This window comes from Dipodomys merriami, unplaced genomic scaffold, assembly GCF_024711535.1.
Source record: "Dipodomys merriami isolate MVZ:Mamm:240054 unplaced genomic scaffold, mDipMer1.0.p SCAF_337, whole genome shotgun sequence".
NCBI classification, from domain to species: Eukaryota; Metazoa; Chordata; class Mammalia; order Rodentia; family Heteromyidae; genus Dipodomys; species Dipodomys merriami.
In genome coordinates, this window is record NW_027204904.1 from 216,213 (window position 1) to 288,301 (window position 72,089).

The window sequence follows — 72,089 nt, forward strand, 5'->3', positions numbered from 1 at the left end:
AATTAATAAAATTGACAGACCCTTAGCAAATGTTATCAAAAAAGAAGAGAACAAACCCAAATAAATAAACGCAGAGATAAGAATGGAAACATCACCACAGAAACAACCAAGATACAGAACATTATAAGGGAATACTTCTAAAAATTTTATGCTAATAAGTTTAAAAACTTGGCAGAAATGGAACTTTTCCTAGCAAATACTGACATGCCAAAAAAAAATGAGTTAAAGCATTTTAACAGGCCCATATCAAGGATTGACATAGAAACAACAATAAGAGACTTCCCATCTAAGAAAAGCCCAGGACCAGATGGTTTTACAGTGGAATTCTACAAGGCCTTCAAAACAGAGCCCACACCAATACTTCCCCAACTCTTAAATAAAATTGAAAGAGAAAGTTCACTACTGAACTCATTCTATGAAGCTATGATAACCCTCATCCCAAAACCAGGCAAGGACTCATTAAAGAAAGAGGACTATAGACCCATTACTTTGATGAACATTGATGCAAAACTTCTCAACAAAATTTTGGCCAATCGTCTTAAACAACGCATCCAGAAAATCATACACCACGATCAAACAGGATTCCTTTCAGGGATACAAAGCTGGGTCAATATTCGCAAATCAATTAATATAATTTATCACATAAGCAGGAGCAAGGATAAGAACCACATGGTTATCTCAATATATGCAAAAAAAAAAAAAGCATTTGACAAGATCCAACACCCCTTTCTGATGAAGGTTCTGGAAAAATTTGGAATCCATGGAACATTCCTCAATACAATAAAGGCTGTATATGGCAAAAGTACAGACAGCATTATACTTAATGGTGAAAAACTAAAGTCATTTCCTCTTAACTCAGGAACAAGACAAGGATGTCCACTATCACCACTTCTCTTCAATCTAGTATTAGAATTCTTATCTACAGCAATAAGACAAGATGAAAACATAAAGGTGATCCAAATAGGGAGAAAAGAAATAAAATTCTCCCTCTTTGCAGATGACATGATCTTGTATTTAAACAATCCCATAGACTCCACTCCCAAATTACTCAAGTTGATTAAAAACTTTGGCAAAGTAGCAGGGTATAAAATTAACCTCCAAAAATCAATGGTTTTTCTGTATGGCAACAATGAGTAAAGTGTTGATGAAATTAGGAAAGCGACTCCATTTGTAATAGCACAACAAAAAATAAAATACCTAGGAATTAACTTAACCAAAGAAGTGAAGGACCTCAATGATGAAAACTTTAAAAACTTGAAAAAGGAAATCAAAACAGAATTTAGAAGTGGCAAAAGCTCCCATGCTCCTGGATTGGAAAGATCAACATGGTGAAAATGGCAATACTTGCCAAGGCTATCTACAAATTCAATGCGACACCTATAAAAGTTTCCACCACATTCTTCAAAGAAATAGAAGAGGCAATCCAAAAAGTCATATTGAACAATAAAAGAACCCGAATAACTAAAACTATCCTCAACAGAAAGAATTGTGCTGGAGGAATATCAACACCAAATTTCAAACTCGACTATAAAGCCATAGTAATCAAAGCCATAGTAATCAAAACAGCTTGCTACTGGCACAATTACCGACCTTATAAGCAATGAAATAGAATTGAAAACCCAGAAATGAACCTACAGACCTATAGCCATCTAATCTTCAATAAAGGAGATAAAAAATAGAATGGAAGAAAGACAGCCTCTTCAGTAAATGGTGCTGGCTTGGTTAATTACTTGTAGAAAGCTAAACTAGATGCTTATATATCATCCTGCATGAGAATCAAGTCCAAATGGATCAAAGACATCAGAGTCAAAGCAGACACTCTGAAAACATTACAGGATGGAATAGGAGAAACCATTTGTCTCCTTGGCACAGGCTGAAATTTTCTTAATAGAGACTCAGAAACATAACAAATTAAAGAAAAGTTGGACAAATTGCATGAAATTGTAGAGCTTCTGCATGGCAAAGGACATAGCTTGCAAGATCAATAGACAGCCCACGGATTGGGGGAAGATCTTCACTAGCCATACAACGCACAAGGGTCTCATATTTAAAATAGACCTGGAACTCAAAAAATTAAATCCCCCAACAACAAATCTTCAAAGAAACAACTGCCCAATAAGTAAGTGGGCTAAATACTTAAAGAGAAACTTCTCTGAAGAGGAATGAAAGAGGGCCAATACATACTTTAAGAAATGCTCAACCTCCCTAGCCATAAAAGAAATGCAAATCAAAACAACATTGAGATACCACGTCGTCCCAGGTATAATGGCTATAATCAAGAACTCTAATAACAACAGATGCTGGAGGAGATGTGGACAGAAGGTAACCCTACTGCATTGTTGCTGGGAGTGTAAAGTTGTTCAACCTCTTTGCAAAGGAGTATGGAAGTTCCTCAAAAGACTCCACATAGAGCTCATCTATGACCCAGCAATTCAACTTTTGGGCATTTACACAAATGCTTACAAACAAGACCACACTAAAGGTACCAGCACGATATGTTTATTGCAGCATTATTTACCATAGCTAAGATATGGAACCAACCATGATGACCCTCAGTAGATGAATGGATCAAGAAAATGTGATATATCTATATCTATATCTATATCTATATCTATCTATCTATCTATCTATCTATCTATCTATCTACACACACACGCACACACACACACACACACACACACACACACACTCACACACACAATGGAATTGTATGCATCCATCATAAAGAATGACATTGCCCCATTTGTTAGGAAATGGAAAGACTTGGAAAAAATTATATTCAGTGAAGTAAGCCAGGCCCAAAGAAATATAGGTCCCATGGTTTTCCTTATTTCCAGTAAATAGTATATGTCTGAATCAAGCAGAAAACCTCAGATAAATTTATGTTAGGGAAATGAACCCTAAATATGTACTCAAATGCTGTTTTCTTTCATGCGATTGTTTCTAACACATTTATAATATGATATATTTGTTGCTTTGTATGTCCCTCCCCCATTGTATAACCCCTGGTTTCACTGTATTTGATTTTAGTATAATTTGTGGAGGGTAAGGGAAAAAACGAATCGTTTATATAGGGATACAGGTGGAAATATTGCAACAATGAGATGTACAAGTCGTTATGTCCAAAATGAACTTTAAAACTTTGGTGGGCGGTGATTGGAGGCTTGGATGGGGGGATAGGGGAAGGATGGGATGGGAAGCGGAAACAAAGGAGGAGGCTACAATGCTTGATAAGACATGTACTCATTATCTTGCCATGTAATTGTAACCCCTTTCTACAGTATTTTCACAATAAAAACAAATAATAATCTAGAAAAAAAAGAATTACAATCACCATTACTATGCCAAGAAGATTGGCTTAACACTTTTATAACTTTTAAAAACATCCTAATTGTAGAACATCATTGAAAGCAAGTTACATTATACAAATAAACTTTTTAACCCTCTTTTGAAGGTCTTTTTAATTTTAATTTTAACACATACAAAGGGAAGTTTTAGCAATACTAATCAGATCATCACATCACTCATTTTAACCATGATGTTTTCAGGGTCTATCTGCAGGGAAAAGGGACAGAACAAAGATAGGCAACTCAGCCCCTCCTATGGAATGGGCACGCACCCAATCTGACTCTTTAAGGTTAGATGAACTGCGTTTGTGCTAGCTTGCCCTCTTTTACCATGTGTGGACTCTTCCCAGGGCCAGTCCCACCATCTATGAAGCCCCCACCAGGGCCGGTTCCACCACACATGACCAGCTTAACTACATTTCCGCCTGTTCAGCCTCACCCCTAAATATAGATCTTAGGTAGTCTTCTAAATTTTCCCTTTTTTGGGGGAGGGAGGTTTGAATAAAATACAGTTTTAGACAGACAGAATAGCTCATGTTTTGTAACAGTGCTAAATTGACCTTTACATTTAAATTTTTAATATTTATCTTGAAATTTTAGCCAAGGGAACTAAATCCCAAACTGCCAAAGCATTTTAAAATATTAAAATTTAAAATAACAGATTTTATAATTTTTACGTTAAGGAATCCTTAAAAAGCCATTTAAAAAAATGTGAAAAATTTTTTAAATTTTTAGTAATGTCTAAACCTCTTAACCTTTTACATTTTAAACTTAAACTCACCCAATTTTTACAGCATGTTGACAATTTTTATTTTGAACATGTTTACAAACACATAGAAAACACACAGATCTTAAATCATGCAAAAATCAAAATCAGTTTTACATAGATTTTTTAAAAGTTTTTTAACAAAAATTTAAGACAGTATTTTTTTAAACTAAGTACCTTTGTTAAGCTTCATTTTCCCAGGGCTTGCTTGTTTAGCAAGGCAATTCATCAACGGATCTTTTGAATCCACCTGTTGGAGAAGGGCTGGTTCAAGGGGTCACCTGAAACTAAACTGGCCTGAATTTTATCCAATTTTAGACAAGAGCACTTTACAAATTGTTACATTGTCAGGACTTGCTGAAAAATCCAAACCAGGTGCATAGCCTTCCACACCCTCCGCTCAGGCAGCCTCCACAAGGAGAAAAAGCAGCCCAAGGCCTGAAAGGAACCAGACTAGTCCAGCAACTTTTCACTCCTCACAGTGAGGCAAGCATAGCAGGTCTGTGGCTGAGCCCAGCCAGAGGCTGGAACTTTTATTTCCCCAGAGATGTTCAAATAAATAACAAAAATATAAATAAACACAAAAACCAAGAATCCACACTTAAAACAGGTACCAATTCTAAAACAGAACTAGACAACAGCCAAATGCTGAGTTGGGGACTAATGGGCCCTCAGTTCATTCCTACCAGAACTGCACCATTCTCACTCAGCAAGCTGAATTCAGAATCTGCTGAGTGAGCTGGCCACCCTCACCTAGAATTTCTGCACCTCAAAAATAGAACAGAAACGACACAAAGTAAACAAGACAGACAAGTGGCCACAAAGACAAAATCAGATCTCCGTGAATTGGGCAACATCTCACCATCAGACGATTTCTTTTTTTTTTTTAGATTCCTGCAAATGTTGACCCAGGGGCCTTCCAAGGTCATCTTGGGGCAAGGGAAAAAAGACCCTGGAAGCCATCCCCTCTGACTGTCTCCCCCCCCCCATACTTAGACCCTCTGGGCCAAGGCCCGAGGCTAAGATCTTGCTGGTGGCACTTGGTGGTCAGTGGCAGATTCATCTGGCTGCGAGTTTTCCCTGCAGGCCCCTTTCAAAGTTATTGCTAGATCCTGCAGGTTCTCCCTTTCCCCACTGCCTCCTCTTCTAGAGAATAAGTCAACCTTTGATGTCATCCTAAAATTCCAAAAGTATTAAAATGGGAGAGCGGCTGAGGTGAAAGGAGCCTCTGGCCACCCCATTCGGGAGGCTCCAGGATGCCCGCTGATCCGAAAATGAAAGTAAAATGAACAAGGAAAGGAAAGAAAGAGAGGCGCTGAATTAAAATGGCAACTACAAATGAGACAAAGAGAGCATGCGTGTTGATCTCAAGCTCCAATCCACCCCTAAGCCACGGTGGTGGAGGCCAGACGAGTTCCTGTCCCAAAGGATGGCGGAGGCCGGTAAGTCCCTACCCGGGAGGTGGATAATCTCCCTTCACCCAGAGTGGCAGAGGCCGGACAAGTCATGGTCCAAAAGACGACAGAGTCAAGCAAGACCCCACTGGGGAGGGCTTCCCCAAGGGCCCAGGGAATGTCTTCAACTTGCCTGCTGGCTACCTTGTAGCACGTCCACCAACGTTTCTTGCCAGCTCCAAAACCCTACTTGCAAATCAAACACAAAACACTCAATATAAAGCAGCTGCACCCCCTCTTATCGGCTAGCTGGACGACTCGCTGATCAAGTATCTGTGTGGCTTATGGGGGGGTCTATCCCGGACAAGCTCCCACATAAAGTGCCCAGTTTTCGGATGCCCCCTCTCAGACCACCAGAAACCATGAGTCGTTTATTGCAAGCTGGAGCTTGGTCCTCTGTGCACTTGGTAACTGGTGATGCTAAGAGGCCCCAAGCATAAAATTGACACAGCTTTTATAGTATCAAACAAACAAGTTTAGGGGGTTTCCACACAAGCAAGTTCACAAGTTCAGGGGGTTTATTTCCACCTTGATCACACTTCCCTTTTTCAGCTGGAACACCTGGGCAACTGTTCTGTTCTTTAAGGGTGGGCAGGGTTGGTGGCAACCTGCGGTTTTTCTGAGAACTATTTTTCTCTTTGGCAGCACAGCTCTCTTTGGGGGTTACTTTGAGGGCAGCAGAGCTCAGGGGGCTTGATCTTAAAACGGAATTACTTTAGCTCTTCAGTTAGGTCCTGAGTTCAAACACCAGGAATGGTGTATGCACACACACACACACAGACACACACACACCACATGGAGGCACCTTTGCCAATAATATATCATTCCATTATGTTCAGCTCCCTAATTGTCTGCCAGAAGGACACTTGAATTAATTGTAGCAGTTTGTTTCAACACTGAAACATAGTCTTACAAAGACAGGATGAGTGCAGGGAACTTGGCCTGCCACAGAAGGTGGCACAAATGAAGGTTTCCTATCAAAAAAGACCACTGGGGAGAGAGATAGCTTGGGGGTACAAACAGGCCTTTTTCTCCTGACCATCAGAACCTGTGCACATTCATCCTCATTAATTGGCCCGGATGAATTGTTTGTTATGCAGCTTTACAGGAGTGAAGCTTTTTGTCCGCCTGTTCCAACAATGAAGCCAACTTCCTCTGGTAGCCTGGGGTATGGAGACCCCTCAGGCTACACTGGGAACACCGTGGGAGCCCCGAAACATGGATTGTCTTGAAAGCACTCTCTGTGCTATGAAATCATTCTATTCAAAGCAAATTTCCTAGCTGGGTGCCTTTCTTCATGGCAACTCTGGATCTTCACTGATACAAATACATGCATACATACACAGACACATGGAGTTACAGGCTCTTTTTTTGTGGCAGGTCCTGGGCTTGAACTGTGAGCCTAGTCATTTTCCCTGAGCTCCTTTTGCTCAAGGAAACATGTTATTGTGTCTTAAATCATGATTACCCTAGGCTGGGGTGCAGCTTTTTCACCTACAGATGATCCAGGGATCCTAGGATCAGAGTTCAACTCCCAGCACTGGCAAAAATACATTAAACCTACAAAAAATGGAGGAGGAAAAACCAGAAAATGTTACACAACAGTTTTTACTTTTGTTTCCTTAGCACTGTGACCCTCCTGAGTCTCAATGACTTGGCTTGAAAATTGTATGTGACCTTGCATGGATGACAGCTGGGGGGCTGTCAGTGAAGCCTGAGCCAAACCCAGACACCTAGGCACTGAGATCGATCCTAGGACTGCCTCCTACACACAGCTGAAGATCCTAGGAAACTCGTTCCTATCTATAGGAACATTAATAGAATATTTGACATGTATTAATTGAATTACTAACTAGCTAGTCATTCCAGTATAAGATTGTATGCAATAAATATATGTCATTGATTAATTAATACTTTGTTAATTCTTCTACCATGATAATTGGAAGCATAATTTTATACCAAATAATTGGTAGTAATAGAATATATAAAAATAAGGTACAGACAACACTCTTTATATTGGGTTATACACTAGATTCTACATAAATGCCTGTCTCTCTCTGTATATATTTATAGATGCATACACATATGTAAATGCACACACACATGCACACACACACACACACACACACACACACACACACACACACACACACACACACACAAACACTGCAATCTAAACATCTACCTGTTTATATATTGGCCATTCCTAGGGCTTGATCTCAGGTCCTCAAATTGCCCGGCCAACTTCACTTGCATCAGACTGGTGTGCTAACATTTAACCATTCATGAAGTGGGCCTGCTAGGCCCTGAGTTCAAGTCAGAGAATTGCCAGAAACTTAATCCTGTTCGAAAAGCCAATTGTTCCACTTGTTTTCTGTATCAGTGAAAGTCCTGGGTCTCAGGAATGATGTAGAATACATAGGCAAAGCTATGTCTTATGTAATAGGATGCAAAATGTTATATGTGTAATCATGCTCACTCTCAAATACATAAGAAATAAAACACAAAATAAAATGAATACACTAACTACAATATGCAATAAGCATGTGTATGTAAATATGAATCATGTATTTCAAATATATACGAATATTATTTTTTCAAGTGCTAGGATTTGAATTCAGGCCCTGGAAACAGGCCTGGCTTTCTTGTCTTCCAGCCCGGTGATCTTCCCATCCCCCACAGTGCTAGAGATTTACCCACATCCTGAGTTCAAATCCCAGGCCTGGCAAAAACAATGGCCTGAATTCCAAGCCAAGGAGCCTCACAATATTTTAAATATTTTAATGTATATATGTATGTATTTTTATTTTGTCAAGCACAGGGCTTGATCTCAGGTAGTGGCAATTCTGCCTCAGCATTGATCACTCTAGGCTGGGGTGCAACCACTGGACTCAGCCAAACCTGGGTTCCTGGGCCTCAAATGCTGACAGGAAAACAATAATAAATAATGCGACACAGAAAAATAAAAACTGGCAACTTACCAGTTTTACATTTGTTTTCTTTGCAAAGTGATCATCCTGGGTCTGAATGACACGGCTGCAAAATGTTGATAACCTGGCATTGCTGAAGGCTGGTGGGCCACCAGGGAAGCCTTAGGCCAACACGGCAAAATAGACCATGTGTTTGAAGCACAGTCCTGACCCCTACCAATGAAGGGAGAACCTAAGAATCTCGTTCCTATTCATAGGATTACCGATGGAAGATTATGAATGGCAAAGTTGAATTAGTTGTTTCTGAATACTACTATACAATTAGATGGAGTGATTTTAGGAGACCAATGGATTTTAATGAATATTTTTGACACATTCAAAGAATAGTATTAATTACATGGATGCAATAGTTTTGGGACACTGGTTGCTTTATTAATAATTCATTAAGGATGAAAACAAGAATACTAATTACATGGAGGCATAATAAATACCCAAGAATTGGCAGAAATGCAGTCTATATACATAAATAATGTATAGACATCACTGGCACTCTATAAAGATCTATATTTATTTGTGTATTACCATCTGCATGTCAATCTGTTCTTATCTTGTCAGCCCCTGGGGCTCAATCTCAGGTGCTAGAAATGCTTGTTAGCTCAATATGCCCCAGGCTAGCGTCCTGACACTCACCCATTCATGAATTGGGACTTACAGGCTGTGAGTTCTAATGCCAGCACTCACAAAAATTGAATCATGGAGTAAGAATCCCATGGTGACATATGTTTTCCAATTCTTTGAAAGTCCTGGGTGTAAGGTATGAAGTTTCATACATAGGCAAATCTATATCTTATGTAATATATGGAGTAAATATTTCATGTGTAATAAAAATCAATAAAATAAATAGTAAATAAATTAATAAAACAAAAAATAAAATGAATAACTACACTAAGTGCAATATGTGGTCAACATATGGGGCTCGATCTCAGGGCCTGGGAACTGCCTGGCAGATGAATTGGCTAGAGGCTTCTGTGCTGACAGTCACCCATTCATGAATTGAGCCTTCTAGGCCCTGAATTTAGATCCCAGTAATGCCAAAAATGTAATCGAGGAGGAAGAAGCCGAGCGTGACACATATTTTCTTTTTCTTTGAAAAGTGCTCAGTGACAGGATGTATAATTCAGATGCAAATATATATGCTATGTAATAGGATGTCATAAATGTAAAAAATGTCATTGGTGGAAGAATTGTCACTACAATAAATGAAAAACAGATTGAATTAGTAGTGAATCATTCTAGGATAAAATTAGACACACTAATTATAGGATATGGATTAAGTTTAATATTTTATTAAGCATTAATAGAATGAAAATTGCATGGAAACATAAATACCTAATAATTGGTAGTAACACATGATGCATAATTTAATTATATAGACATCTGTCACATTCTATAAAATATGTAATTTATGTACAGATGTATGTACTTATAATTTTAATTAATGCTTTATTAATTGTTAACTGAGACACATGATTAAATGGAGACATAATTTAATACCTAAAAATTGGTAGTAATATTATCTATAAATTAATAATGTACAGACATCTTTTGTGTATATAAAATTATATACAGCAACCTCTATCTATTTTAACTCTTTCACTCCTGTGGCTCGTTGGTTGAGTGCTTGACTAGTAAGCACGAATCCCTGGGTTCGAGCCCTCAGTGCCACATAAAAAGAAAACCTAGAAGTTCTGCTGTCTTTCAATCAACTGAGTGCTAGCCTTGAACACAAACGCTTAGGGACAGTGTCAATGCCCTTACTCAAGTCCCAGGACTGCCAAAAAATTTTTTAAAAAAGGTAGAATATACTCACTGCAACTATAGAAGGACAGGACATCAAATACCTCATCACAGAGAAAGCTAGGAGTCTGGTGCTGACAGCTGTCACCTAACCTGACTTAGCCAGATGTAAACTGCTGTAACCCAGCTCCATGGGTTACCCCCATCATCCTGGATTACTCTGCCTTACCCGCGACATCTTGGCTGCTTGGGGGCTTTAAATCCTGGCAGGAAGTCTGCTAGAATCTTTGAAATATGGCTTGAAATGGTAGAACACTAGCCTTGAAAAAATGTTATTAGAACCGTATCCCCATGTTTTGAACTCAAGCACCATAACTTACCTCCCCCAAAATAAAAACACCCCACTAAACTATTAGATATGAAATGTTCCTTGAAGAATGTGAAACCACCTTAATTCTAATTATAGCTTGTGGAACAGAGCTTTGTGCTGAGTCCTTCATCGAGTGATCTGTGCTGAGTCCTGCACGTGCAATGGTGCTATGTGCTGAGTCCTTCACAAGGTGGAGTGTGCTGAGTCCTTCATTGGGTGCTGGGTGCTGAGACTTTCACAAGATGCTGTGTGCTGAGTCATGCAAAGAATGCCATGTGCTGTGTCTTTCACAGGGTGCATTCTTTCAACTTGTCCTTGTAAGAGCTCCACAACTGAGATGATTATGCAGACAAGAATATTGAGGCTCAGATAGGTCCCCATGGCAGGGACCTATTACTGAAGACTAGTGAGTTGTCTCCTGCGGAAAATTGTTTTGTTTTGTATTTTCTCAGTCATGAACCTTGAACTAGGGGCCTAGGCACTGACCCTTACCTCTTGGGCTCATGGCTAGCACTCCACCATGTGGAGCCAAGGAGCCCCTTGCACCAGAAGCCATGGCCTAGGGGTCTATAGCGGTCTGTCATCCTGCCTTCTCAGGATGCTGAGATCTGGGGATCTGGGTTCCAAACTATCCCAGGCAAAAAGGTCCCATGAGACTATCTCCAATTCACCACTAAGAAAACTGAAGTAGAAGCTGACTGATTGACGCTCATGTTTGTCATCCTAGCTACTCAGGAGGATGAGATCTGAGGTTCATGGTTCAAAGCTAGCCTGGGCAGGAAAGTCCTGGAGACACTTTGCTCCAATGGACCACCAGAAAAGCTGAAATGGCGCTTTGGCTCAAGTAGTAGAGCACAAGACATGAGCTGAATAGCTCAAGGACAGCACCCATGCCTAGACATCAACTACTACAACAATAAAAAACGACAGAAAGAAAATAACAAACCTGAAATAGAGGGCTGGGAATGTGCCTTAGGAGTAGAGTGCTTTGTATATATGAAACCCTGGGTTTGATTTCTCAGGACCACATCAATAAAAAAAATCCTGAAGTGGTTCTGTGGCTCAAGTAAGAGAGGACTATCCTTGTACAAGAAAATCTAGGTACAGTGCTCAGGTCCTGAGTTCAACTTCCAAGAATGGTGAATGGGCCCACACGCATGCCCGCACACGTACACACACACACACACACACACACACACACACACACACACACACACACACACACACACACACACACACACACACACACACACACAGATTATGAGTGATGCTGTTACACAAAATGGTAAGGTACCAGGCTTCTTCACTGAGATCATGGTCAACACCTTAGCCCCGTGTCCCCAAAAGCTAGCCACCCAGGGCCAAACTAGGAGAGGTCAAAAGTTTCAAAACCTGATGTGATTCACCAGCCCTAGAAGACAGGAAGCTTTTTGATATCAGATATGTGCTTGGATTTCCCAAGCTTGCAAAAACCTAGGAGAAGCATCATAGGCCCAACATCGCCCTCAATGAAACATTTCATGAGCTTCAGTGCCCTAGTTGTCTGCCAGAAGGACTTTTGAATTATATTGAGAACTGTATCTGAACACTGGTATATAGTCTCACAAAGGCAAGATAAGTGCACAGGATTTGGCCTGCCATGGGTGGTGGCACAAATGAAAGCTTCCTGTCAAAACAGAGCACTGGGGAGAGAGATAGTTGCGAGTACACAGTGACCTTTCTCTCCTGACCTTCAGAGCCCGCCTGCACTCCTTCTCACTATCTGACCTGGATGCAGTTGTTTATTACACAGCAGTACAGGAATGAGGCCTTTTTTCTGCCTGTCCAGGAAATAAGAGATATTTCGTCCACAAGGCCTGGGATGCAGAGAAACCCACAGGTTATAATGGGACCAGAGAAGGGAGCCCTGGAACATGCAGTGTCATGAAAGCAATCTCTGTTATGAAATAATTTTAATGAATACAAATTGGTGCCGTTCATCATAGCTACTTTGGAGCTTCACCTATAGGAATACGTCCATACATACACAAAGATATGGTGGTACAGGCTCTTTGACGGGGCAGTTCCTGGGGTTGAACTATGAGTCTAGGCATTGTCCCTGAGCTCCTTTTGCTCAAGGATAGTGCATTAACCTTGAATCACAGCCCCACTTTGGTTTTTTCTGTGATCTCTTAGAAATAACAGTGTCATGGACTTTCCTATGCAGGCTGGATGCAAACTAAGATTCTCTACATCTCAGCCTCCTAAGGAGCTGGGATTACAGTCAGCAGCCACTGGTACCTTCTTTCTCTTCATTTTTTAATCTGGACAATATGACTTCTTTTTTTTTTTTGGGTCCGGTTGTGAGGTCTGAACTCTGGGCCTGGGCGCTGTCCCTCAGCTCTTCAGCTCAAGCCTAGCGCTCTACCACTTGAACCATAGCACCACTTCCGGCTTTTTTCATTTTGTTTATGTGGTGCTGAGGAATCGAACCCAGGGCCTCAGGCATGCAAGGCAAGCTCTCTACCACTGAGCCACCTTCCCAGCCCACAATCTGACTTCTTAACAGGGTCATTCCAATGCCTTGAATTTATAAGTTAACTAGCCAATGATCTTTATGGCTGTTTTCAGTGAGAAGGATTTTCTCGCCTCATCTTCCCCTCTGGTCACAGGTTTGAAGCCAAAAGTGAGAAATGAATGTCACAGGAATTGGGAGAATATATCCGCAGGACATGCCAGTTCTGTCACTTAGCATTGAGCTGCAGTGAATTTACTGTCTCAGGATGAGAGGACTGAAAGCTGCAATGATTCTCATAATGTCTGCATTGTTCCTTTTGCCAATAAAATGATCTAATATTTATGAGTGTATTGTGTCTCCAACCTTAAGTATCTAGAACACACTAGAAACATCTTCATATATCACTTTTCCTCTAGTGCCTCTCAAGATTTACAATAAGGTTTTGTGTGGAGCAGCTCCTCTGTGTATCCTTGAGAAAAGCTGCTTGAAGCCTCTTCGGGAAATCGCCATTCAAAGTCAGCCTGAGCAGGAAGTCTGTGAGACTCTTATCTCCAATAAACCATCAGAAAACTAGAAGTGGAGCAGTGGTCCAGAGGGAAGAGCTCCAGCTTTGAGAGAGAAAGCCAAGCAGGAAACACAGGCTAGAACAGTCAGGAAATCCTGGGAGGTGCTTATGTCCAATTAACGACCAGATGGCTGGAAGTGGAGCTGTGGTGGCGGTAACACCTCAGCCTTGGGTAAAACATCCAAGGAACGCATCGAGCTTGAGTTTAAGCCCTGGAATGACCACAAAAGTTTTCATAAAGAGAAGGCCAAATTTATTTATCAATGCCCTACCTACTTATGTGTGTATATTACCTCCATGAGTGCAAACAGACTGTATGCAATACTTTTTCTTTTATTTACTCGTTCATTTTTTCAAATATGCTCCTAGTGCATACTGCACCATTTTCTTCATTTCAGACCCATGGCTTTTCTCTTCCAGGTTTGCAGTCCTGTGTCATTATATGATGCACACAGCAGATCTCAGCAGCCTTTATTTACATTAATTATGAGGCCAATGCAGGACCAGTCACAAATCAGGCAGGGGAAAAGAATATCAGGTTTTGTAAGTAACCAGTATTCAGAAAATTAACCTAAGGGACTTAAAATGGTAGCATACTTATGTTTAAAAACTACCATTAAGGAAAATATGAAGGGGCTGGGAATGTGGATTAGAGAGAGAGTGCTTGCCTAGCATGCAAGAAGTCCTGGGTATGATTCCTCGGTATCACATACAGAGAAAAAGCCAGAATTTGTGCTGTGGCTTAAGAAGTAGAGTGCTACAGACAGTGCCCAGACCTTGAGTTCAACCCAAAAACTGGCAAAGAGATACCTAAGTAGGTAGGTAGGTAGATTAGATAGATAGATAGATAGATAGATAGATAGATAGATAGATAGATAGATAGATAGATAGATAGATAGATAGATAGATAGATAGATAGATAGATAGATAGATAGATAGATAGATAGATAGATAGATAGATAGATAGATAGATAGATAGATAGATAGATAGATAGATAGATAGAAAGTTGATAGATAAATCTGGTCTTGGATGTCAGGAGGAAAGAAGGGAACACTTCCCATTCATGAGGCCTTCTGCAGTGTGCTATGCCACCAGCATCACCTTCACACAATTACAGAGCAGGAAGACTGTCTCTTTCCCACTTCTAAGGTAGCCAAAGGCCCCAGAGCCACGAGGGCAGAGCTAGGTTCTAATTCAGGGGCTTGGAGACAGAAGAGAAACAGCCATGCCTCTAGTTGGTCTGGGGATTTGCATTAATTAAGTGGAGAATGAAGGAAGGAGTATGGACTGGCAGAGGTAGAAGAAGGGCTTCAAATCTGACAGATGGAGAGTCAAAAACCCACTCCCTAAGACGAGAGAGCAGGGTTTTTCTACTCTGTTCCTCCCCTCTCCCCCAATAAACTGGCTCTCTATTGGTAACCTAAAGATAGCCTGAGGCTCCCTTCACTGAAGGAGGAAGGTTAATTAGTCATTGTTTGAAGAGGCTGAGAAAAGCCTGACCCTGGTGTAACTAACAAATATTTCAGGTTTCCCTTCATTGCTGGTTGTTCCTGGAATGAATGAAGTGGTTTTGCAGCTCACTTCCCTGTTTAGTGTGTACATTCTGCCTCCTAATCCTGCAGGCCTAGGTCTCTGCACCTAGCCTGGCTTTTGCAACTGTTTTCTGTCCTTCAAATACAGTGTTACACTGGAGTTCATCCTGCTAACAGGGCTAGAGCTTGGATCCTGAGAACTTCATTTGAACCTCGGATGGGTCATTGATATTTCTTTCCTCCTTTGATAACTCAGGAACTCTAAGAACATTTAAAGTGCCAGTAAATTCTCATCACCAAGGGAAACACAAGAACCTCTTTGAACATCTGACCTTTCAGAAGTGGAAGTCAGAGTGTCATAGACTTCCCTGCCTTGATTGGCTTCACCCTGTGTTCCTGAGACCTCACGCTCCAGAGCTAGGGTGATGGGCGTGAGCTACTGGTGCTCTGGTAGGTTCAGAACTGTAATGACATTGACAATACAAGTCAAATGCTTATCGCAAAGTGTTTGGGGAACATATTAAGCCTTTCAACAATGGACCGTTCAGAACCCTGTAGGACACAAGGTTACAATGCTGGAGTCTGAGAGGCTGGGTATATGGATCTGCTACACTTGAACCTGGAGCTCTACCTCCAATTCTGGTTTACATCAGTGTTCATTTTCCAGAGAATGTTCTCCTAATTAGTAAATAGGAAAAGTACTTTGATAAACCCTCACTTTTTTTTCCAGGTGTGTGTCTCGAACTCAAGCCTGGGCACTGTCCCTGGTCCCTTCAGCTCAAGGCTAACACTCTACCACTTTAGCCACAGCACCTCATGGGGTCTTTTGGTGGTTCACTGGAGATAAGAGTCTAACAGGCTTTTCCTTGCCTAGGTTGTCTTTGAACTTTGGTCTTCAGCTCTCAGTCTACTGACAAACTAGGGTTCCAGGTGTGAGCCACTGTCATCTCGCCTATTGTTTTTGACACTTCTGGGGCTTTATCATAGGGCCTGGGTACTGTCCCTGAGCTTCTTTTTCTCAAGTCTAGCCACTTTAGCCACTCCACAGCTTCTGGCTTTTTCTGAGTATGTGGCACTAAGGATTCATGCATGTTGAGCAAGCTCTTTACCACTAAGCCACATTTCTAAGCCACCTTTCCAATTTTATCCCTCACCTGCCTATCCTCAAAAAAAGGTTTCTGACTATAAACTGACTATAAAAAGAAATCCCAATGGGAAGATGTCCAAAGATAAGACAAAGCTCATACTTGGGGCAGACTCTAAACATGTGAAGACTGTGACAAATGCTTCCATTTAATTATGTACTGTGTTTCAACACTTAATAAAATAATAATGAAAAATGAGTCAATATCCTAAATTATTGTGTTTAATATTATAATATATGTGCAAAATGTAAAAAACATTGTGTATAATAATACTAAATACAATAATCATTAAATAAATCAAAGGAAAATAAAATGCAAAATCAATAATAAAAATCATAATATGAAATTAACATACATATGTAAATATATATCATATATTACATAAGTATAGAAATATTTTTTCTCTTGCAGGACCTTCATTCAAGACATGGGAATTCTAGCCTGAATTTCTTTTCCTCAAGGACAGTGAGCTCTGCCTTCACCCATGCTGCAAAAGAGTTACCTGGATGGTGAGCTCAAATCCTAGCAATGGCAGAAATACTGGCCCCAGTTCCAAGACAGTGACTTAATTTTTATTAATGGAAGCAGTTATGTTTTTTCAGTTCCATACTGAACATTTAAAAAAAGCAGTGTAGAATTTTGTACAGCTATTTAGACATCCTTCCCTGATTGCTTCTCTGAGATATACATTGTTTCCCTTTTTTAAATACGTTTTTATTGTAAAAATGTTGTACAGATTGGTTACAGTTACAGGAGCAAGGTAATGAGTACATTTTCTATTGAGCATTGTTGACTCCCCCTTTGTTTTCCCCCTACTATCCTTTCCCTCCCATCTCCACAACTACCTCCCCCTGCCAAGGTCAGTGACTTAGTTTTCCAATTTTGGTTTGCACAGGCTTTGAACTCATGTAGTGGCAACTCTTTCCTCACATTGCTAAAGATTTACCAAGACCCTGATTCTAAATCCCAGGCTAGGAAAGAAAACCGGCAGAAATTCCAAACCAGGGAGCTTTATTTTTTTTAATTTAGATAAATGATTAATTAATTAATTAATTTTTGGCCAAACATGGGGCTTGAAGTCAGGTCGTGTAAACTCTGCCTCAGCTTGGATCTCCCTAGGCTGGGGTGCAGTCTCCAGACCCATAGCCGATCCTGATATCCTAGGCCCAGAGGGATTTTAGGAAGAAAAAAAGCTGGAAAGCACAAAAAGTGGTGAGGTGCAGAGTGCTGGGGTTTTACTTGTTTTTTTCTTTGCATGTTGACCATCCTAGGTCTGAATGATATGGATGCAAAGTCGACTTGACCTGTCATTGCTGATGGCTGGTGGGATATCAGTGAAGCCATAGGCCAACCTGTGAACATGGCCCTGGATTCAAATCCCAGTCCTGACACCAATGGCAGGGGATCACAAGAGACTCATTCCTATTCATAGGAATACTGATTGAAAGTGTAGTTCATGCACCGGTCTAGTCTAAAATTGGATGCAATAATCGATTTGGTAGGAAAGTTATAGGTGTCATTTTATCATAGATAGACAGCCCTGGCACTCTTTATCAATGTATATTTCTTTGTATACCACCATCTGCCTATCCATGTATCACTGTTTTGGCCAAACCTAGGGGTCGATCTGGGAACCATCTGACAGCCTCATTGGCTAGAGGCTGCCATGCTCAAACTCACTCATTCTTGAATTGAGCCTGCTAGGCACTGAGTTCAGATCCTAGCACTGCCAGGCTTGATGGAGAACACATCTAAAATCTAGATACTTTGTGATGGGATGTAAACTATGTAATAAATTGTATATGTATCATCAGAGTCAATAAAATAAATGGTAAATAAATGAATAAAACAAGAAATAAAATGAATAACCACAGCAAACACAATATGGACTGAACATCTGTACGGAATTACAAATCCTAACTTTAAAACGTATGTAAGATGAACTTTTCCAGGTCTGAGGCTTCAAATCAGCCCCCCCTACAAGGAGGGAATTGCGGGGGACCCTGAGATACTCGTTTGTGAACCTATGAGGAGTCATGGAAAGCGATCGATCTCATCCCTGAATGAGTAGTTCATGCATGATGCGAGTAGGAAATGATAGGCAAGACTCATGGAGTATTGATTATTTGTAGAGAAGAGTTGATGAAGCATGATAATTATCATCACAGTCATGAAATGGAGGCATCCAGAAAGATCCAAGAAACAGTAGTCACACAGAATGGATTCCATTACAAGTCACCATCTCTCCTACTCTACACAAATATGTACTTATTTGCATACTACCTTCAGCTTATGAGTGGGTGACTATTATCCTCCCCAGTTTCCCCCTGCCGGGGGCCTCAATCTCAGGTCTTTGAATGGACTAGGTCCTTCATGGCTCACAGGCTGGTGTGCTCATGTGGACCCATTCACCAATTGGGCCTGCTAGGTCCCACGTTCAGATCCCAGGCCTGCCAAAAGATTCAGCTTGATGTCAAAAGCCAATCATTGCACCTGTTTTTCTTTCCTGTGCAAGTCATGGGTCTCAGCTAGGATGGAGAATAAATGGGCCACCCTGTGGCTATGGGAATAAGTTGTTATCCATGTCAGTCAAGGTATACTTGTCATTATATACTCAAGAAAATACACAATATATCCATGAATAGCATACAAAATAAAGAGAATAACTACACTCAATGCATGATGAAGTCCACACATGGATGTGAATATACATACTTTGTTTCAATGATGCATTGAGGACAATTGAGGCCTCCCTGGGGCTCAAACTCAGTTCCAGGGAATGACCCAGCTCCTTAGTGGCTCACAGTCTGGTATGATCACATGATCCCATTGGGCAGTTGGGCCTCCTAGGCTCTGAGTTCGAATCCCAGCACTGCCAAAAGTTCACCCTGATGTGAGAGGCCAGTTGTTGCATCTGTTTTCCTAGGCTGTGCAAGTTCTGTGTCTCACCTAGGAAGGAGAATGTATAGGCAAGTCTATACTCATGGGAATAGGTTGTCTTCCAGTTCACCAGAGTTATATCTGTCATTCTATACTCAAGAAAATACACAATACATCAATGAATAAGACACAAAATAAAGAGAATGACTACACCGAACACAAGATGCTGCTCACCAATGTTTAGAACTATAAATCCTCTGTTTAATTATGAATTCATGGCTATATTGGCCCCCACCTGGGCTGGATCTCAGGTCCTGGGAATGGCTTAGCTCCTTAGTGGCTCACACGTTGGTGTTCTCAACATGTCCCTTTCACTGATTGGGCCTGCTGGACCTTGAGTTCAAATCCCAGCACTGCCAAAATATTCAACCTGATGTAAGAATCCAATTGATCCACCTTTTTTCCTGTCCTGCGAAAGGCCTGGGTCTCAGCGCAGATGGAGAATGCTATAGAGGCAACTCTATAGCCATGGAAATAGGTTGTCATCCATGTCAGCACAGTTATATCTGTCACCATACTCAATAAAATACACAATACATCCATGAATAAGACACAAATTAAAATGTATAACTATAATGAACTCAAGATGCATACCACTCCTGTAGGTAAAGAGAGATCTTATGTTTAAAAAAGGTGGGCTTATTATTTTGTCCAGTGCTGGGCCTTCAAATCAGGCCCTGGACCATGCCTGACATTCTAGTCTTCAAGGATGGCGAGCTTCAATTCTCCCACAGTGCAACAGAGCTACCCAGACCTGAGTTCAAATCCCAGCACTGACAAAAGATTCATTCTGATGTCAGAAGCCAGTTGTTGCACACGTTTTCCTCTCCTGTGAAAGAAGAGGATGGAAAATGCATAGGCAACCATATAACCATGGGAACAGGTCGTCGTCCATGTCAGCACAGTTATACCTGTCACCATACTTAGTAAAATAAACAATACCTCCATGAATTAGAGACAAAATAAGGAGAAGTGCACCATACACAAGATGCTGTCCACACATGTATGTCAATTTAGATCGTATGTTTAAATTATGAACTTATGAAATTATGAACTTATATTGGACCACCCTGGGGGTCAATGTCAGATCCTGGGAATGACCTAGCTCCTTGGTTGCTCACAGGTTGGTGTGTTCACCTTGATTTATTGGCCAATTGTTCCTTCTAGGCCCTGAGTTGAGATCCCAGTAACATTAACACATGGATCGTCGAGTAAGAAGCTGAATGTAAAACTTGTTTTCCTTTCCTCTGAGAATTCTAGGTGTCAAGCATGATGGAGTACATTTCTACAAACCTAGTGCTCTGTGATAGGATGTCATCAATGTAATAAATGAAATGGGTTTCATATAGTAAAATCAATGGTAAATAAATGAATAAAACAAAAAATACAAGGAACAACCACACCAAACATGTATGGACTGAACATCTATAGGTAAGTATAAATCCTATCTTTACAATGCATGTAAATAGTATGTTTTCCAGGGATGGGGCTTGAATTCAGGACTAGTGAACAGGCTTGACATTCTTATCTTCAAGTACGGTGATCTTCCGCTTCATCCACATTGCTGCAGATTTACCCTGATCCTTAGTTCAAATCCAACACCTGGCAGAATAAATAGCTGGAATTGCAAGCCAGGGAGCTAATTTTTTTAAAACTTTTTCTCAGCACGGGGCTTGAACTCAGGTCGTGGTAACTCTGCCTCAGCTTCGATCACCGTAGGCTGGGGTGCAGCCACTGGACTCACAGCTGTTCCTGGGATCCTCGACCCCCAGGCCTTGCAGGGAAAACAATGTACAGAAAAACTGTGGCCTTTTTAGGTTTTCTTCCTTTGCACATGACCCTCCTGAGTCTGAATTACACTGTTGCAAAGAGTACTTCACTTTGCATTGCTGAAGGCTGGCAGACTATTGGGGAAGCCATAGGCCCACGTGGCAATATAGGCCCTCAACAACCAATGGCAGGAGATACTAAGAAACAGGTTTCCAACCATAGGAATAAAAATGGAATGTTGTCAGTGTCACAGAATAAGTTGTTCGTGAATAATGCTCCTATAAAATTAGACAGCATGATTTCAGGAGGCTGATTGATTTTATTTAATATATATGAAGCATTAAAAGATTATTATTACTTACAGAAACACAATAATTTCAGGACACTGATTTCTTTTAAGAAAGAAAACAATTACATTACTTACATGGACACATAATAAATACCCAAGAATTGGTAGGAATGTAGTCTATATAACTAAATAATGTATAGACATCTCTGGCACTCTGTAAAGACATATATTTATTAGCTTACTGCCATCTGCACGTCAATCTGTTCTTATTTTGTTAACTCCTGGGCTCAATCTCAGGTCCTGGGAATAGTCCGTTAGCTCAATTTGCCCCAGGAGGGCATGCTGACACTCACCCATTCATGAATTTGGCCTTGTAGGCCATGAGTTCAGATGCCTGCATTCCCAAACATTGAATCGTTGAGTAAGAAGCTGATGGTAACACATGTTTTCCTTTTCTGTGAATGTCCTGGGTGTCAGGTATGAAGTGGAATATATATGCAGACCTATATCCTTATGTAATCAATGTTCTATGTGTCATAATAGTCAATAAAATAAATGGTCATTACATGAACAAAACAAAAATATAAAATAACTACACTGAATGCAATATAATCAACATATGTATGTAAATATAAATCATATATGTAAATTGTACATGAATAGGATGTTTTCTAGTGCTGAGGATCGATATCAGGCCTAAGGAACAGACTTGAATTTCTTGATAAGAAGGAGGCAAGCTTCCACTTCCAACACAGTGCAACATAGGTACCAGACCATGAGTTCAAATCCCAGTCCTGGCAGAAAAATAATGGAACCTTTATAGTATGATTGGCCCAATTCTTAGGTATTTCATTATGCCTCCATTTTATGAATTTGATTGTTTAAATGCTTAATAAAGTATTAACTAAAATAGATTAGTGTCCTATAATATAATTGTGTATAATTTTATCATAGAATCATTCAAGAACTGCCCATTCAATCATGACATACATAATATTCCATTGGGTATCATATAGATAGGAACAAGTTTCTTAGGATCTCCTGCCATTTGGAGGTGGCAGGATCACGATTCGAACTGTGTGCCCCAGCTCCCATCATTTCACTGCGAGAATAGGGTACTCACCAGTCTGTCCAAGAACATCAGCAAGACCAGTGGATCTCAGCAGTCCTCCTTGATACTTACAAGGCTGTGAAAGGAGGATCATGGTCAAAGTCACCCAAGCCAAGAAAGTTCTTGAGACTCCTTTCCAACTTCAGTGCCAACATATCAAGTGTGGAGGGCCAGCCTTGAGCAAAAGCAGCTCACAGACTGTGTCCAGATCTTGAGTTTAAGGTCCAGGATTGGCAACAAACAGACATACACAACAATCTGTGCAGCCATCCAGCTAAAGCAGGTTACTCTTTTGTCCCCAACTGCATTGGACAGAGTTCCCTGGGAATAAAGGCTAGGCGAGCCGCTGTCATCTTGCTCTGCCCATACTGCTTGCATCACAGGATTACAGCCCCATTCTTTCATGCTCCTTTCTGACCAATGAGATACAAGAATGGTGACCACACCCGCATTCTATGATGCTGGGGAGCACTAGGATTCCCTCTGTTTGTTTACAACACTACCAGAAGTTGAGGAAGGTAGAGGTGGTTGAGTGATCAGCAAGAGACTTGAGGAGAGTTTGGAGTATAGTAGGAAATTGATGCTCCCACCAGCACCCCACCTCCCTCCCCACTTCTTGCGGTGCTGGGTTTCAAACCTCAGGCAATGGAGCACTGCCAGCAGTCATAAGGCCCCAACCAGGTCCCTGCCCCTGGTCTTCTGCTCTGGGCCCATGTATCCACAATGCCACCTCCATCACTGGTCTTCCCACCTGGCACAGCTGCCAACAGCTTCTCTGAGCAGCACAGGTGAGTGGCTGCCCCAACACTACCCCTGCAGCTGGTCAGACACTCCACTGGGGTCCCCCTGACCCCCTGCTTGTTTCCTCTCCCTGGCTCTGAGGAGCCACCTTTCTGTCTTGGGCATTTCTGAGAAAGAGACTCAATAGAGACTCAGGCTGTGCTGGATCGGGGTCCTCCTATCTGTGACAGGTATGCTCCACCAAGCATGGTCCTCTGTAGTTGGGATGGTAGACATGTAGCGCCATGCTCAGTTATTGGTTTAGATAGATTATCCCAAACTTTTAGTCCATGCCAGCAGATTCTTGACCACAGATGAAGTTCTGGATAGTGCCAAAACCATCAGACTTCAGTCTCCTCAGAGGACAGTTGTGAGGAAACAAGGGATTTATACAGAGGGTTCTGTGGAGCATGGCTAGGCACAGAGGGAGCATCCTTCAGATAAGGTTCTCGGCAATTCTGTGAGCATATGACAGGAAGATACCCGGAAAAGGCTCAGGTGGGGTCTGTTATTAATTGTGCAACAGGTGTGGGATTATGAAACAAAACATGGCTCTCATCATTACCCTATCCCCATGAGGAAGGGGATCCTTCACTCTGTTGAGTTTTGCAGCTGAGGAAACAGATGCACGGAGAAGCTGGGTGACCTACTTATGACCTCAAGGTCACAGGAAGCTCAGCCTGACTTCTCTACCATGCTCCTTGGGACAATGGGTGCTATTCAGTCCACTTGATGTGGTGGGAATCACTTCTTGTCAGTTGTGGGTCTTGAACTCTAGGCCTGGGCGCCGTTCCCAAGCTCTTCAGATCAAGGCTAGTGCTCTACCACTTGAGCGCACTTCCGGTTTTCTGGTGGTTGTTTGAAGATAAGAGTCCCACAGACGTTTTTGCCCGGACTGGCTATGAACCATGATCATCATATCTCAGCCTCCTGTGTAGCTAGGATTAGAGTTCTGAGCCACTGGCACCCAACTTAAGCATAATTCTGATTTTCTTTCTTCGTCTCTCACATAGTAACTGGTGGAATGTTTTCTGGATGAGGTGGCCCAGTGTCCCTATGTGCCTGGAACCCAAGGTAGCCCTCTCATTGAGGAAGTGGGCTGTGGGTCAGGAGCTGTCTAGCTCAGACTGTTGAAACAGCTCCATGACGTAAGCCCCTCTGTGCCCTGGCTAGACCATGATGGTTATTCATTTTCCATCCAACCTTCCTGGACTTATTGTATTGTATTGTTTTTTACATCATTTTCTAGCACCTGGCCAAAATTATGATATAGTTATGGAATGAAAATGTAATGCCATCTTAAGAAAGTCATTTAGGGCTTTGTGAATGTGGCTTCATGGTACATTGATTGCCTAACATGCATGAAACCCTGGGTTCAATTCCCCATTACCACATAAACAAAAAAAAACTGGAAGTGGTGCTGTGCCTCAAGTGGTAGAAGGCTAGCCTTGAGCAAAAAAAGAAAGACAGAAAGACAGAAAGAAAGGAAAATAGAGAAAGAAAGAAAGAAAGAAAGAATGAAAGAAAGAAAGAAAGAAATAAAGAAAGAAAGAAAGAAAGAAAGAAAGAAAGAAAGAAAGAAAGAAAGAAAGAAAGAAAGAAAGAAAGGAAGGAAGGAAGGAAGGAAGGAAGGAAGGAAGGAAGGAAGGAAGGAAGGAAGGAAGGAAAAAAGAAAGCCCTGGGTTTCCCTTATTTGCAATAACTAGTGTATGTCTGAGTCAAGCAGAAATGATCAGATAAGTTGCTGTTAGGGAAATGAACCCTAAGATATGTATTTAAATGTTTTTTTCTTTCATGTGATTTTTTTCTAACACATTTATAAAATTATTTCTTGGTTGTTTTGTATTTCCCTCACCCAGAGTATAACCCTTGCTTTCACTGTACTTGATAATGATATAATTTGTGGAGGGGAAGGGAAAAAACACGTCATTTAAATAGGGATACAGGTGGACCCATTGCAACAATGAGATATGCAAGTCGTTATGTCAAAAACGAACTTTACAACTTTGGTGGGGGGGATGGGAAGGAGGATTGGGTCTGGGGGCAGATGGAGGATGGGAGGGGGTCAGAAGGGGAACCAAAGGAGGAGGATACAATGCTTGATAAGAAATGTACTCATCTTGCCCCTTAATTGTAACCCTTCTGTACAGTATTTTCACAATATAAAAGAAAAAACTAGTAAATGCAAAATAAAGAATCCTTCCAAACTGAAACCTGACAGTAGTCCCTAATTCATGAATTTTACTTATAATAATGTTTTGAAAAAAAAAAAGGTTTGGTCATTAGGTCACAGCAATTAATGCCAGTAATGTGCTTAGATTTCAGGTGAAGATTAATTCTGGAAATTCAAAGATTCCAGGATTTTGTGTGGTCACTGCTAATCACAAAGAGAAGGGTAATCTAAGTGACATTTGGAAACCTTTTTGGTCAGTGACTGCAAAAAAAGGCAGAGGCTAATTAACAGTTGTGACACAAGAGAAAAAATAACTCCAGATGGAAGGAATAAATGATAGTAACTAAGGTATACCAGAAATTGTTCTAGAAAACAATTTTGGTTATTGAAGAACTAGTTTTCAACTAGGCTTATTCCTCATTGCCTTTAGCATTCTAAATCTCTTAGGCTAGTTATTAATCTCTGTGTGATAAATGTATCTCTCTCTATGCTGTTCTTTCATACTCGATATCCTTTGCTTTCTAAAAATCTGTCTTTCTATATTTCTCTATGAACATTTCCTGATACTAAATACACCAATACAGATGGTAGAGGATGTTAATGGAGGGATCCCATAGCTAATGAGTCATTAATGTAACAGAATGGAAAAGGAGGACATATTATTGCTACCTCAAATTTTCTGAAAAGCTGCAATGGCATCATTTGGTTCAAATTTCCATTGTTTGTCTACATAGTGTCATTCAGTGCACATAAATGCAAATATGAGCCAGGTGCTGGTGGTTCACTCCTGTAATACTAGCTACTCAGAATGTTGAGACCAGAGGATTGTGGTTGAAAGACAGCCTGGTCAGGAAAGCCCATGAGACCCTTATCTTCAATTAAGCACAGGAAACCCGGAAGTGGTTCTGTAGCAAAAGTAGTAGAGCACTCAACTTGACCTGAAGAGCTGAGGGACAGCTCCCAGGATCAGAGTTCAAGCCCCATGACCAACAAATAAAGTGAAAGATGACTTTGTTTCCCCCAAAGGAACGACAAAATTAATAATCTTCCCAAGCAGAAAAATAAATTCCAAAATGATTCAATGCACCTACTTTTGCTGAATTACTTACTTTATGGCTTCTTTGCTGGACATATTCTCTGCTTTTAAAAATAGTCAAATATTAGCTTTACAAAAAATTTCATCAAATATTAGTTATTTCAAAAGAGAAGTCTATTCAGTTGATGTCACTTAGCTTTCTTACTATCTTAGTTCAAAGCTAACCCAGGCAGGATAGTCTCTCAAATTCATTTTTAATTAAACACCAAAAAAGCACAAGTAGAATTTTGGCTCAAGCAGTTGAGTACTAGCTTTGGGGGCAGGTGGGCAGGAAAGAAAATTGTTCAGGGCAGGGTCCAGCTTCTGGGTACAAGCCCCAGAACCAGCACAAACGAACCAAACAAGCAAACAAAAAAACCCAGATATTTCTTTGGGACCCTCCTTAAAGGAGTACTCATTTGATAAGAGGCTCCTTTTGGTGATCATACTCACTGGATCCTGCTTTTCTGGAATCCTTATTGCTCTGGAGAACTCAGGACCAGACTAAAGAAATTGATAACTGACTCCTGCAAATAGAGATTCCTCTCAGGGGTGAAATATCCATCCATAAAGCACTTTAAACCTCCATGTCTTTGTTTCTTTGCAGTAGAACACTTTTTAAACGTTATTTCCTTTTGTTCTATGATGGCTTTCAAATGGCACATTATTTTTGTAATACTCTCAACTAGAACTTTACAGAAAAGTTTTATATGAGTAAAGAACATATTCGAAAAAGTCAAGAACAGAGTTTCCTTCAAGCCTTGGGATTCTTTTCTTGTACAGTAAAAAGGAAAGCACAAGTTAACTTGAACTTTGTCATTCCTCTATGTTCCATTCCTCTCCTGGGATCAGTTTCCACATCCAGTTACCATTACTTCCAGTAACAATTGATGGTGCTGCTTGAGGTATAATAAATGTTTACTGGCTTCACTGAAATAACACAAGGACACCTTTGGACATGAGGTAACACGTGTTTCAGAGAAAACTTAGTAAAGGGAAAATATGAAAATTATATTGCTTATAAATATATTATCCATGAGTATATTGAGTTCAAACTTTTTAAGGTCTCTGTAAATTAAAGTGAATTGTAAATGGGAAGAAGGTTCTCAGATCATTCCTTTTGTGAGTGTATGTACAGCACATTATTTCCCGTGTATATGAATTAACAGTAAGGGAAACTATAGCAATAATAGGAGAAAGAGAAGTTCTGTGTTAAAGTATATGGGTTCAATACACTATAGAAGACTCTACAAATAAGACAACATTGAAACAATAAAGCCAAGTCCAGTATGTAGATTTATTGGAGTGATGTAGAGAAAGCATTACTCCTAGGTGGAACACGAAGTATGAAGCCACTCCCTTTCTAAATCACACTTGCTAATCACACAACTCTGTAGAAAGTAGAATGGAAGTATAATTCTGGTTCCAATGCAAGTCAGATATAAAAGCATGGACTTAAATGGAAAAAAATCCATCTTGAGAGAACAGGGCTTATACTAGCAATGAACTGCTGGCTAAGATGATATTTCTTTTTCTTTCCTTATATATTTATTGTTGTTGTTGGTGGTCTTGGCACTTGAACTCTGGGCCTGGGCACTGTTCCTCTGCTATTCAGCTCAAGGCTAATGCTCTACCACTTGATCCACAGTGCAACTTCCAGTTTTCTTGTAGTTAATTGCAGAAAAGTGTCTCCAGTACTTTCTTACCCGGGGTGGCTTTGAACCCCAATCCTCAGATCTCACCACCACTCAGCTTACGATCACATTTCTAACAGTGTACACTCAGGATATGTAATGGGTATATTAATCTATCTTTATTTTAATTCTTGAGTTAAAAACCTCGGCTACAGCATAGACTTTACACTCACAAAAATGTTTATAGCTTAAAAGTTGATACTTCTGGAGAAATAAAACCTAAGAATGTAATGGAGTCTGGGAAGTTCAGTTTGCAACCAGCTAGGCTAGAACAGTCTTTGCAACAGTACCTATAATTGAGGAGCCAAAAGCTGTATTGGAAGAATGGCTCAGGTGATGGAATACCAGTCATGAGCAAGATTTATGAATAAGAGCTTGAGGCTTTTGTGTACATATAAACAAACATACACATACACACAGAGGCACTTATATGTGCACACACAAATGCACAAATGACTCTCATAATATGTAGAAAAATTACAAAACAATAGAAAATATGTCCTGAGTAAGACTAGAATTATGTGATAATTTTTAATATTAGAAAGTCCTCAAGTTACTTTTTTCAAAAGTGTTTGAGAATATTACATAGGTAGGGACCAGAGATAATAAGAGAGTCAAGTAATCATTATTAAAGGTATCGGATCCATTGAGGAATGAATCAGAGACCCCGCAGGTGCATCTGAAAATGTTCATATCCTGTGTCAAATGTTAGAAAATATTTGAAAATAGTACAGGAACAGTCTGAGCAGTGTAGTGGGTAATATCACTGGAGAAATTCAGAATTGGTAATCTGTATTTAGATTAAATAAAACAAGAAACTATGGCAGGGCAATGTGATATAAGCCTAGAATTCTAGCACTCAGACTAAAACAGAAGATTAGAGAGTGGAATTACATAGTGATACCTTCCCTGGACCAGGTAGTATAATTTTGTCTTAATAAAACAAACCAAACAAGAAAGGAATACACAGTTGGAATGCTGGGCTAATTTTGTCATTTTTTGCGAAGTCAAGTTTCCTATTGAAATGCAACTCATATATAATCCTCACTTGTGTTTTAAATTCTCTCTCCATTACAGAACATTCCTAGATGCAAAATGACTCATGATTACCTTCCAAAATTTGAGAAAGTAAGTAATCATCATTCTGTTGGATTCCAAAGAAATGATAAAGGATTACAAAGGCTTAAGCCTGGAGAAATAGCAAAGTTTATCTAATGTAGGACTTTGTAAATGTTGCTAAATTAGAATTGAGATTTAAAATAAATATTTTGGTTTTGTTTGTAATTTCATATTCTATTAGATATTTCAAAATTCTTTTCTTTTTTTGTCAGTTGTGTGGCCTGAACTCTGGGGCTGCACACTGTCCCTCAGCTCTTCAGCTCAAAGCTAGTACTCTACCACTTGAGCCACAGCACCACTTCCGAGTTTTTTCGCTTATGTGGTGTGGAGGAATCGAACCCAGGGCCTCATGCCTGTAAGGCAAGCAGTCTACCACTGAGCCACCTTCCCAGCCCCAAAATTATTTTTAAATAGAGGGTTTAATTGACAAATTCACAAATGATTCTTGCAGTCTACTTGCCTAGAATATTCTTTCAAGAGAGATATAATTAGAAATTAGTTAATAGATAATTCCAACAATTCATGTATAAAATGATAATGTGAATAATGTAGACAGAGTTGCCAAGAAATGCATGATATTAATTTATAAATTTATCAAAAGCAATTTTTTGAAGCTTTGGTATAACATAGTATGAGGAGAATAATTGTGTGACATCTTTTTCTTCTACCTATGTAACACAGGAAGCAATTCCCTTAATTATGTGCCTCTGTATACAATGAGAAAAATGCTAGATTGGGGGTTTGTTTTCATTTTTTTGTTTTATTGGTTTGTCCTAGTGCTTGAACTCTGGTCCTGGACACTGTCTGTGAGCCTGTTCATGCTCAAGGCTTGTGCCCTACCATTTCAATCTCAGTGCCACTTGTGTCTGGCTTTTGCTGAGAAGTTTATTGGAGATAAGTATCTAAGGAACCTTCCTGCCTGGGTTTGCTTTGAACTGTAACATTGCGCTCTTAGCATCCTGAATATCTATGGTAATTAAAAAAGTATAAATATAAATAATATTTGCAAATGGTCTGATCTCAAGAATACTAGGGGTGGGAAAATGATGCAACCCAGTTTATTGTGGTGTTCTTTCCAGAACATGGAGGGCATCACATTAGCAGAGGTGTAGTATTTTTCACAATAAAGATAAGCTATTAGTGTTGTAAATTAAGGGAACCTTTGAGGTGCACCCTACACCTTGGAAACTGTTGGGCTATGATGACTTTATGGCATAAGTCTTCGGATTGATGGTCACATAAATAATAGCTTACCCTGATAAACAATTGCTTACTCTTGAAAAATTAATTATTACAGATGCTTCATAGTTTTATACTTTACCAGAATGTGGCTATTTTTCTGTTTATTTCTCAATCTGTAGCAACCCATTGGAATATGAATCTATTGCAGAATTACATAACATGCAAACAGGTATTCTTTTGAATCTCTCAGGTAGGAATGTTCAGAATTTGAAAATGAGTAGATATTAGTCATAGGAATTTTGAAGAACACATATATTCTGTCCTCTTAACAACTTATTTACTTTTAAAAGTTATGGGTTTCCATTGAATGAAACTGTTTACTGTTTTTGTATGAGAAAGTTTAAATTTATTCTTTTTTCAAAATATTGGCAAGTATATTGTGAAAATATTGTCTAGTTGGATAACATTCAAGTTGATGGCCCTCTGATTAAAAAGGTGTAATTAATTCAAATTTAATGCCAAATAGTATTGATTTTTAAAAGTTACTAAAAAATAATAATATTTACTATACCAATACAGTGAAACTTTATTTCATGTAGCTTATTTATTTAATTTAATTTTCTTGTCAAAGTTATGTACAGTGGAGTTACAGTAATTGTAAGGTAGTGAATACATAACGTTTCAAACTTGTTATCCCCTTTCTCATTTTTCTCAGTTTTCCGTCACCACAATACCCCTCACAAGTTGTAATGTACATTTTCATCATATTGTCTTGAGAGCATTGCTATTGCATTGGTTTGCCCTTTGTCCTATTTCTCAACATTTTGTTGTTCCTATTCCTTTCCGTAATTAAGGTAAATGTATACCAGTACACAGGGTATCCAAATCAAATACAGCAGGGAATAAGCCATAGGGAAAAATGTCAAAAGAAAATAGAAATCACATAGTACATTAAAAACAACAACCGCAAATAAAAATCTCTGTTTCCATATCTTGGATTTTATTTTGCTTAGCATCAGCATATATGGTCATATATATAACATAACAAAGGCCCTGGAAAATAATAGTTGCATGGACATGATATCATGAAAACAACATTTTAACTGTTTAATATGGTAAAGATGGAATTAGGATTGGTGAATTCGCGATTCTGTTAAAGGAATTTAAAAAGAGTTTTAAAGTTATGACAGGTAAATTTTAATTGTTCAAACTTTTTAACAACTTAGCCTATTAAAAAAATAAAATTGCCTGGGAGAATAGGCTTTCATGCAAAGAAATCCATGGAGACTTAGATGAGAGGGAGTGATGTGGGTGAAGATGGCTCTTTTTCACACTAAACAGACAAACCTCACAAACCTTGCTGTAAATCCTGTAGGTTACCTTGAGAATTTTCCTTACCCAAAAAATATACTCTTACTGTGTGAAACAAGGTTGTAGTGGAATTTAAATTCAAAGTTCTTTAAAAAAAGACATCAAAGCCGGGCGCTGGTGGCTCACGCCTGTAATCCTAGCTACACAGGAGGCTGAGATTTGAGGATCGCGGTTCAAAGCCAGCCCGGGCAGGAGAGACCGTGAGACTCCTATCTCCAATAAACCACCAGAAAACCGGAAGTGGGGCTGTAGCTCAAGTGGTAGAGCGCTCGCCTTGAGCTGAAGAGCTGAGGGACAGCGCCCAGGCCCAGAGTTCAAGCCCCACGACCGACAAAAAAAAAAAAAAAAAAAAAAAAAAAAAAAAAAGACATCAAAATTGTGATTTGACCTTTACTTACTAAACAGTAATTCTCTGAAAAAGATAATTGTGTTCAAACTATTTAGGGGAAAGTGCCCTCCACAATGAAAGAAGATAATGGGTTTACACTTTTCTGTTTATAATACTTTCCACAATGTCTTTGCATATAAAGCACTGAAACACAGAAAAAAATCTGATTGGATACTTCAAACGAATGATTTCACATTTCTAAGTGGCTCAAAAATATAATATCATTATTAACATAAGACTGTGAAGACTTCTCTTATTACATAAGCCAAAAAGTTTTGGGATCAGAAAAGAAGAGCAAATGGAAAAAGTAAGAAAACAGTATTCTTCGAAGCCCTAGATAAGCGTATTAGCTTCAGCAATGGAGGGAGGCCAAAACTTTTTAAAATAGATTGTCTTAATATTTTACCTACATAAAGTGGTTTTACAGAGCCTATTTGTCTCACTTCAATGCACACTAGATCAAATGAAGACATAAAAATAAGTTCCACATCCAAATAAAATAGTTTTAAAAGAGAAACCATGAAGACATAGCAGTGGGGGAGGTCTTATAGTCCTTCCACTTCACTAGACTTTAACCCAAGAAGCTGTGATTAATTGGAAATCAGGTATGAGCTAAGAGGAGGACATAGAAATAGGTCATCAAAGTATTGTCCTTTGTAACAGACACTGTCATCCAAGGTATCGGTGATTTAACTCTATTCTTCTCCATACATCTTGTTAAGCAAATGCAAGACCAAGAGAAAAATAATCTATTGAAGTAATTTTGAAAAGAATAACTTCACTGTTCCTGATATGGTATCTAACGAGAGTCTTAGGTGAGAAGATAAAAGTGGAGTATTCTTCGGTTTCCTCTAAGCATCTTGTTAGCAAATTATATCTTTGAGGTTAGAAGTAATTGAACCAAAAAGTGGTGGAGTACTTATTTTTGTGGGCACTTTAGACATAAGAATACTTTCAAGGTAAAAGAAAAAACAGTATAGCTAAATATTTGTGATCACAGCTTCTTGGATTGGTTTTTTGGAGAAAAGGTTTTACCTGAGAGTTTGTCCTCATTATCATAGATGTTGGGTTTTCGTGGCAACCAAATGCAAGAGGGAAGTTTAATGGACTCGCTTGGACAAATAAACAGCATAATAGAAAAAATGGCAAATAATCTTTAGTGAATTACTTTGACCGATTATTTTGCCAGAACAAAGAAGGAAAGATATAATTCAAAATCACTTGACTGAAAAGTATGAAAAAGAGTAGTAAAGAGAGATGAGAGAAAACATAGAGGACTGTTTTCTCTCCAACAGAGTAATGGGTTTTGATCTTGTTTCTTCCATTCTATATTCACCAGCTATCAAATGTATCTCAGGACTGGAATATCCAGTTCAAAGAGATCTCCCATTAGAAAATATTTGCTGCAGATGTAGGTGATTTATAACCTTAGACAATCTATTTAAATCTGTTCAAAATTCTCCCCTACCCCAAACTGCCCTCTTTGAACAGTTGGTTTGCTTTTCCCATACTGCCCTTGATTAACTATTTAATATTTTGAGAGGTCATATTCATACTCTGTAGAGTTTGCTGTTTGGTTGTGATTTTTATGTGTTTGATTTTTGTTGTGCTTTTAACTAAATTTCAAAAGGTTGTGCAATTGTGTTACAATTAAATATGTCCATGTAATTGTCCAATGCTCCTGGATCAGAGTCACTCCTTCTATCATTCTCAACCAACCTCTTCTCCAAGATTTATTTCAGATTTACCACTTCCTTTATCACATGTGTACATTGAGTATTCTAGTTGTGCTTGCCACTTTTTCATTTTTCATTCATTCTGTTTTTACTAATATTCTTCTCTGGTTTCAACTTCTTGATAGTCATTCTGTTAAACTGTCTGTTCATACTTTGACAGGTTTATATACATTCTATGGCATTTCAATCCTGCATATACTTGAACTGATATCAGCTTATATTTCCATAATTAATTCATCTGCAATAACAATTTGCAAGACTGGAGACGTGAAGCACCTAGACATGATTTTATTCTCATCCATTTGGAAGATTAATCTTTATTCAACAAGAAAGTTTAAAAATGGCTTAGAATGTTTTCCTAACTACCAGTTTTTATAAATGGCTTTGTACAATGGTTTGTGATTATTTTACTTTACATGGGATAATATTCTCTACTACGTATAACTTTTGGGAAAAGAAGAAAACTAAAATTTATTACTGTGGAGGAATATGATAGAAATAGAAGACAGATTTTATGTTTGTCACATCTCTCATGAGTACCCATATTCAAGACTTAAAGTCAAATTTCTTAAGGAAAACATCAAACAATATGATAAGGCAACTATTCGTGATCTTTTAAAATGTACTTTATTATTTGATGAAATTTACTTTATTAGCTAATGTTTAGGCTTGAAATATGGGAGGCTGATCTAGGTAACACATTTCTGGAAGGCATCTACTGAACAACACAAATGGTCGGGGCTACTACTTCTATAATTTAAGGAATGGTTGAACCTGTTTGGTATTAGTGCAGGATAATAAATCAACTCTATTGTAACTTGCTCCTTCCACTTGAAAAACTTGTAATGTTACTAAGTATCCAATCGTCAAATGTCATTTTGGCGAATGTGCCTTTAAAAAGTTTATTTGAGGGGCTGGGAAGGTGACTCAGTGGTAAAGCACTTGCTGGCATGCATGTTTTTCTGAATTATATTTGACTTCTAAGTCAAGTTTTCCTATCCTTGGTAGAAAAATTATGGATCTATCCTTCCAGGAACTATTTTTTGGCCTACTTATACTGGACTGAAATCTTTCATTAATCATTAGGAGAGGGGTATTAAAAATATTCTTGTGACATTTGTGATCTTGTTCACTAATATGGGCTGGTCATCTGTAAATTGAAAGTGTGAATTACAGTAGTTTCTCTCAGATTTTGTGATCTCATCTTTCATTTTAAGTTGCCTTGCATTTCACAATTGCTTACTGCTAAATCCTGTGTAATTGGGGCCCTGAATTATTATAGGAAATGAGGAGTTGAGATGAGTCTTCAATTACTTTCTGTTGGCATGTGGCATGGGCCTAGGTGTGAATACTTGCCCTTCTTATCTGATGATACAGATAACTAGGACCTAGGATCCTAGGACGCGTGGATCCTGTAGAAGAATAATACCTTTTGGACATCATATCAGCAAAATTTGGGTATGATCAGAAATATGGGGAAAACCATTCTGAGTCCAGCGAGTCAAAACAATATACAGAGCAGCAGAGTAAAATCCCTTACAGATTAAAGGAAAACAACATTTTTTTTTACCATGTGAATTCAGGAGACTAAGAACACTTAGAAGGTATCACAAGTTTATATCGAAGACATTGCATTGATACTTCTTATATTCTAATAAATATTCTAAACCTAATTATTTATATTCCTATCTATTTATTGTAATAAATATCAAATTATTTGTCAAATTATCGATTAATTCTAGCAAGTTTCATTGTGTGAAACATAAAATTAGCACATACAAATATAAAATATATAACTGTATGTAATCTAAGGAAATGTTTTTCATTGTTCTGTTGTGGTTAGGTTATCAAAGGCAACTCTGTTTTACAGTATTATTCCATTATCTCTACCTCAGAGTTGGGTAGAGTTAGACCTAAAGCTTTACCATTTGTAGATTTACAGCCTAGAGGCAAGAGGAAACACTGTGATTAAAACATTACCAATTTAAGGCCTAATATCAAGGAAAAATATGGACTTCTCCTGGAGCTATGGAAATATTTGGCGATAGAAATTCAGTAGTGTAAGTTCCTGCCTGGTTGGATGGTAGACAGGTCAGGACATTAGGTAATCATGCATAAGAACAATTTTTTTTTCACCTTCTTGGCTTTAGCTACTTTTGAAATGGTAGGTATAATAAACAATTATATTTTGATAAAATACTTTCTAGTCAGAACTGTTTATTTCTCTATGATCCCTTGTAACTAAGATTAGTTTTTTTTTTCCAGTAAGATAATCTTTGCTGTCAGGGTAAGATATTCTGGTTGGTCTGTTACTACATGGAAGAAGGGTAAAGGGTCAGTAGACATTTGTGCCAGTAAGACCTCATTTGGGAAATTTTAAGCTGCAAAAGTTTAGAAGTAGCTCTTCAACAAGGCTTACTTTGAATCCATTAGCTCCAAGAAGTTAACTCAGTTGATAAATAAGTACTTGAAAAGCCATATCTTTGAACCTAGCTATAAAGGCTACAAAATATGATGAAATTTAAAATGAAAAAGACTTAAAATAGTCATTGGCAAATAATTGCAATTGTGAGCAATCTACCGAACAATATGTTTTTTCCACTATACACAGAATTTCAGAGAAATAAGATCAATAGCATTGTTAGTAACAATAAGGTTTCCTTGTTACAAATAGGCAACCAAGGATATATGCCTGTATAAAGATTACATCATTAACTACTTAAATTTACAGGATACTACATGCTTCGGCAGCACGTATACATAAATTACAACAATATAGAGATTAACATGCCACTTGGACAGGGATGATATGAAAATATGCGAAGTATTCCATATTTTTCATCCTTCAGATGCAAGAAATGAAAAACAGTTATTAAAAAGTTGATTACAAAAATACAAGTGTAACAACACATGCGATTCATATAATTAAAAGTTAGTTTTTTCACAATGATTTATTTTCTCTTTTTCCATTTTTACTATTCTAAATTATTCTAACTGGAGAGTAGAGAACTGATAGAAAGCAGAGGAAAGATTTTCCTGTGTATTAAAAGGTACAGACTGAAAATGAGGACCAATGGTGTCTTCATGTGCAGCTTATTCTAGGAATGAGAAAATAGGAAATAATACCTTCTATGTAAATGATTTGGGAAATGGCAGAGCAGAAAGTGAAATGATGCAACCAAAAATATAAAAGCAAAATAAGTTAGGATAATTATGGAGCAATCATATTATCTATGAGAACCATGAAAGAGAGAGAGGAAGAGAGACATGTGCAATGAACTAACTAGCCACAAAATCCATGCCTCTGATCAATTTATATAGCAAACAATTTTATTTTTAAAAGAGATGGAAATAGAATTTATAGTGTTTCTCTTTATGATGTGCAGTGTAATGTATTGATATGCATTGTGTTGATCACTTTTCTGTTACTGTGAGGAAAATACCTGCAAAGAACATTTCTAAGGAGGAAACTATTATATTGACTCATGGCTTAAGAGAACACAGTTTAAGATAAAGTGTCTCCATTGTTTTTAATTATATTTTTATTATCTTAAATAATTGTACAAGGGAATTTCCATTCAACAAATCAGTTTTTAAGTACAATGGATCTTTACATAACTTCACCACACCCTTCCAAATCTCACCCCACTTTAATTTTTTCTACTGTCATACTATCTGTATTGAATATTATGCCTTCACTCTTTTCCTCCATAACTCTTTTTAATCCTTCCCTTTGAATTCCCCTCATATCTTAAGTGATAGTTTCCTGGTATTCATTTTGGTGGATTAAAAATTCAATTTTATAAGAAAATACACCTTTTAAATTCTCTGCAAATAGAATGCTTTGGTTGACATTGTTGTGAAAACTTGTATAAAGTTCTATCTTCCAAATATGAGACAGAACATGGGTCCTTTGTGTGTGTGTCTCTGACTTAGTTTACTTAACATATTTTTAGATCTATCCATTTCTTTGCAAATAATGTAACAGTCTTCATAATGGATGGGTGCAATACAATTGTGTATATGTGCCACACTTTCTCTAACCATCCCTCTGCCAAAGGGCATCTGGGCTGTTTCCATAAGTTTTCTACAGTGAATAGTGCAGCAGTGAACATGGTTGTGAAAGTGATTTTACTGTAACCTTTTGGAAGAATTCATCACTATCTTTCTGGGAACAATCTTCTAGCCAGTTTTCCAGAATAAGCACATCCCTCTCTTCATCTCCATTAGAACGTATTGCAAATCCTCAAAAACACACTACCCCCTACAGGTCAAAATAAGCTAAAACCACATGGTGCCCATATTTTTTCAATAGTGTTTTTCATAATTGTACATATTATTTAGTGAGAACTTTCTTTTTTTTGGTTATTTATATTTTATTTATTTTTTTTAATTTAATTTAATTTTATTTGTGAACATACTGTACAGAGGAGTTACAATTACATGGGCAGGATAATGCGTTTAGTGAGAACTTTCTATGAACTTTTCTAATGTGGGAATGAGGGACATGACAATAGTGTAAAGGTAAGAAATATGCAATTCAATTAGCTATTATCATATTTAAAATCATTTTCAGCTTTAACTCATAGCCTCACTTACTATTATTTTAATCTTTATTTGATTACTTCATCTATCCTCTAACTTATAACAGGTGAGTTAAATACGAAGGCAGAAACTGTGGTTTGATTTTGACACTCATGTGTGAGGATGCACAATAAGGGCAAATAGATGAATTGGATTTAATAGTTATTATCCATTTTGTTAAAGTAGAGATGATTTTCCCAAACTGATTCTCACAATTCATATTATATTGAACAACAAGAAACGTGTGACAATTCCCTGTGTTTTGCTCCTTATTAACTTTTGTTTCCATTTAATTTAATTTTTATTTATTTATTTTTCGTCTGTCGTGGGGCTTGAACTTGGGCCTGGGTGCTCTCCCTCAGCTCTTCAGCTCAAGGCGAGCACTCCACCACTTGGGCCACAGTGTCACTTCCGGTTTTTGAGTGGTTTATTGGAGATAAGAATCTCTGGGACTGGGCTGGGAAGGTGGCTCAGTGGTAGAGCACTTGCCTTGCATGCTCAAGGCCCTGGGTTTGATTCCTCAGCACCACATAAGCAAACAGAAAAAAGCCGGAAGTGGCACTGTGGCTCAAGTGGTAGAGCGCTAGCCTTGAGCTGAAGAGCTGAGGGACAGCGCCCAGGCCCAGAGTTCAGGCCCCACGACCGGACCCAAAAAAAAAAAAAAAAAAGAATCTCTCGGACTTTCCTTTCCTGTCTGCTTTAACTTGCAATCCTCAGATCTCAGCCTCCTGAGTACCTAGGGTTACAGGCATGAGCCACCGGCGACCGGCTACCATTTTATTTTATAATGAAGGATTATTTCATAAATCTATTGTAGATACAAAAATATGCTAAAATATTTCTATCCGTATGCATTGATATATACATACACACATATATTACACAGGTTATAAAGATAATATATAACTTCTGGAACTGCACAATTTACTAAATTATTAAAATCATTGATGGCTCATGGCTGGAATCCTGGTTACTCAGGAGGCTGAGATCTGACGATTGTGGTTTGAAGCCATCTTGGGCAGGAAAGTCCATGAGCCTCTTATCTCCAAACAACCGACAGAAAATCAGAATTGGAACTGTGGCTGAAAGTGGTAGCGTGGTAGCCTTGAGAGAAAAAGCTCAGGGACATCACCTAGGCTCTTAGTTCAAGAAGTGCAATCTATCCCAAAAAATCTATTTAATTTACCCCTGTGTAAGTAGAGTATTTCCGTCACCCAAGTGCACATCCATACCCATTTGCAAGGTAACTGTTTTGTCTGAAGTACCACAAAACATTATCACTTAAGTAGAAAGTATTGCAATGTGGGTTCATTCTATCTCTCTCATGGATTTTTCTCCACTCAAATACTCAAATCTTACATTTATTCCAATTATTTAAAATCATAGTTTTTTCTTTAATACCCATAATATTAGTGTTTGAATTGAGTGTCTTGTGCCCCCAAAATGGTTGTTCTTACCACTTTGTCATGTCCTCAGACTTAAATTATCCTGATTATTTTTCAGATAGAATCTGGCTTCCTACTTGTATCTGATTTTGGGCTCAGTACACTTTATGTTATTCTTCCTGGAATTTAAAATAACAGGTGCATGGCACTGTGTACAGATCTTTCTGTCCAGTCTGGGTTTTAAGCACTATCCTTAAAACAGTTCACTCCCATGTAGTCAGGATATTCATAAGCTTGTCATAGTTTTTTTTAATTTGCATTTTCTGCAGGTTCTTGAGTACTGAATTAATTTGTGTTTTCTTGGGTTGTTTTGTTTGATTTGAATATATGGATTATTGTTCTTCACTTTTCCTTTTGTTTCTTACACTCATGTTCTTACCTAAAGTGCTGAGAAACCAATTCTTCTTTCTCAAGATAGTCAAGATGAATATTATTTATTCCAAAGAAATTTCAGTAATATTTAAACACCTCATACCTATGAATAGTATACAAATGCTAAGTTCTGAGAAGGATCTTTTTATTTGCATAGCAGTCTTTGGCATACAAAGACAGATCATGAATTTTATGAAGTTAATAAAACTACAGATGCTCGCCAGGTGGAGAAAAACCTATTATTAATTGTTTGACAGGGTCTTCCCTTCTCGTGAAAGAAATATGCTGCTTGATGCAGGATTACACAAAATCATATTCCTAGGAGGAACCTAAAAATCATCTAATACAACAGACTTGAGAGAGATGAATTGACTTCCTGAATAATTTACTTTTGGGTCAAATAAAAGCAGACTTCCAAAGAGAGAGTAGACTTTAGAGAAACATGAGTTGTATGTAAATAGGTGCTTAGCTGATTTTGTTAATTTGTGAACTAATACAGGGAAATAAAGTACAGCAAGTTTAAAATTAAAGAACTTCACATTGAAATACTCATTTGTGTGTGTGTGTGTGTGTGTGTGTGTGTGTGTGTGCACGCTCGTGCACACATGTGCATGTGCTCATGCATACATTCATTATTCTTGAGGCTTGATACTGAGTAGGCATTATTCTTAACCTTCTGTGCCCAAAGGTAGTGTTCTACCACTTGAGCCACTGTTCCACTTTTGGTTTTTTAGAGATAATCGCATGTATTTTCATGATTTGACTAGCTTTGAACAGTGGCCTTCAGATCTCAGCCTCTTGAGTAGCTACCTAAGCTGATTCAGCCTCTGAGTAGCTAGTTAAAATTCTGTCTGTTCTCTATGCTTCACTGCTCTTTTATTCTTTTCCTGAGGTAATCACAAGCGTAAGTCATGTATATGTCTAGTTACTTTAAAAAATACTCTTACTGCTTGGCACCAGGGGCTTCCACCTCTACTTTTAACTACTGAGGAGGCTTGAGAATAGAACCAGGCCAAAAGTTTAGTGGACCTCCTTCTCAATCTATAGCTGGGTGCATTGGATCATTTCCACCACACTGCACTATCTACAGGCTAAGATTGGAAGAACTACGGAATCCAGGCCAGCCAAGGTAGGAAGCTAGACAAGTTGGTCTGCAACTCTGATGCCATTGATGATGGGAAGGCTAAAATGACAGATCAGGTGCATGTTATTGTGGAAAGGGAACCCCTATCCTAAAATTAACCACTGATATGACGCCTGCCTAGCAAGAGCAATAACTCAAGTCGAAATCCCCACAATTTCCCACAACCAAAATAAGTATATACATTAACATACAAAAACTTAGTAGAATCTGTTCTTTGCTCTAATATCAGCTTTATCTGATTATCATATGATGTGACAGAATAGGTTCTTTATTAAACTTAAGATATATTTTAAAAGACCTAGAAAATTCTTTCTCACTTATTAAGTGCAAATGTATGGAAAATTGTCTCATTTCTTACATATTTGACTATCACTATAAATTCAGCTTATGATTATTATGAATAGTAACATATTCTGATTTATTACTTTGTAACAGTTTTTACACTTTTTGCTTCTCTACTGAAGTTTAATTATTAAAGTAGCATCATCAAAATATATTCCTTGGGTACTTAGTGCAGTTTTTTACAAAGTTTTTAACCAATGGTTTATATGAATCCTTAATTCGTATATTGTTTGGTTTATTTTTAATTTCAATTTAATTTTATTGTAAAGGTAATGTACAGAGGGGTTACAGTTACATAAATAAGTACATTTCTTATGGAAGGAACATTGTTATCTCTTCCATCGATTTTTTGTATGCTCAAAAAAAGAACTACTGATTCTTTTGCTGTTGCTATTAATCAATTGGTACTTTTTCTTTCTTTGTTCATGCATTTTTATAAGAAAATTTATATGCAGGGGGTTTACAGTTACATAAGTCATCTAAAGAGTACACTTCATTTTATTTTCTAAATTTCAAATTTTGAACTTAAATATTTTCTTTTGTTTCTTTAGGGTAATTCTTTTTTCAGAGTTGTAGGATTAGTTAATATAATTTCTTTGTTTTTTCACATGTAAATTATTCAGACACATATATTTTGCTTTTAAAATATTTATGATGTGAATATTTAAAATTATTTTTTGAATTTTTATACGGTTGGCAAATTTAAATAAATTTATTTCTTATAGTTATAAACATATTTGTCCAGGTAACAAATACTGTATTTTCAAGAAGCACATACTTTATTAAGAAAAGTTACATTACCTGGTGACTTTTTGGAAATATTTGTACTTAAATTAAAAAAAAAAGTTTGAACTGGGCATGGAGACTTGTGGCTGCTATTTTCTAGCTACGGTGGAAAGTGCAAATAGGGTTTGTAATTCGGGAGAGACAGAGCAACCATAATACCTTATCATAAAAATATTCAGAGTGAAATGATTAGAGATATAGCCACCCCTAGAGAGATATAGAGCACCTGGTTATAATATTCTAAATCTTGAGTTAAAACACCACTAACATCAATTTTTTGTCAAAATAAAAGGATACATGTTTCAAAATGTTTATTATTTAAAACTTATTTGAAAAGGTTCTCATGTCTTCTATTGCTTAATTTTCAGTTTACTTAATCTATAAGAATCCAAGTGTATTGTGATTATTTTATTTCTACTAAACTTTTAGATAGTACGAGAAATATTCTTATTTCATATATTAACCTACATTTTCTATTTGTGATAATTTCCTCTGTTTAATATGATAATATCAATATTCCAAATGTGTGTATGTGGTGTGTGTGTGTGTGTGTGTGTGTGTGTGTGTGTGTGTGTGTGTGTGTTCATGTGGTTTTTGTGTGTGTGCTTTGTGTGTACTTTGTAATGCTTAGGAGATCACACCATTGCTTCACATATGCTAGGCCAATGTTTTACCACTGAGCTATACTGTCTAGTTATAATCCAAATAGTGTTTTAATTTTGACTTTTAAATTTTCATTCCTAGTATGTTTTTTTTTTCAAAATTATATATGACAAAATGTGATCCATCTTCTATCCATGTTAGCAATTTTTATTATTTAGAATATTTCCGCTGCTTTTCCAGTTCCAAACTCTTGTGTTTTTAATTGATAAAGGTTTTACTGCTTCTTTTCTCTCTTCATTCTTTTTCCCTTTAGAGTTGACCTATTCTTTCTCTTCCCCAGATGTCAGGCCACATTGAGGCTCCTGCAACCCACAGCCTTGCTCCTAGTATAGTCACCAATAGGCCAGTGTCCCCAGGATCCAACACAGACTTCTGACTTGGGTAAATAAAGAGGCTGTGCTTGAGTAGCCCACAGTCAGCAGTAAGCAGTCCTGGCACATGGGCATCTACTAAGGCCACCCTAGTAGCTATGGAGACTCCGACCTGAAGAAAGAGGCAGGCACACCCATGCAGGCTGACATTGGAGAAGCTCCTCTTCCAGGTGTAGCATGGTGACGTTTGAAGCAGAACATGGCAGTGCACACACTAGTAGATCACAGCACACACTAAAACAACTTGGTAAGCAATGGTCCTGTGCTCAGAGAGCTGACAGAGGCAGGAAATCAGAAAGAGGGAGAGAGAGAGAGAGAGAGAGAGATGGAGAGAGAGAGAGAGAGAGAGAGAGAGAACGCAAGGCTACCTCTGATTTGTACCGGTTTCGATATCCTTGCCGAGAAATGCATATTTTCACCAAGAAATAAAAAGGAAAACTCCTAAGTCTAACTCTGATGGAGTAGCTGAGATCAATCTAGACTTCCTACCATAAACAATCACAAAAGTGGAAGTTATGTGAAAAAATATATGTATATAAATGTATATATAATATAAATATGTAGGCATATATGTATATTCAAATATACAATGTGAATATGTATTGTATGTACAATGTATAACATACAGTGATTAAAAAAAAGAAATACATAGTATTTGAAGGAATAATGACCAAAACCTTCCCAAATTTGATTGAAAGCATGAACCCTTCTATGCAGGAATCTAGCAGCTTAAAGAAGACAATTAACATAATTACACAGGTCCACACTAAGACACATTCTAATTAAACAGTCAAAGACAGGAAACCTCCCAAAGCACAGAGACACAACTCATCACACAAAGGATCTTCAATCATATTATGACAAATTACTAATCAGACACTAGATTAACAATTAGACATCAAGAGCAACAAATTTAAGGTGTTAAAAGGACATATCTAATACCAACCTTTCTAACAAATATATATACTTCCCCCAAATGTGAGAAATGAGCTAAGTAACTAACGATCGCTCAGGCATATAACCTTACCTACTCCGGAAAGTGAATTGTGAGGATTGTGGCTCAAAGACAGCCTGGGCTGGGTGCTGGTGGCTCACGCCTGTAATCCTAGCTACTCAGGAGGCTGAGCTCTGAGGATCGCGGTTCAAAGCCAGCCGGGGCAGGAGAGACCGTGAGACTCCTATCTCCAATAAGCCACCAGAAAACCGGAAATGGCGCTGTAGCTCAAGTGGTAGAGCGCTCGCCTTGAGCTGAAGAGCTGAGGGACAGCGCCCAGGCCCAGAGTTCAAGCCCCACGACCAAAAAAAAAAATTTAAAAAAAGACAGCCTGGACCTTGTCCCCTCAGGAGCAAGTTGTAGGAGAGCTGTCCTTGAGAAGGACGGAGATCTTCTTGCCATGTCATTGCTGGAACAAATATAGGATAAGGTGGCCATCAAGAATGGAGGCTATTGGCCAGTGTCTCCACAGAAGCAATTTATGAGATTCAGGAGTCCTCTACAAGATCAGAGGACTTTGACCACTGTCCTAGTAGTTTCAGGAATGGCATAACAATGACCAGAGCAGCCTCAAGCCCACATGGAGTCCTTAGCAACAGTCTTTGAAGCTTATGGGCTAGAGTATCAATGCTGGCAAGCTATGATTGCTCCATTTTCTCTGACTTCACTGGCCCAGACTCTGATTGGTCCATTTCTTCTATGATGTCACTATGATGGGCTGTGATAGCTCCGTTTTGAGAGGTCATGCAGGGTATATAGGAAGCCACTGTGCTCCAACCTATGTCAGTTAACACATCTAGGAGCTCTTGATTGGTGAAACGCTGGACTGATTCAAACAAAATTCATTATTTTTCTGATTTTGGGGGGATGAGTTGTTTGGTTTTGCTATTTCTTTTTTTTCTGGGTTTCCATTATTTTATTTAGTTGATTTTAGGTATACTTGCTACCCACCATCATAGCAGAAGAATGGAAGAATACAAAGAATCATCCTCCATATTCTTGAATGAAGAGATCATCAATCAATACCAGATGAAAGAGCTCATCGACCATGATACCAATAGACAAGTGAAGTTGGCCATCCACACCTCACACACATGGAAGTGGCAGTTAAAATACTCCTGAAGGGATGAAAGGTGACCACTTGTTGCTTGTTCCTGTCTAGCAAAGCAACACGTGGTGGTAATCCAAACATCTGGTTGATTGTGTGCCTTTATAAGACCTGCAAATCCTTAGCTAGGGGCTCTCCTCCTAGGCTCCACTGTGTCGAAGTGTAGGACAAGGCCCAAGCTGCAGCCCATTTAAATAAAAAAAGCTGTAGAGTCTGACTCTCGGTGTTTTTTTTGCTGTGAGTGTCCTGCAACCATGGCATAACATATTAGTGGGGCTCATCTCGGATACCCCCCAAAGACCCCCGAGACCTCAGACTCCAAAGGTAAAACAGGGCTGTCTTTGTTAATTTGTCTTGTCCTCTCATTTGTCTGTTTTACTTTCATTTTCCCTTGTGAGGATATCCCCTCAAATTTGTAAAGGGTTGTCCAAGTTGGCCCACTTGCACGACAACCCTGGAGGAACTGGGAGACATCCAGGATCCTCTTCTGGGGAGGGGGTAACCCTGCTGTGTGGAGCAGGGGTCCTTGGAAGCCCACTGTGTGGGGCGGGGTCCTTGGAACCCCGCTGTGGGGCGGGGGGGGGGGGTCCTTGGAACCTTGGCATGTGAATTGTGGGGTGAGGATTGGTTTGGTGTTGGGCCGGAACTGACCAAGAGAGCCTCCTAGCAGAGGCCCAACTCGCCCACCATGGGACTGCTTCTTCTGCTGTGGGGCATGGGTATGGAACCCCGCCATGACAGGAGTCAGCAGACCAATTTGGGAGATCTCCACTTTGTAAGCTTTTTTTTTTTGTAACTGTCAGGCCTGCATGTGTTTTGTTTGTGCTGTTTATTGTTTTTTGGACTTTATGACTGACAGGACTGGAAACCATGGGCAACACTCCATCTAGCCTCCTAGACTTACAAAAAGAAACTAAGAAAGAGGAAAAGAAAGTGTACCCCCTGGTTTTTCAGGGAGATAACTTGGAAGAAGAAATGTTTCCTCACCCATGCTCCCCTTCCCAGGTTCCTTTTGCAGAACCTGAGAATTATCAAGAAGAGGAGGGAGCTATAGAACACTTGGCACCTGCCCTTAAAGTTTTTGAGGGGCCAGTCACTCAACGCTGCAGTGGGATCACCCCCCATCTAATGCAGCTGATTTTTCCTTACATGCCATAGGTACTGTGGATGTGAATGGTCAACAGCAACCCAATAGTGTCCATTTTCTACCAGTGATCTATAAAATTGGTGCATCCAAAATGCCCCCTTTACTGAGAAACCCCAGGATTTAATTCGTTTGCTTGAAACTATTCTCTTTACTCATCAACCCACTTGGGATGATTGCAGTCAGCTTTTACAGGTTCTTTTTACCACTGAAGAGAGAGAACGTATCTGAGAGGCGGCCCAGAAACATATCCGTGGCCCCACAGGAGAGCCCATCAATGATCCTGCCCTGATCGCTGCCTATTTTCCTGAGATCCAACCAACATGGGACTACAATATAGTTGAAGATAGGGAGTGACTCCTCATCTACCGCCAAGCTCTGTTGGCAGGTCTCAAAGCAGCGGCTTGCCAACCTACTAATATGGCCAAGGTTTATGATGTAAGACAGGGAGTAAGTGAAAGTCCAGCAGCATATCTTGAGCGTCTCATGGAAGCTTTTAGTCAATATACCCCATATGAACTTGAGACCAGGAGTCGACACAGATGATTATGTTTGCCTATATAGATCAAGCTGCACCAGACATAAAGTTGCAGGCTCTAGACAGCCTTGGTGAAAAGTCTATTAGGGATCTAGTAGCCACAGCAGAAAAGGTTTACAATAAGAGAAACAGAGGAGCAAAGTCAGGAAAGGAAGGACAGAGAACGTAAAATGGAGCATGAAAAGAGAAACTGGGCCAAGGAAAATATGACAGATTTGTTGGACTCGCCACTATCGCATGCTGAGCATACCAGGTTCACAGATGGCAGCAGTTTCATTCGAGATGGAAAAAGGTACGCGGGCCCAAAAGTCACCACGGACACTGTAATAGTGTGGGTAGAAGCACTGCACCAGGGAACATCTGCACAAAGAGCAGAGCTAGTGGCACTAACAAAAGCCCTACAAATGGGAAAAGGGAAGAGACTAAACATTTGCACAGACAGTCGGTATGTTTTTGCCACCATGCATGTCCATGGAGCCATTTGCCAAGAGAGGGGACTGCTGACAGCTGAGGGAAAGACTATTAAAAACAAACAAGAAATTTTAAGCCTCATCTGGGCCTTAGGGGAAACAGCAAATATTGCCATTATGCACTGCCCTGACTATCAAAAGGGAACTGATTCAATAACCAAAGGAAATAACTTGGCTGATCAGGCAGCTAAGGAGGCAGCCCTCCAGCCCAGAGCAGAAGTAGTGACACTAGTAAACCTAGGGCCACAAGCTTTGCCTCCTGAGCCTCAGTATTCCCGAGAAGAATTGTAGTGGATAAAGAAAATTCCCAAGGCCTATAAACCCCCGGGCAGAGAAGGAAACAAAGACTGGTGGAAAACTGGTGAGGGGAAACTTACCTTGCCAAAAAGATTGGGCAAGGGGATTCTTAAGAGAATCCATCGGGTCTCTCACATGGGAACCTGAAGAATGCAGGACTTGCTCCGACACTCAGAAGTAAAAATTAGTCAAGGGAACCAACTCATTGAGGACATTGTTAAAAATTGTAAAGCCTGTCAGCTCACCAATGCCCCCAATCAGCCGGTTACAAAAGGAGCTTGCCTCCATGGAGATAGGCCAGGTGTGTATTGGGAAGTAGACTTCACAGAAATTAAAACTGGAAAATTTGGATATAAAAATTTGCTAGTTTTTGTAGACACCTTTTTCAGTATGGGTTGAAGCCTACCCAACAAAGCATGAGACCACAAACGTCGTGGCTAAGAAGATCCTGGAAGAAACTCTACCCAGGTATGGCTTCCCATCCCCCAATGGATCAGACAATGGACCGGCCTTTGTCTCAAAATAAGTCAGCAAATAGCCGTGGCATTGGGGACGGATTGGAAATTGCACTGTTCTTATAGACCCCAGAGTTCAGGGCAGGAATGAATCGGATTCTAAAAGAGACCTTAACTAAATTGGCCTTGGAGACTGGTGCAGACTGGGTGTCTCTCCTTTCTTTTGCCTTGTTTAGAATAAGAAATTCACCCTATCAGCTTGTCTTTAATTGCTTGCTAATTTGGATGATACTAAATTTCTGTGTAAGCTTGACTATTTACAGCTGGTGCATAAGAGTATGTGGCCCCAGCTTAGAGCATTATATGATTCTGCTTCTATTCCTACCCCACATTTGTTTAAACCAGGGGAGTAGGTGTTTGTTCGAAGGCACAACTTGCGATCTCAGGAACCACGATTGAAGGGACCTTACATGGTGCTACTGGCTACACCCACTGCCCTTAAGGCGGATGGCATTGCTGTTTGGATCCACTGCTCCCATGCCAGACCAGCTGACCCCTTTTCCCTGGATGATCATGGGGAAACATGGGAAGTCTCCAAGCATCCTACCCTATCCCTCCGCATACGCCTCAAGAAAATAAAAATGGGCTGATTGTTATTGGTATACTCATTCCAGATCAAGTGCTGTTGAAGTTTAGTTTTGGGCCAGAGCCACAAGATTGTGGCTCAGGACCATAAATCAAGGGGGAGGGGGGAAATGAAAGGTTAAAGTTTGAGACAGTGACCACTTGTAGCATGTTTCTGTCTAGCAAAGCAACACACGGTGGTAATCCAAACACCTGATTGATTGTGTGCCTTTATAAGACCTGCAAATCCTTAGCTCGGGGGTCTCCTCCTAGGCTCAGCTGTGTCAGAGTGTAGGACTAGGCCCAAGCTGTAGCCCATTTAAATAAAACAGCTGTAGAGTCTGACTCTCGGTAGTCTTCCTGAGGGGCGTGGGGGGGGGGAATCCTGCGACCATGGCCTAACAGCGAGAGTCCTCCAGTCATCAGTTAAAGAATGAGGTGGACATTTTAAAGAAAGTATGGCACAAACACACCATCAGGTTGTACCAGGTGATGGAGAAGGAAGAGTATGTATATCTCATCAATGGAACTGGCCAGTAGGGGATACTTTCTGGGGTGGATCTCAAAATCCTGCCGCCTATATGAGGATGAAACCAAGAGGCTCTTTAAACAAATTGTAAGTGCTGTTCACTACCCACACCAGAACAGAATCACACACTGAGACCTTAATTCCAACAATACTCTGTTGGATACCAAAGGCAATATCAAAGTCAGTGGTTTTATCTGAGCATCTGGTTCACCCTGGGGCAGTTGCTATCAAATGTATGTGCTGCTGTGCTATTCCACCCCCCTAAATTTTCCTGGAGGAAAGAAATGATGGCCGGGTGCCAGTGGCTCACTCCTATGATCCTAGCTATTCAAGAGGCTGAGGTCTGAGGATCAGGGTTCAAAGCCAGCCCAGGCTGGCTCTATCATCTGACCAGACTCATACTGATACCAAAGACTAATTTGAGGTGGAGATGGCAGTGGATAGAGCTGGCTAGCAAATAGTTACAAATCTTCTCAGAATAAGCTGCTGAATGTGGGCCCAGGAACAGAGCAGTTCCAGACAAAGGGGAGAAGAACCCTAAGAGATATCAAAGATAATTTCACTTGAAAGCCAGAAGGCCCTGTTATTGAGATGGGAGAGATTTGTAGGTGGTGTACTAAAAAAAAGAGTTGTAAATGGGATCCACGAATTGAGATCAAAACACTGTTTGCCTAGCAAAACCCTCAGTCCAGCCAAGAATACAAGTGCATCAACTGCCTTAGATTTCCTCAGGAGGAATTCCAGCCACGGGGCACCTTGTACTGCAGTGTAAACTGAATGTTGTGGTTATCAAAGCATGTAATTTTTGTGCATACAAAAACTACTTTAATTACACTTAAACTACACCCTAGTCATTAAAATTTTATTCTATGTTATTTAAGATGCAGTCTCATTATGTAGCCAAATCTGATCTTAACTTCATAATTCTACTGCTTAGTCTCCCAAGTGTTGTGATTACAGGTGTGTCCCTCTTTGTTGTCCATCATATTTTATCTGCATGCTTACTTAACTTTCAATACTTTATTTTATACCTTGGCAGTACTGTGGTTTTGATTCAGAGGCTGGTGCTGGGCAACCTAGTGCTCTACCCCTTGACCCCTGCCCCTGGCCTTACTCTTCATTTTACTTTAGATTAGCTCTTATTGTATTATTTTTTTGTATTGTATTGTATGTGCTTTGGTCAGAATCAGACTATGATTGTAATGTATTTTCCTGCTGAGAAGCTTTTTTGTCCTTTTTTATTTTTTGTAAATATAATTTTCCTTCTTAATAAAAAGAAGGTACACAGAGGTGTTACATTTATATAAGTCATTTTAAAATTCAAAACCTTATTTTAGAAGAGTAAAAATGCATATAATCACTAAATTTTATCTCTAGAAAAAATGGCTACTAGATTAAATGTTTTTGGAGGCTAGTTCAGTGGCATTTAGTATTGTTCTCACTTCAGTTCTAGAAAATGCTACATAGATCCAGGCCTGCGTGGCCTAAATCAAAACAAGTAAAAAGTAAAAAAAAAAAAAAAAAAAAAAAAAAAAAAAAAAAAGATTCTTTCGGGCACATCTGTGGAAGATTTGAAATATATTTTATTGACCATTTGTACATTTCTGTGCTGATGAAAAGTGATATAGCAATTATGGTACAATATGACACATTCTTCTAACATAACATAGCATTACCACATTACCCAGCGATTCCATTGCTCATTGCATAACCAAAGGAACTGAAGAGAAAAAAACTAATAGCTCATATGCCAATAATAGCAGCAAAGTTCATAATAGTCAGAAGCTGGAATTTCCTGGAGAGTCTATCAGATAAACAGGTTTACAAAATATGAGGTATGCATTAATGGATTATGACATCCACAAAAATGCTGCAATTAAGCATTATTTACCGTAGCTAAGACATGGAACCAACCCAGATGCCCCTCAGTAGATGAATGGATCAAGAAAATGTGGTATATATACACAATGGAATTCTATGCCTCCATCAGAAAGAATGACATTTCCCCATTTGTTAGGAAATGGAAAGGTTTGGAAAAAATTATATTAAGTGAAGTAAGCCAGGCCCAAAGAAGCATAGGTCCCATGGTTTCCCTTATTTGCAATATCTAGTATAGGTATGAGTCAAGCAGAAAAGGTCAGATAATGTGATGTTAGGAAAATGAACCCTTAAATATGTATTTTAATGTTTTCGTTTCTTTCATGCATGTGTTTCTAACGCATTTATAAGATTATTTCTTTGTTGCTTTGTATGTCCCTCCCCCACAGTGTAACCCCCGCTTTCACTATATTTGATGTCAGTATAACATGTGGAGGAGATGGGGACAAACAAGTCGCTTAAGGATTCAGGTGGACCTGTTGCAACAATGAGAAGTACAAAATGTCATGTCAAAACCAGCTTTACAATGTCGGTGTGGGGGGGGAGGGGGGTATAATTGGGTGGGGGGAGGGGGGAGGCGGGGAAGGGAAGTGAAGGGTAAAAAAAGGAGGAGGCTGCAATGCTTGGTAAGAAATGTATGCATTATCCTGCCCATGTAATTGTAGCCCCTCTGTACAGTATGTTCTCAAATAAAATAAAATACAATTAAAAAAATGCTGCAATTAATATATGTCTGTCACGGATGGACACAAAAATTAATCTACTATTTATGGGAAACCTTGACTAAACCATTTTATAAGAGAAAATGGAAGATTAAAATTTCTGGGGCAGGTCATTGGGGTGATTATTACTTAATGATTGTGTGGATTTCATCAGTATCAAAAAGATAGTTCTCATATAGAGGTAATGGTGTGGATATAATTAATGTCACCAAATTTTATACGTGCCTAGTAAGCATGAAGCCCTGCGTTCATCCCCAGCACATCCAAAAAATGCTAAATCTTCTTTCTGTTACCTACCTTGAGTGTTAGGTGCTTTTCTAATGTTTTGATTGTATTCCTCAGAAGATCTCTGGTGGATCTCTGATGTTTAGTCATGCTTTACAGATAATCCATTATTTTAATATTAAATTTGAATTTTTAAGGAAACCTCATTATTAAAATGAGGGCAATGCCTGGAGATCTATCTCAAGAGGCTAAAACAGGAAGACTCTTACACAGTCTAGGCTGCATAGAGAGGTCATGTCTAAATTTCCATGGTAGCTGCTGAAACTGGAGGGACAATTATTTGTAAGTAATTGCAAGTGATAGATAAGTGAGAGATAAGTTTCTGATCACATTATATTTTGGTCATGTCAGCTTGTATTTAATATTTACATGAATTTTTAAATTTTTCCCTTTTCCCTTACTCTCAGCATGTCATTTTGAAACTTTATACTATGTTCTCATTTGCTAGTTTTAAAAAGAAACATAGTTTTCCTTTGTATCATATTAAACATAGTTTTTGATTTTTTTCTATATTATACAACTACTATTATTTACTTTTGAAAATGTTAGGGAAATGAACCCGAAGATATGTATTCAAATGTTTTTTTTTTTCATGCGTTTGTTTCTAACACATTTATAAGATGATTTCGTTGTTGCTTTGTATGTCCCTCCCCCACAGTATAACTCCTGCTTTCACTGTATTTGATATCGGTATAATTTGTGGAGGGGAAGGGGAAAAACAAATCGTTTAAATAGGGATACAGGTGGAACTATTGAAACAATGAGATGTACAAGTCGTTATGTCGAAAAAGGAATTTTACAACTTTGGTGCAGGGGAAGGTGGGTAGCGGGGAGGATTGGGTGGGGGAGTGGGGGAGGATTGGAAGGAATGGCAAGGGGAAGCAAAAGAGGAGACTACAATGCTTGATAAGAAATATACTCATTATCTTGCCCATGTAATTGTAACCACTCTGTACAGTTTGTTCACAACAAAAAATAAAAATTTTAAAAAATGAAAAATTTTATGTTTTTTTCTGCATGTAAGGACTGGCCACTGTCTCAGAGATTTTTCTCAGTTCTGCCAATTGAGCCACAGATAAACTTCCAGCTTCATTCTTTTGTAAAGTCTCATGCGAAGCCCAGCACAACTAAGGAGGCTGAAATCTGATCTTGGTCTGAAGCCAGTCTGAGCAGCAAAGTCTGAAATTCTTATCTCCAATTAATCACCAAAAAGCTGTGGGTAGTAGAACTCTATCTAGCCTCGTGTAAAACAGGGCAAATTCAAGCCCTAGTATTGTAATTACATTAACAAGTCTCATGGACTTTCTTGCTTGGGTTGGATTTGAACTACAACCCTTAGATTTCAGCCTCCTGGATAGTTAGGATTTAAAGGCATGAGCAATCAACCGCAGACATTTTAATTTTTTTTTTTTTTTGGTCATTCGTGGGTCTTAAATTCTGGGTTAGGTTCTGTCTCTGTGCTCTTCAGCTCAAGGCAAACAGTCTACCACATGAGCCATAGAACCACTTACAGTTTTCTGGTGCTTTATTAGAGATAAGAGTCTCACAGAATTTCCTGCCTGGGCTGGCTTAGAACTGTGATCCTCAGATCTCAGCCTCCTGAGTAGCTAGGATTACAGGCATGAGCCACTGGTGCCCACCTTATTTTAATATTTTTAACCAGCTCTTTCTTGCCTTCAAACTCAGTACTTTTTTATTTTGTCCAGTAGACCTGATCTTTGGGCCACATTGCTGTTGCTTAGTTATTTTGAAAGGGGGTAGGGGTTGAACACACTGTCTTTGTGTTCTTCAACTTAAGGCAAATGCTCTACAGTCAGGTTATCTGGTGGTTAATAGGAGTACAAGAGTCTCATGAGCTTTCCTGACCAGGCTGGATTTGAACCATGGTCTTTATATCTCAGCCTCCTGAGATTAGAGTGTAGAGCCAGCAGTGCCCTTCTGTTTCTTAGCTTTTTGACTCAAGGACGATGTTTTACAAATTCAACCACAGCTTCACTTCTAGCTTTTTTTTGTTTATATGACATAAGTTTCTAATGTACTTTTCTGGGTAGTCTGGCTTCAAACCGTGATCCTCAGGTTTCAGCTTCCTGAGGTGCTCCGATTACACACATGAACCACAAACCCACTGGTCATTTAAAAATATTAATATGTTTTTTCCACTTTATCTTGTTAAAATTTTCCTTGTTATTTTTTTTTGGGGGGTCCAGTCGTGGGCCTGAACTCTGGGCCTGGGCGCTGTCCCTCAGCTCTTCAGCTCAAGGCTAGCACTCTACCATTTGAGCCACAGTGCCACTTCCGGCTTTTTTCTTTTTACTTATGTGGTGCTGAGGATTCGAACCCAGGGCCTCATGCATGCAAGGCAAGCGCTCTACCACTGAGCCACCTTCCCAGCCCTCCTTGTTATTTTTAACTTTTGTATATGTTCTAGTCCTGGGACTATATATCAGGGCCTGGATACAATGCCAGAGCGTTTTTTCTTCAATACTAGTGGCTTTGCACATAAGCCAAAGTATAGCTTGTGTCAATACTTGTTTTGTCTTTGTGCTTGAACTAAAGCCTTGGGTGCTGTACTAGAATGTGACTGCCCAGTTTGCATCTTGGGCCACACCTCAACTCCAGGTTTTTTTTTAACTCTTGGTAGTTAATAGGAGATGATTCTTATGCAAAGCCCAGCATGAATCAGTTGGCTGAAATCTGAGGATCACGGTTCAAAGCCAACCATGGCAGGAAATCCCATGAGACTCTTAGCTCCAATTAATCACTGAAAAACTGGGAGTGGTAAAGCTCTATCCTTGAACAAAACAGCATAAATTCAAGCCAAACATAACACACAGATGCACACACAGAGAAAGCCTCATGGACTTTCTTGCATGGGGTAGCTTTCAACAATGATTCTCAGATTTCAGCCTGTCTTCATCCTCTCTCCTTTGAAAATTTTATGGGTCCTGTGGCTTGACCTCTGACTCTGGGGCCTATATCTTAGCTTTTACACTCAAGATTGGTGCTTTACCACCTCAGCCATAGCTCAAGTCTTTGTGCTGTGTAGCTGGGGATAAGAATCTCAAGCATGTTCTTTCCTAGACTAACTTGACTCTGCAATTGTCAGTTGTCAGCCTCTTGTGTAAAAAGGATTACACATATAACCATCAACATTTGGGTCATTTTAAAACATTAATATGTGCTTGCCTCCACCTGTTTATCTTTTTTTTTCTTTTTTACTTGTTCTGGGAGTGGAAATTGAAGCTCAGATGTTGTCTAAGGGCATATATGGGACCAACCATAACATTTGGCTTTTGTGGGGAGGTTAATTGGAGAGAAAAGAATCATGTATAGCTAAGCCAGATTCAGGAGGCTAAAAATTGAGGAGAGTCCATGACACTCTTTTCTCCAATGAACCACTAAAATCTGAGAGTTGTAGATTATTGAGCAAAATAGTGCAAGTTCAAGCACCAGGATTGGCACGCACACACACACACACACACACACTCACACACACACACACACACACACACACACACACACACACACACACACACACATGTCTTATGAACACCTATACTTGAGCTGAGCTTTAAACAGTATCCTCAAATTTTAGCCTAAGGAGCTAGAATTACAAATATGAGTTCCCAATGAAACTTCTGTTACTTGGTCTTTCTTGTCTTCCTCTACACTTTTTTCATTTACTTCATTGTTTTTGTTTGTGTTGGTCCTGGAGCTCGAACTCATGCAAGTATTGGCCTGACTCAGGAGGCTGAAATTTGGCCATCATGGTTTGAAAGGAGCCTGGGCAGGAAAATCAATGAAATTCTTATCTCCAATCAATCAACAAAAACCTATCCCCAGAGTGGCCACCACAAACAAAACAGTCTCCTGGAATTTCTTGATTGGGTTTGCCTTTACATAAGATCTTATATTTCAGCCTCCTGCATTTCTAGAATTACAGACATGAACCAACAGTCCTGGGTTCTCTACTTCCAACTATTTAATTTTCTTATTGTGATGCTGAGGCTGGATCTCTGAGTCAGGGCATTGTTTCAATTGGTTTTTCATTCAAGGCTGTTGCTTTACAACTACAACCTCAGTTTTATTTCTGGCGTTTTTATCTGGTTAGTTGCAGACTTATGCACTTCCCTGTACAGGCTGGCTATGAACAACCTTCAGATTTCAGCCTTGTGACACTAGGATTACACAAATTGACCAAAATTTCATGTATTGCTCATTTTGAAACATTAACTGGATTTTCTCACAACAGTTTTATTCTTTTTCATAATCCTGAGGCTTGAACTCAGGGCTTGAGCACTGTCCCTGAACTTCTGTTACTCAAGGTGAGAACTCTACTACTTGGGCCACAGTGCCACTTTCAGTCTTTTCTATTTATGAGGTACTGAGGAAACAAACCTAGGGATTCAAACATGGTAGGCAAGCACTCTGTTACTAAGCCACATTCCCCGCCATTCTTAGACCTTTTTATTTGTATTTTTATTTCCTTGTGTATGCTGGTCCTGGGTCGAAAAATCAAGTGCAGTCCCAGAAGTTTTTATTCAAGATTAGAACACTAAGACATGAACCACTGCATAACTTGTGGCTATTACTTTTTGCTTTGTTGTAAGTAGCTACTTAGATATGAGTCCATGAATTCTCCTACCAGGGCTGGTTTTCAAATGTGATCCTCAGATTTGAATCTCCCAAGTGGCTACCATCAGAGGTGTGTGCCACTTATGCTTAGCTCATTTTCATCTCTGAAATTGTCTGTTTCTTATCCTACCTTCTCTACACTTATTTATTTTATACTTTGTGTGTGTGTTGGTGTATATCAAGGTCTGGATGCTGTCCCAGAAATGATTTTCTCATTTCTGCCATTGCAGCCACAGTTCAATCACCAGGTTTTATTTTTCTTCTTTTTGGTGGTTAATTGGAGATAAGAATCTCATGTAAAGCCCAGAAAGACATAGGAGGCTGAAATCTGAGGAATGTAGTTGAAGCCACCCTTGGCAGGAAAATCCATGAGACTCTTTTCATCAACTAACTACCAAAACGCTGGGAGTGGTAGTGCTCCTACATCAATTCAAGCACAAGGTTGACACACACAGATAAAAAGCCCCATAGACTTTCCTGTTTGGACTGGCTTTTAACTGGTATCTTCAGACTTCAGCCTCCTGAATAGCTAAAATAATAAGCAAGAACCACCAGTCCCAGGCTTAAATTTCAAATGGTAATTTCTTCTCTTCTTTCAGTTTTGTTTTTGGTTGACTTAGGGCTGAATTGGGAATTGTTTCCCAGGTTTTTCACGGAATTTCAGTACTTTACCACTACTATCACACCTTCATTAAGCTTTTGCTGGGTACTTAGAGATAAAAATTTCAGTCACTGCCCTACCCAGGCTGGCTTTGAGCTATGATCCTCATATTTCAACATTCTTAGTAGCTAGGAATACACACATAAACCAAAGGCTCATTTTGAAATTATAATTTTTGCTTTCTCCCATATTTTATAATTTGTGGTCTTTTTTCTTTCTTTTGGTAAGTGCCTTTTTGTAAGTGAATAACTAGGAATAAACATGAACCAAAACCCATACTCATTTTGAAACTTTATGTTTCTCTTTACCCATCATTTTTAGTTTCTGCTTTTTGTTTGTTTGTTTTTTTTTTAATGTGTGTCTAGATTTTCAATTTAGGGCTTAGGTGCTGTTCCAAGCTTTCTGTTTAAGACTACCACTCAACCGCATGAACCAAAGCACAGCTTGTAACTTATTTTTGGTGCAAATTAGATATATGAGTCTCATGGACTCTCCTGCCTGGGCTGGTCATGAACCTGTGATCCTTAGATTTCATCCTCCTGACTACCTCGTATAACATGTGTGAACAACAAATGTTTGATTCACAACTACTGTCACTGACTCTTCCTTTTGTACTTCTGTTCTCCTTTTATTTCTTCTGTGTGTGTCCTGTGACTTGAACTCAGGGTCTGGGCGCTGTCCCGGAAACATTTTCCCAGTTTCGCCAGGAGAACCACAGCTCAATTCCAGGTTTTTTTCTGTTTTGATGATTAATTAGAAATGATTATCATGTAGAGCCAGACCTAATTCATGAGGATTCAATCTGAGGATCAAATTTTCTACCAGCATGGGCAGGAAAGTCCATGATATCTCCAATTATAACCACTAAAAAGCTGAGAATAGTAGAACCTTAAGCAAAACAGTACAAGTTCAAGCAACAGGTCTCACACACAGACGCACACACACACACACACACACACACACACACACACACACACACACACACACATCTTATGAACTTTCCTACATGGTCTGGCCTTTATTATCCTCAGATTTTAGCTTCCTTTGTAACTAGAATTAGAGTTATGAGCCATCAATGATTGGCTGATTGGCTCACTGAAGCCTCGGTTATTGGTTCTTCTCTTCTTCTACCCTTCTTTACATTTAATAATTTCATTGTTTTGGGTGTGCTGCTCCTGGAGCAGGAACTCATGCAATTCCTGGACTGTTTCAGGAGGCTGTGGTCTGACCTTCATGGTTCAAAGCCATGTTGAGCAAGAAAGTCTAAGATCCTTACCCCCAATTAACTTCCAAAAACCTGGGAGTAGTACAGTACTAGCCCCAGGATGGCCCACAAACAACTGTCTTCTGGACTTTCCTGCTTGGATTGGCCTTTATACTGGATTCCCATATTTCTGCCTCCTGAGGTTTTAGAATTACAGGCATGAGTCACCAGCACCAGGTTCTCTTCTTATAACTATTTTTATGATCCTGAGGCTGGATCTCTGTGCCAGGGTACTGTTTCATAGCTTTCTCACTCAAGACTGGTGCTTTACAACTCCAATCACAGCTTCACTTCTGTTTTCTTGTTTGTTTGTTTTGCTGGTGATTTGATGATGAGACACCATAACCCTCAGATTTCATCTATCTTTGTATCTAGGATTACACACATGAAACAAAAATTCATGCTCATTTTGAAAATTTAGTTCGATTTTCCAACACATATTTTAATTTCTATCTTTTCTATTTCCACATGTATACTGGGCTTGGGGTTATAAATCAGAGCCTATGTATTGTCCCAGTAATTTTTTTCTCGTCTATCTTTTTTATTTATTTATTTTTCTTTTTATTGTGAAAATGCCGTATAGAGGGCTTACAATTACATGAGCAAGGTAATGAGTACATTTCTTATCAAGCATTGTTGCCTCCTCCTTTGTTTCCCCTTCCCATCCCTAGCCATCTCCCCACCACACCTCCATCGCCCCGAAAACCACCCCCCTGCACCAAAGTTGTAAATTTGTTTTTCAACATAACATCTTGTATATCTCATTGTTGCAATGGCTCCACCTGTATCACTATTTTTTTTGCCCATCATGGGGCCTGAACTCTGGTCCTGGCACTGTCCTTCAGCTCTTCAGCTTGAGGCTAGAGCCCTACCATTTGTGCTACAGTGCCACTTCCGGCTTTTTCTGCTTATGTGTTGCTGAGGAATTGAACCCAGGGCATGATGCATGCAAAGCAAGCACTCGACCACTGAGTCAGTTCCCCAGTTCAGTCCCACTATATTTTTAATGCTAGACCTCTAATATGTGAGGAATAGCACAATTTGTGGCTTTGTTTTTAAACTGTATTTGCCTAATTAGAGTTGAGTCCACGGACTCCCCTGCATTGGCTGGCCTTGAACACTGATCCTCAGATGTGAGACCCTTGAGTAACTACAAGAACAAGTGTAACCTATTTCAGTTTTGCTCATTTTAAGCTCTGAAATTGGCTCTCCTTTTTCTTCTTCCACCTTTCTTTTCATTTATTTATTTTATTCTTGTGTACACTGTTCCTGGAGATTGATCTAAAGGTGTCGGTAATGTCCCAGAAATCATTGTCTCATTTCTGCCATTGGTGCCACACGTCACGCTCCAGCTGGGTTTTTTTCTTCTTTTGGGGGGTTCATTGGAGATAACAGTTGAATGGAAATAACAGAATGATTCAGGGAGCTGAACTCTGATGACCTAAGTTTGAAGCCAGCCTGCATAGTAAATTCCATGATACTCTTTATCTCCAATTAGCTGGCAGTGATTCCATTAATGAGATTGATAAAACTCCAGCCTAGAGTAAAGTAGAACAAATTCAACCCACATGACTAGCACACACAGAAAAATGGCCAATGGAATTTCCTGCTGGGTCTTACCTTTAAATGTTATTTTCTGACTTTATCCTCCTATGTAATTAATACAACATGTGAAGGCCACCAATGATTGATTAATTTAAAACTCTGTCACTCACTATTTCTTCTCTTCTTCTACACTTTTTTATTTCTTTTGTGCTGTTCTTGAAGCTCGAACTCGGGGCCTTCGTGCTTGTCTTTTTATATGTTTTATATAACTTGTTTCAGTTTTGTTGTTCTAATGTTACGTTTGTTTATGTTGCTTTATATAACTTACTTTAATATAACACAAAAGTAACTTTTAGCTTGGTACTGGTGGTTCATGCCTGTAATCCTCCTCAGGAGGCTGACATCGAGGATCACAGTTTGAAGCAAGCACAGGCAGAAAAGTCTGGGAAATTCTTATTTCCACTACACTACCAAATATACAAGAAGTGGAGCTATGACTCAAATAGTCAATTGTTGGCCTTGAGCAAGAGAACTCAGAGCTCTGAGTGCAAGTTCCAACCCTGGACTGGCACAAAAATAAAACTTTCTTTACCTTATATTATATTAGGATTATGATGTCAGAATCAAGTCCTAGTTTTAAGGACCAACTTTTGTAGCAGGTGCTACTTTTGATTTTTTCCCTAGGAAATTTTATGCTTGTTTTTTCCTTGCCTTATATTTGCATTCCACTAATGACATTCTTATTTTTTGTTTGGAGGGACATTTCCAAAATTCAATGACAAATAAAAAAGCATGTCTTGAATTTTTCTTTATTTTAAATAGGAAAGGGAAACGCTGATTCTGAATCCAGCAGAGAGTGAATGATGGTTTGATTGCAGAGCTGTTAAATCTATTCCTGGATGTGGGAGGCTGCGATTTGCAGTGCTTTGGTGGATGAGTTTTCATGCAGCTTCACAATAATCTTCTATGATGTCACAGTCAACTTTGCCATTACAACAGATAGGTGTCAGCCACTTATCTCACCCTTATGTGGACTTTAGATACACAAAGTAGGAAAAAAATAATTAGAAGAATGTACCATTAACCACAACATCACAGCTGGATGAGCTTTCCTGACTGAATTCAGAGATTACATGAACAGGGCAGTTTCATCTACACAAGGCTACTAAGCACTAAGGACCAGGCAATGTTGTAGGCAACTGGAGAAACAGTTGTGAATACAGCTGCAAGAAGCCTGCTCCATGAACCTTTCATGCTGAAGGAGAAAAACAGAAATTACAATGATAATGTCAATATTTCAGAAGGCTGGTAATGTGGGGAAACAGCTTCACATTGAGGTTGGTTGGAAGGTACATATGATCTAACATCAAGGGACATCATCCATGCAATTATTGCTTTTCCATGCTGGCTCCAGTCTCAATCCCAGATCTCATCCTTCTGAGTAGCAAATTATAGGTATGAGGCACCTGCAGTGAGCAATTTTATATAAATATCTATAACCAATTTTTGCTAAATTTCTTGGAAGTTTCTTGAGAGGAAGGGTCAAAATTAAATATATTATGTGTTTTAAACTTTCTTTTCATTATCTTCTAATTATTTGAATATGAGCTATCTTCCTCACTTTTGTGAAAAATCAAGGCATTTTTTTTTCATTGTTCAAATCCTGGTGAGGGAAGGAAAACCACAGCTTCTTTGCCAAACTAGAAAAAAAATTGTGAATTCAACTTACCAGTTTTTCCAAATATATGTCATGTCCTTGATGGATTTTTCATCTTCAACAATGTTAGATGAGTGAAATTATAAATGGGAGAAAATCAACCACATAGTTGCAAGTTTATCACAATGACAGATATAAGCTCTCCACTTTCTACTGAATAAATCATTTGCCACAAGCATTAAAAATCTTGAATAAAAACTTGGAGATTCTTCCTCTTTATATAAAGTTGGATTTTTGTTTTGTTTTGTTTTGTTTTTGGTTCGACGTGGGGCTTGATCTCAGGGCCTGGGACAGTCCCTCAGCTATTAGATCAAGGAAAGCACTCTACCACTTGAGCCACAACACGACTTCTATTTTTCTGGTGGTTATTTAGAGATGAGCCTCACAGAGTTTGCTGCTCAGGCTGACTTTGAACTGCAATCCACAGATCTGAGCTTCCTGAATAGCTAGAAATACAGACATGAGCCACCAGAACCTGGCCAAAGTTGTAATTTATCAGTTTTGCTGGCTTGAATGAATATCAAGGAAAAAATAGAAACTAAAATTGTTAGTTTATGTTAAAATTTGCAATAGTTTTACCATGAAGAATAGTGAAATATTTAGAATTACATATTTTGAGAGTATATAACTGATTAAATCTTTTGTTGTAAAATAATAAAATACTTCTCTTTTTTTGTAGACACTGAAGTCTGAGTTCAGAACTTATACTTGTTGGCAGACACTCTCCTGTATGAGCCACATCCTTCTGATCATTTTTAATCAATTATCTATTAAATAATTTGAAGCTCACAAGTCATCTTTTGCTAAGATTTAGTAAAATAAGCCTAAACTCCTGCCTTTTGAGTAACATAAGAAATCCTAATATCTAGATGTATAGACTCAAAAAATGAAATACCCTAAGAACAATCAATTAATAAATAGGCTAGATGATTAGATTAGAATGACTAGATCATTCCCAAAACAGATGTAGGTTTCTAAGGAATACATGAAAATATTCAACATCTTTAATAATCAAGGAAATGCAAATCAAATCTATATTGAAGTTTCATGTCTGCCTAAGCAGAATCCTTATTAAAAAAGAAAACAAAAATACTCATAAGGAAGTAGGGAAAGATACCCTACACAATGTTGGCAATTAAATGAATCAGTGCAGCAACAGAAACTAGTGTGGAAGTTCCACACAAGAAATCCTACATATACACCTGAAGAAGTGTAAGTCAGCCTTATAGTAGAGCTATCTGCACACACATATTTTATAGTAGAATACAAATGATCACATTCCAGAATCGGCCTCCACAGGCAGAAAAGTGTGTAAAACTGTTATCGCCAAATAAGAATTAAAAAGATCTGGGAGTAGAGCTGTAGACCAAGTGACAGAGTACCAGCTTTAATGGAAAAAATCCAATCAAGAGAATAAGGCCCCAGGTTCAAGCCTCAGGACTGGCAAACATACACACACACACACACACACACACACACACACACACACACACACACACACACACACACACACACAAAATGCTGCCTATATTTTTAGTAAGTTTCTTAATACCCTAAAATTCATGTACCTATGACAAAGCTGAATATAATGGGAAAGTGATATTTATAATGATAAACTCTTACTGAAGAACCCAGGTTTTTTTTCTTGATTTGTTTCGTTTTTGTGCTCATTGGACTTGAACTCACAGCCTAAGTGCTGTGCCTGAGCGTTTTTGTTCAAGGTTGGTGCTCTACCACTTAGTTACTGTGCCACTTTCCTGGTTTGTGGTAGTTCGTTGGAGATAAAGAGTCTCAAAGACGTTGTCCTCCACACATAGATTTCAAACTGCAATTCTCAGATTTCACATTCTTGAATCGGTAGAATTAGAGGCCTGATCCACCAATGCCAGGCTAGAACCTGAGTATTTTCACCACTGCTCATTGAAAGAGTTCAAATCTTTTTACTCCAGAATACTTACCAAGCACAATTCTCTCTGAATGGCAATTAAGCAAATACAGAGGCGCCCATTGTTCACACCTGTAAATCCTAGCTACTGAAAAGTCTGAGATCTGAGAACAGTGTTCAACGGCAGTCCAGACAGGAAAATCTGGGAGAAATTTAGTCCCAATTAAACAGAAAAGTGCCATATGTTAAGCTATGGCTGTAGCAGTAGAGCTCTACCTTAATCAATTATCTCAGAGACACCTCAGACCCTGAGTTCAAAGCCCTAGACCAGTGCACATGCCACACACGTGCACAATTTTGTAACATAGTTCTCAAACCCAGCAAGGTGCCATATTAATCCCTTAATGTCATGATTTACTATGAGAATTGGAAAAGTCTAACCTCTGGCATGGGCTGCAGTCCATGCTGGTAAACATCATCTGGAGAGAGTAATTACCTCAGAGCCAGTCGGAACGACCCAGACTGGAAGTATGAGTGAGGTGGTGCAGGAACAGGGCCCTACTCCCCTATTCACCTAGACCAAAAGCAGGAGTATGGTGACACAGACACGCAACCCCCATTCACCCAGACCTGAAGCAGGAGTGAGGAACCATAGGTACATGGCCCCCACTCACCCAGAAATGAAGCTTTATTCACTTGTATAAAAATGTGGATGGATCCATGGACAGATGGCTCATGCCTATAATCTTACTCAGGTGGTTGAGATGGAAAGATTATGTTTCAAACCCAACTCGGGCAGAAAGTCCCTATGAGATACTTAGGTCCAGTGAATCACTCAGAAACCCGAAGTGGGGGGCTAAGAAATTGGCTCAGTTGTAAAGTGCTTGCTTTGCAAGCATGAGGATATTGGTTCGATTCCTCAGCACCACATGAGCAGAAAAAGCTGGAAGTGGTGCTAAGGTTCAAGTTGTAGAGTGCTAGCCATAAGCTGAAGAGCTGAGAAACAGCGCCCAGACCCAGATATCAGGCCCCATGAACAAAAAAAAAAAAAAAAAAAAAAAACCAACACAGAAGTGGGGCTTTAGCTCAAGTGGTAGAGTGCTAGAAATTGGATCAGGGACTGCACCCAGACCCTGAGTTCAAGTACCACAAAGTACAAAAAAAATGTGATTGGATAGTGGTATTTTCCATCTCCTAGGTTTATGATTATTCAATAATCAGAATTTATTGAGCATTTCCTATGGAAAAGAGGTATTTTTCCTCACCAGCAAGTGATTTATGATGCTGCAGAGCATGCAATGGATACCCTCTACTTCAGTGGAGAATTGAATGTAAATTTTGTGGGTCCTATTAGAATAGCAGCTCAGGAGCAAAACTGATAAGGATTCAAGCTCTCTGTTAAACCATACTGTAGCCATTATGATTTTTTTAAAGGAATAATTTATTTAGACATTGGTGGATCATGCCTTTAATTCTCACAGCTTAGGAGGCTGAGATCTGAGGAGCATGATTTCAGACCAGCCCAAGCAGGAAAGTCCATGAGACTTGTCTCCAATTAATCAGTGATAAACCCAGAAAAAGAGGCATGGCTTAATAGAGTATTATTCCTAAGGAAAAAGCTCTATTTAAGCTGCCCTAACCCTTCAATTCCTATGTTGGGACATTCCCACATACAATGCTGCTAGACCATGCCTTCCCTTGGTATTTTTGTCTACAGCCTATAGGCTGTTTAGCTCTTGACTTGGTAATGGCATGATACCTGTATGGAATATACTGCCCAGAAAAAACAACTATGATATAAGCAATGCTTGACAACGTGTTGAATCCAAAGTTGCAGTGGTAAGGATGTTTTCTGTTTAACTTTTTACTTCATTTAATTGCTTTGAAAAGATTATCTCCTTATTTATTTTACTCGAGGTATTCAAAAGTTAATATTTGGGACTTTTGCTGAAATTTGAAACTAGGCAAGTAAGAGCACCCATTGTCCCTAAATTCATCATTTAAAATTATTAAAACTTTATTCATATGTTTTAGTCGTCAGAAATTTGAGCCAAGCATGGGAACTCACACTTGTAATGCTACCTGATGGGACTTGACTAATGCAGAGAGGACTATGATTTGATGCTAGCCCAGGCAAAACATTCACAATATTGGATCTCAATCAATATCTGAAACCAATGCATTATGCTTTTTATTTCATCTACACAGAAAGGGTAAAAAGAAGGATTGTGGTCCATGATGGCCTGGTCATAAACATAAAACCTTAACACAAAAAATGTCTCAAGCAGAGCTGGATGCAGGTGATTCATGCCTGTAGTCTTAGCTACTCAGGAGGCTGAGATCTGTAGATCACAGTTCAAAGCCATCCCAGGCAGGAAAATCCATGAGACTCATCTCCAATAAACCATTAGAAAACCAGTAGTGGTGCTGTGGCTCAAGCAGTAAAGCATTCGCCTTGAGCTGAAGAGCTCAGGGATAGCGCCCAGGCACAGAGTTTAAAACACATGACCAACAAAAACAAAAATGACTAATGCAAAAAAAGCAGATGTATGGCTCAACTGGTAGAGCACCTACCTAAAGTGCATGAGGCCCTGAGTTTATGTTCTAGGATAAAAACGAGGGAAGGTGGATATATGGAAGGAAGAAAAGAAGGAAGGGAGGAATTATTCTGTATATTGTACTTGCCTAGTTATTTCATTAAGGTGGCTTCTCATTCCTTTTTCTTTTTTTTTCTGTCTGTTGTGGAGCTTGAACTCAGGTCCTGGATCCTGCCCCTGAGCTTTTGTGCTCAAAGCTAGTGCTCTACCACTTTGAGTTACATGGTCACTTATGGGTTTCAGTGGTTAAATGACAATAAGAATCTCATAGATTTTCCTGACCAAGCTGGTGTTGAACCTTGATCCTTAGAACTCAGCCTTCTGACTAGCTAGATTTACAGGTATGAACCACTGGCTCTGAGCACTCACTTGTTTTCTTTCTTTCTATTTTTTATCAGTCATGGGACTTGAACTCTGGGTGCTGTCCCTGAGCTCTTCAGCTGAAGTGAAGCACTCCACCAGAGTCCACTTATGGTTTTCTGATTGCTAACTGGAGATAAGAATCTCATTAGAGAGGTTCAGAAGCTGACGGCAGAGGAGAAGCTATAGGCTAAACAAGCTTCAGCATAGAAAGCAGTTTTAGTGTTCCTAAACACTGTTTAGTGAAAAGTCCTAGGCTACAGAATCACCCCAAGGGTGACATCACAGTACAGAGAGTTTGGCCCGAGAGGGAAAATGCAGGCAAGGAGGCAGAACTGAGCACTTGCTAGTAGCCAAGGCTGCAACTGATGTGGCAGTAGTGACACTGGCCATAGCGGCCATAGCTATAACAGAGAGAGTTCTGGAAAGCAGCACCAGACACAGGGGGTGAGCAGATTCTACTCATTACCAGCAAGAACTGCCAAGGAGCAGATATCTTCATCCTGCAGATCGCACACCAGAGACGACTCAGGAACCAACACTCTAGAAGGAGTAGAACCCTGACATCCTCACTCATTCTCAGGGAGAAGAGGAGGGAAAGCCATCCCTCCCAAACCACCAGAGATCTCCATTTTCCATACTGACAAAGGCCCCGCTGAGCAACTAGCTCCAACTCAGGCCTTGGAAGAAAAGAAAAGAGTCATTTAGCAGGTCACAAGAACCTTACCTAACCTGCCAGGCTCAGCTACACCCAGGGGAAATCACACAGCCCAGATAGAGGAAGATCCGTCTCCCACCTCAGGAGAGACTTTCTTTACTGTGTAAACACAACCAGAGGCTGCCCCTCCCTACAGCAGCTTAGAAAATCAACTAAAATTCAGTAAACACAAACCCTGAGAATGGATCCAGGCTGGGCCCTGTGAGTGTCTCTGGAGCTAGCCCATCAGGGAAAAGCTAGTTTGTTGAAAGGCTTCAACCCTACCCAGAACCTAGCCTCATCACAGCATCTCCAAACTAGAGGAAATAGCCATCTCCCTCTTTTGTGATACAAAGCAGATCTCCCTCCCATTGAACTAGCCTGGGAAGAGGATCACAAAATCCTGGGTAAAGCAGAGCATTATTCTGCCTGCTCAAACAAACTGACTGAAGAATCCAATCAAGCCACAGGAAAACCAAACACCACAAGCAGACCAGAGACTCCACCAAGAGACTGGTTATGGACACAGTGGAGATAAATGACCTTCCAATCCCCCCTCGAAAAATAGAACTGTGTTTGTATCTTTTTAAATTTTATTTTCTAATTGCTTTCTATTAATCTCTTTTTCCTCTCATAATTTTTATTTTAGGTGTATATGTGTGTGTGTGCTTTTCTTTTATCTCTTCTAATCTTTTGGTATTTTTTATTTTCTTTTTTCTCTTTCTTTCTTTTTTGAGTGACTTAATTGCTATTCTGCTCGTCCCCATATATATACCCGTCATCAATTATTAGACCTTATACCCCATGGTATACACACTTAATCCAGAAATTTATTACTAAATTCATAAGCTCTTAGGCTTAAATTCTTTAGTAGCAATATTATATCTTTATACCGATATAATTTCCTGTTTATGTGTATTTTTTTTTCTTTTTGCTGGTCATGGGGCCTGGGCACTGTCCTTCAGCTCTTTAGCTCAAGGCTAGTGCTCTACCACTTTGAGCCACAGCTCCACTTACAGGTTCTTCTGCTTATGTGGTGCTGATGAATCGAACCCAGGGTCTCAGCATGCAAGGCAAGCACTCTACCACTGAGCCACTTTCCTAGCCCTAATCTTTTAATAACTAATTTTAAGCACTTTTATTTTTTAGTTTTTCATGTCTCCTATCCCTTCCCTCCTCTCATTGTATCCTTCTCTCAAATCATTTCTTTAAACTTACATAATTTTTGTGTTTCATTGTTTAAATTCAAATTTTTATTGCCATTTTTCTTCTTTTCTTTCTTTTTTATTTTAATTTAATTTTATTTTATTTGTGAACATACTGTACAGAGAGGTTACAATTACATGGGCAGGATAATGCATACATTTCTTACCAAGCATTGCAGCCTCCTCCTTTGTTTACCCTTCACATCCCTTCCCAGCCTCCCCCCACACCCCACCCAATCATCCCCCCCCCGCACTGATGTTGTAAAGCTCGTTTTCAACATGACAATTGTACTTCTCATTGTTGCAACAAGTCCACCTGTATCCTTAAACAACTCGTTTTTCCCCATCTCCTCCACAAGTTATACCGATATAAAATATAGTGAAAGCAGGGGTTATACTGTGGGGGAGGGACATACAAAGAAATAATCTTATAAATGCGTTAGAAACACATGCATGAAGGAACAAACACATTAAAATACATATCTAAGGGTTCATTTTCCTAACATCACATTATCTGAACTTTTCTGCTTGACTCAAACATATACTAGATATTGGAAATAAGGGAAACCATGTGACCTATGATTCTTTGAGCCTGGCTTACTTCACTTAATATAATTTTTTTCCAAGTTTTTCCATTTCCTAACAAATGGGACGATGTCATTCTTTCTGATGGAGGCATAGAATTCCATTGTGTATATATACCACATTTTCTTGATCCATTCATCTACTGAGGGGCATCTAGGTTGGTTCCATATCTTAGCTAGGGTAAATAATGCTGCAATAAACATAGTTGTGCTGGTAGCTTTAGTGTGGTCTTGTTTGTAAACATTTGGGTAAATGCCCAAAAGTGGGATTGCTGGGTCATAGGGGAGTTCTATGTGAAGTCTTTTGAGGAACCTCCATACTGCTTTCCAAAGTGGTTGAACAAGTTTACATTCCCTCCAACAGTGAAGTAAGGTTCCTTTCTGTCCACATCCCCTCCAGCATCTACTGTTGTTAGAGTTCTTGATTTTTGCCATTCTAACTGGTGTGAGGTGGTATCTCAATGTTGTTTTGATAGGAATGTTGAGCATTTCTTCATGTGTATATTGGCCATTGTTCTTTCTTCTTCAGAGAAGTTTCTCTTTAAGACTTAAGCCCACTTATTTATCGGGCAGTTGTTTCTTTGAGGATTTGTTGTTGGGGGATTTAATTTTTTGAGTTCCAGGTATGTTTTAGATATGAGAAACTTGTCCGTTGTATGGCTAGTGAAGATCTTCTCCCAATCCACAGGATTTCTTTTGATCTTGCTAGCTATTTCCTTTGCCATGCAGAAGCTCTGCAACTTTATACAATCCCATTTGTCCAACCTTTCTTTGATTTGTTGTGTTTTCCGGTCTCTATTCAGAAAATTTCGGCCTGAGCCAAGGAGACCTAGGGTTTCTTTTATTCCATCCAGTAATGTTTTCAGAGTGTCTGCTTTGACTTCGAGGTCCTTTATCCATTTGGAGTTGATTCTGGTGCAGGGTGATATATAAGGATCTAGCTTTAGTTTTCTACAAGTAGTTAACCAATTTTGCCAGCACCATTTATTGAAGAGGCTGTCTTTCTTCCATTCTATTGTTTTAGCTCCCTTATCGAAGATTAGTTGGCTATAGGTCTGTAGGTTCATTTCTGGGTTTTCAATTCTATTCCTTTGGTCCTTAGGTCTGTTCTTATGCCAGTACCAAGCTGTTTTGATTACCATGGCTTTAAGAGTAGAGTTTGAAATTTGGTATTGATATTCCTCCAGCAGTGTTCTTTCCGTTGAGGAGTGTTTTTGCTATTCAGGGTCTTTTATTGTTCCATATGAATTTTTGGATTGCCTCTTCTATTTCCTTGAAGAAAGAGGTTGGAATTTTGATAGGTATTGCACTGAATTTGTAGATAGCCTTGGAAAGTATTGCCATTTTCACGATGTTAATCTTTCCAATCCAGGAGCATGGGAGGTTTTGCCATTTTCTAACTTCTGTTATTATGTGCTTTTTCAAGTTTTTAAAGTTTTGATAATAGAGGTCCTTTTCTTCTTGCATTAAGTATTTTATTTTTTGTGGGTCTATTACAAATGGATTTGCTTTCCTAATTTCAACCACGCTTTTCTCATTGTTTGCATACAGAAAACCCATTGATTTTTGAGGTTTAATTTTATACCCTGCTACTTTGCCAAAATTTTGTGATTTATTAATTTAAAACCCTTTCACTGACTATTTCTTCTCTTCTTCTACACTTCTTTATTTCTTTTGTGCTGTTCCTGAAGCTTGAACTCGGGGCCTTCCTGTTTATCTTTATATATCTTTTATATAACTTGTTTCAGTTTTGTTGTTCTAATGTTTCATTTGTTTATGTTGCTTTATATACCTTATTTTTATATCTCAAAAAAGTAACTTTTAGCTTGGTACTGGTGGCTCATGCCTGTAATCCTCCTCAGGAGGCTGACATCGAGGATCACAGTTTGAAGCAAGCACAGGCAGAAAAGTCTGGGAAATTCTTAATACAACTACAATACCAAATATACAAGAAGTGGAGCTGTGACTCAAGTAGTAAATTTTTGGACTTGAGCAAGAGCACTCAGAGCTCTGAGTGCAAGTTCAAACCCCTGGACTGGCACAAAAATAAAACTTTCTTTACCTTATATTATATTAGGATTACTGATGCCAGAATCATGTCCTAGTTTTAAGGACCAACATTTGTAGCAGATGCAACTATTGATGTTTTCCCTAGG

At 39.1% G+C, this 72,089-nt stretch overlaps 1 long non-coding RNA gene and 1 pseudogene across 1 annotated transcript; both read left to right on the forward strand.

Moving 5' to 3' along the window:
* Positions 1 to 23,033: 23,033 nt before the first annotated feature.
* Positions 23,034 to 34,382, forward strand: LOC138803191 (uncharacterized). The gene is made up of 3 exons (XR_011364893.1): positions 23,034 to 23,302; positions 29,314 to 29,364; positions 34,193 to 34,382. It is a non-coding gene; the product is annotated as an uncharacterized lncRNA (long non-coding RNA).
* A 2,389-nt stretch (positions 34,383 to 36,771) lies between these two features.
* Positions 36,772 to 36,871, forward strand: LOC138803196 (U6 spliceosomal RNA; annotated as a pseudogene).
* The last annotated feature ends 35,218 nt before the right edge of the window (positions 36,872 to 72,089 follow it).